The sequence below is a fragment of the Notamacropus eugenii genome, chromosome 2, assembly GCF_028372415.1.
Source record: "Notamacropus eugenii isolate mMacEug1 chromosome 2, mMacEug1.pri_v2, whole genome shotgun sequence".
Taxonomy (NCBI): domain Eukaryota; kingdom Metazoa; phylum Chordata; class Mammalia; order Diprotodontia; family Macropodidae; genus Notamacropus; species Notamacropus eugenii.
Window position 1 is genome coordinate 359051660 of NC_092873.1, and position 69972 is coordinate 359121631.

At 42.3% G+C, this 69972-nt stretch overlaps 5 protein-coding genes across 9 annotated transcripts; 3 read left to right on the top strand and 2 right to left on the bottom strand.

The window, feature by feature from the left end:
• Positions 1-371: 371 nt before the first annotated feature.
• COASY (Coenzyme A synthase) lies at positions 372-4803 on the top strand. 2 transcript variants are annotated; one of them, XM_072646533.1, is made up of 10 exons: positions 372-527; positions 1020-1774; positions 2215-2429; positions 2718-2849; positions 3058-3247; positions 3343-3407; positions 3658-3742; positions 3943-4040; positions 4156-4302; positions 4398-4803. In XM_072646533.1, the coding sequence occupies exons 2-10, from the start codon at positions 1075-1077 to the stop codon at positions 4443-4445; spliced, it is 1680 nt and encodes a 559-aa protein (XP_072502634.1). In that variant the 5' UTR covers positions 372-527; positions 1020-1074; the 3' UTR covers positions 4446-4803. The 2 variants fall into 2 exon arrangements, with proteins under 2 accessions (XP_072502634.1, XP_072502633.1); XM_072646532.1 differs by having other exon boundaries at positions 391-527; positions 3322-3407.
• A 488-nt stretch (positions 4804-5291) lies between these two features.
• Positions 5292-9569, top strand: MLX (MAX dimerization protein MLX). Of its 2 annotated transcripts, none has more exons than XM_072646538.1 (8): positions 5292-5405; positions 5704-5737; positions 5998-6087; positions 6383-6489; positions 6824-6923; positions 7049-7148; positions 8039-8240; positions 8815-9569. In XM_072646538.1, the coding sequence occupies exons 1-8, from the start codon at positions 5292-5294 to the stop codon at positions 8869-8871; spliced, it is 804 nt and encodes a 267-aa protein (XP_072502639.1). In that variant the 3' UTR covers positions 8872-9569. The 2 variants fall into 2 exon arrangements, with proteins under 2 accessions (XP_072502639.1, XP_072502638.1); XM_072646537.1 differs by having other exon boundaries at positions 5320-5603.
• On the bottom strand, positions 9245-16896 carry PSMC3IP (PSMC3 interacting protein). 2 transcript variants are annotated; one of them, XM_072646545.1, is made up of 8 exons: positions 16494-16896; positions 16311-16411; positions 15995-16084; positions 14224-14335; positions 10284-10429; positions 10112-10165; positions 9932-9991; positions 9245-9836 (listed from the first exon to the last, which is right to left on the bottom strand). In XM_072646545.1, exons 1-8 carry the CDS (start codon positions 16522-16524, stop codon positions 9780-9782), a joined length of 651 nt encoding a protein of 216 aa, XP_072502646.1. In that variant the 5' UTR covers positions 16525-16896; the 3' UTR covers positions 9245-9779. The 2 variants fall into 2 exon arrangements, with proteins under 2 accessions (XP_072502646.1, XP_072502647.1); XM_072646546.1 differs by lacking the exon at positions 10112-10165.
• Positions 16897-17339: 443 nt separating this feature from the next.
• Positions 17340-40990, bottom strand: RETREG3 (reticulophagy regulator family member 3). Of its 2 annotated transcripts, none has more exons than XM_072646535.1 (9): positions 40572-40990; positions 31779-31885; positions 24630-24660; positions 23535-23661; positions 22803-22887; positions 21687-21824; positions 20981-21066; positions 20106-20238; positions 17340-19535 (listed from the first exon to the last, which is right to left on the bottom strand). In XM_072646535.1, the coding sequence occupies exons 1-9, from the start codon at positions 40832-40834 to the stop codon at positions 19090-19092; spliced, it is 1416 nt and encodes a 471-aa protein (XP_072502636.1). In that variant the 5' UTR covers positions 40835-40990; the 3' UTR covers positions 17340-19089. The 2 variants fall into 2 exon arrangements, with proteins under 2 accessions (XP_072502636.1, XP_072502635.1); XM_072646534.1 differs by having other exon boundaries at positions 23535-23682; positions 40572-40878.
• Positions 40991-41048: 58 nt separating this feature from the next.
• Positions 41049-47948, top strand: TUBG1 (tubulin gamma 1). Its single transcript, XM_072646536.1, has 11 exons — positions 41049-41299; positions 41715-41827; positions 42060-42227; positions 42807-42875; positions 43180-43259; positions 43881-44007; positions 45899-45985; positions 46095-46244; positions 46877-47029; positions 47126-47287; positions 47502-47948. Exons 1-11 carry the CDS (start codon positions 41251-41253, stop codon positions 47697-47699), a joined length of 1356 nt encoding a protein of 451 aa, XP_072502637.1. The 5' UTR covers positions 41049-41250; the 3' UTR covers positions 47700-47948.
• The last annotated feature ends 22024 nt before the right edge of the window (positions 47949-69972 follow it).

A 69972-nucleotide genomic window follows, 5' to 3' on the forward strand; every position in this document is an offset into this window, starting at 1 on the left:
TCTCCAGAATGGTTGGATCAGCTCATAGCTCCACCAACAATGCATCGGTGTTCCAGCTCTCCACATCTTCTCCAGCGTTCATCATCTCCCTGCTCTGTCACCTTTGCCAACCTGACGGGTGTGATGTGGTACCTCAAAGCATCTCTCTAATAGTGACTTACAGCATTTTTTCACATGACTATAGACAGCTCTACACCTAGGTTTCTGTGGCTCCCTTCTCCTCGCAGGGATTCTTTTGCCTGGGGTGTAAAAAACCGGGTCCGATCAGCGGCCAAGCTGCCCTCTTCGACGGACAGAACGCCTGACTCCACCCGCCTCCGCCCCCTGGGGGCGGGGCTTTCACTGCCCACGTGATCGCCCCGCCCGCTCCCACATCTCGCGATCTCCAGCCCGGAGAGCTAGGATTTCTCCGAGCCCAGAACCGCGAGCTATCTGATCCGGGATAGGAGCACTTCCGGGTGGGCCCTGGGGAGCGGTGGCAGCTGCAGCGGCGTCGGGAGAGGGAGTGGCCCGAGTCTGGGGGCTCCGTGAGTACCGGGGAATTGAACCCGGGCCGGCGCCACTGACAAACCCGACCCGTCACTGCCAGCAGGTGGCCCCGCCCCTTGGAGACAAGCCCCGCCCCTTGGAGACAGCGCACCTTTCCCATGTTTTTCTCTCCTAGGGGAAACAAGGGGAGATGAGGGTCCCAACTCCTGGGTTTCCTGCGTCGCGGTTCGGCCCCAGAGCCAGTCCCTTCTGGTCCATCTCTGCGAAGTTGTTTCTCCCTCTGAGACCTTCCCTTACAAAATTAAATAAATCTGATCGCGCATGCGCGAATGCCACCCTGGGGTCAGGATTCTAGGTCGCTGGTCCAAGAAGCGTGCGCACGCGCAGGGAATCTTAGTGAGGTTGGGCAGGTCTAGCCAGGTCTGTCGTAGAACCCTGCGCGGGGGCGGCAGCACTTCCTCAGGGCCATTGGCTGATTGTCAGTGCGGTGCACCCCCACCCCTGAGCCTCTCACATGTGTCCTCCCACAGGTAACATCGAGGGAATCGTCAGTGACTTGAGCTGTAGTGGCGACTTGTGGTCAGCATGTCTGCCTTCCGATCTGGCCTCTTGGTGCTGACATCTCCGTTGGCAGCCCTGACCCCACGCCTGGCTCCCATTCTGACCTCTGCAGCCCGCCTGGTGGAGCAGACCCTGTACGTCCACCTGCAGCCCGGCCTCAGCCTGGCTGGGCCTGCCCAGCCCCACTCCAGCCACGTGCAGGCCACTGTGGAGATCATCAATCTCATCACGGGCCTCTATGCTGGTGCTGATACCTATAGGCACCTGGACATCCGAATCCTGCTGACCAACATCCGGACCAAGAACCCAACCCCGCCACCTTCACTTGGCTCTGTGCAGAACCTCGCCCATCCCCCTGAAGTGGTATTGACAGACTTCCAGACCCTTGATGGGGGCCAGTACAACCCAGTTAAGCAACAGCTAGAGCGATATGCCACCAGCTGTTACAGCTGCTGCCCTCAGCTGGTCTCTGTGTTGCTCTACCCAGAGTATGATCCAGGGGATACTTCCACAGATTCATCAGTGGTACCCTGTGCCTCTAGTCTTTGGTCAGCCTCCCCTATGCCTCCATCTCCCAAACACCCCCTACAAGGCTACAACCATGTGGTAGTAGGGGGAACATTTGACCATCTGCACAATGCCCACAAGTTACTGCTTACGGTTGCCTGCCTCCTAGCCCAAAAGAGGCTCCTGGTTGGAGTAGCAGACAAAGACTTATTGGAAAGTGAGTAGATGAGTCTGGGGGTTGACTTGGGCTGGGGAGTTCGGGAGAGCAGGGGAAGATAGATTCTAAAGTTCTCTTGCTCCCTTTGGAATTGAAATATGGGTGGTATGGTCCAAGGTCATGTTAAGCTGAGCTTCAAAGGCCATGTCTCTGTCTTTTAAACTCCTCCAGGTCTCCTCTATCATGATCTCCCCCTTCCTAGTTGGCAGGTACCCTGGTCATATAGCCTCCTGCATTAGTAATCATCATTCCTTCCTCCACAGCCTGCTTGAATGCTCCTTTTCTCAGTCAGCCCCAACAAAAACAGACATCTAGGTACCCTCCCTCCCAACCCCAATCACCCTCTTTCCATTTTTAGTTCTCTCCAGTACTCCCATCCTCATCAGTGTACCTTCTTTTACCTCCCTTCTTGCTCCATTGTCTCTCCCTTCTTCCTTTAGATAAAGTGCTCCGGGAGTTACTCCAACCATATACAGATAGGGTGAAACATCTGAGTGAGTTCCTGGTGGACATGAAGCCATCCTTGGTCTTTGACATAGTCCCCCTCCTAGATCCCTACGGTCCAGCTGGCACTGATCCTTCCTTGGAGTGCTTGGTGGTTAGCGAGGAGACTTACCGTGGGGGGTTGGCTGTCAACTGCCGACGCCTTGAGAATGTAACTCCCATGGGGAAATGGGCAGAAGGGTGGCTGGGGATAGGAGGGTGGGTATACATGTGCTGGAATGGGCTCTTCAAAGAACTAGGGGAGGAGTGATTCTTTCAAAAGATACTGGGAGTGAAACAGAAAAGCTTGCAGCTCATGCCAATTCCTGGGTTGTCTATGGTTGGGTCCTTAATTTCACCCTCTGAGTGGTTTGTATGACTTAAAAATGAGTACTGGGGGTTCAAGGCCAGGCTCTGTTAATAGTCTATCACCCCATATTGCCTTTACTTCTTGCCACAGGGTATGGAAGAGCTGGCTTTGCATCAGATTTTGTTACTGAAGAACTCAGACCACAGTGAGAGTGAGGAAGACAAAGTTAGCTCCTCCAGTTTCCGTCAGCGATTGCTGGGAACCCTCCTTCGACCCCTCAGTGTAAATACCTTATACTTCCAGGGGTTAAAAGTGCTGGCTCTCCCTGCAATGGGAGTACTGACTCTTAGGGGGAAAATACCCTTCTATTACTCTGATAAGGGGAGCCTACATGTACATACAGGGGCCCAAGTGATTATCTTCATCTGTTTTCTAATCACCTAGATAATCCCTCCTTCCTTGGTTTTTCTACTTTTTCTCCTTTTGGCAGAAGAGACCAGACCTCCCGTCTAATGTCTATGTAGTGGGGCTGACAGGGCCGAGTGGCTCAGGCAAGAGTTCAGTGGCCCTGTTACTTCAAGAGCTGGGGGCAAAGGTCATTGATAGTGACCAGCTGGGACATCGGGCCTATGCACCTGATGGCCCTGCCTACCAGACTGTGATAGAGGCCTTTGGAACTGGTATGTCTTATAAGGAAGGGTGAGGTGGTTGAAGGGGCTGAAAGTACAGAAACACCACACTTCTCTCACTGAAGTTCTTATTTTTGGCATCCTAGATATTCTTCATGAAGATGGCACCATCAACAGAAAGATTCTAAGTAGTCGAGTGTTTGGGAACAAGGTGAGTACACTAATCTCTAAAGAGGTATGTATGTGACTCACATGTACTCCCCTATTTCCCATGGACCATGTATTCTTGGCTAACCCTGGAGTTTTCTGTCTTTTATGGGTGAGGAAAGTCTTTTAGTCATTTTCTTGTAGCTCCCCACCACTTTCTTGCAGTTTGTTGCTGCAAATCTAATAGCAAATGGTTTTGTCACAGGGGTAGGACTAGTGAATAACTTCTTCCCTGGTCCTCTCTTTGCTACTAGAAAGAGCTGAAGAAACTCACAGACATTGTGTGGCCAGTCATTGCCAAGATCAGCCAAGAGGAGATCAACAAAGCTCCAGCTGAGGGTGAGTGTAAAGGACAAGAGCTTCAACAGACTGGTAGGAAAGTTCTTCCCTTGTCCCCTCCCCCTACCCGCACCTCCATTCCAGGGTCAGAGTATCCTGCCCAACTGCCAGGCAAGCATATCCCAGGGAATCTCTGATACAGCCACTCTGATAAGTGGCTGGGAGGAGAGATCAGTAGAATGACTGGGGTCCACCTGCAGGGAAGACCATATGCGTGATTGATGCGGCCTTGCTGCTGGAAGCCGGCTGGAACAACATGGTCCATGAGGTGTGGACAGTCATTGTTCCAGAGAAAGAGGTAACTGGACCCCTCCTATCTCCCCAATCTCAGCCCCCACTCTGGGCTCCTGAATGGTTCCTGTGTCATGTTAGACTTCAGAAGTCTCCTGAATGACAGTTTTTGTGTCTTCCAGGCGTTAAGGCGCATCATGGAGAGAGATGGTCTGAGCGAAGCTGCTGCAAAGAGTCGCCTACAGAACCAAATGAGTAATCAGCAGTATGTGGACCAGAGCCATGTGGTGTTGAGTACGCTCTGGGAGCCACATATTACCCGAAGACAGGTAAGAGGACTGAATGGGAATCTGAGGGGAGGAATGAGGGGTCCCACTGAGCTCCCTGTGACTAAAGGCTTCCTTCCCACAATTTTCCTCCGAAGGTGGAAAAGGCCTGGACTCTTCTGCAGGAACGAATCAAGAGCCAGTAATTCACTCGTGGAGTCTGCTCAGTCCGATCCTTGATTGATTAATGATTGATGATTGATTAATGTGGTGGGAGAGCCGCACGGGGCGGGGCCTGACCTCGGGGGAGGGCTCCTGGGGTATTTCCCAGGGGCTGGGCCCAGGACGAGGCTGTGCTGAGCTTCGCTCGCTGCGGCGCGGTGGGCGGATTGGCGGCCGGGTTGGAGGCACGGGCCGCCCACAGAACCCCGGTACCCACGGCCGGGCTGGAGGAAGGGCACTGCCGACACCCCTGCCTGCCCTGCTCGGTGCGTCTGGGGTTCCACGGCTGGCTGGGACCAGGGGTGAAGATGCGGAACTAATTAAAGCTGAATTTTCCTGTAAGGCGCTGGCTTACTGTGCTCCTTGCTCCCTGGGAACGTGGCTGGGTGAGCCACACTTAGAGGTCCCAGCCAAACTTGTGGCCGGGGTCAAGGGGCTAGAAGGCTGCGGGCCCCGCCGCACCCGGCCGCCGGAACCGGGCCGGACTAAACCTGTGAGGCATTGTGGGAATTGTAGTCACTGCACTGCCGGGAGGGAACGCTGCCTCGTTTACGTTGTATAAAGCAAGCGCATAAGCAAATGACCACGTTAGAAATTCCCCCCTCCCCCCCATTTTTTTTTTAATGAAAGTGACCACTGGATCCTCAGAAAATCTTGACTTAGGGGAGTGAGTGCCGTAAGAAGGGACGGAGAACACCGTTATTGCTTAATACTTGAATTCCAATTCTGGCCTAACACCCTTTTTAAAAGCCTTAGTCCCCTTCACCCTTCTCCTTGCGCAGGCGCGGCGCGCCTCCCACCTCCGCTTTGGGATTGGTGAGCTCCGGGCCATGTGGGCTCGGGCCCCTCCCATGGGGGGGGGGTGCCCTGCTCACGGCGTTTCCGGTTCGTTCGGTCTGACAATGACGGAGCGGGGCGCCTCTCCGGAGGACCCCTGGGTCAAGGCAAGCCCCGTGGGCGCGCACGCCGACAAGGGGAGGGTGGGTCGGGCACGTGCACGCAGGGGGAGTGGGAGAGCGGGGGTTTCCCCCACTTCCCCCCAGTTCTCCCTGCCTCGCCCTCAGGGGCTCGGGGCTGGGGGCTGCGGAGACAGCCCCGGCCCCCCGCGTGCCCAAGTGGGGAGCCAAGAGAGCGGACTGTGTGTGAGTGTCTGCGGCGCGGGGCACGGGGGGCAGGGGCGGGGGCTGCGCCTGCAGCCGGCTCCGGGCAGGCCGGAACCCGAGCGTCCCCTCTACCCCGCAGGTGGAGTATGCATACGGTGACAACCTGGACCCCGGTGAGTGGCCCAAGTCAGGGTGACGCGGCCGCCGCTCCCCCACCCCGGGGTGTCGGGACGGGGGCAAGGTAGTAATGGTGTCCCTCTTTTGCGCAGTGTAAGCAGGAGCCATAAGGGTTTGGAAGGCAGCGAGTGACCAGCCCAGAGCTGTTTGGTGGGAGGGAAGGAATTGTCCGGGGGCTCTGGAGGCCAACCTTGCAGTCCAGCTAGTGCCCAAGGGTCCGAGGACGTCATTTTTACTACGTTGCTCTCTCTCCCAGGGCTCTTTGTAGAAAGTAACCGGAAGGGGAGTGTAGTGTCCAGAGCCAATAGTATTGGCTCCACCAGTGCTTCCTCAGTCCCCAATACAGGTAAGCAGCCACCCCCTTATCCTCACTTCCACAATCATCTTAGGCCCTCCACAATCATCTTAGGCCCTTTCCATACAAGAACTCCATTGTTTCCAGAGACCTGGGGTTTCAAGACAACGTCCAGAACTCATTTTCCCACCAACATAAAAAGCATGAGGGTCCCCAAGCCTAATTTGGGTCTTTAAGATTAGGATTTCCTCACCCCTGAACTCCAGATTTCTCCCCAGGCTAAGGTTTGTCCAGCTTTTTTGTACTACTCAAACCACAGACACTTTGCCACTTTCTGACCCAACAGATGATGAGGACAGTGATTACCAACAAGAGCCCTACAAGGAGTCATATAAGGACAGGCGGCGCCGAGCCCACACACAAGCAGAACAGAAGAGGAGAGATGCCATCAAGGTGAGGGGGAACCCTGAACCCTTTGACCTCATTCAGGTCAGCTATGGCCTTCTCCAGTCCACAGTTGAGGTGTCTGGCGTGTAACCTAACAAATGGCAGTGGTGTGCTCTGCCCTTCATATAGAGCTCCTCAGCCTTGACTGCCACCCTTCACAAAGAGGTCAGTTGATTCCAGGTCATGGAACCTAGTCTGTTGCTGGGTTATGTCTCTTGTGACAGTCTCCCTTTACTGTCTTCTCTGTGGATGCTGATTAGTTGTCACGGTAGAAAAGATTCCTGATGGAAGGCATTAGTCTAACTTAGGTACTAGTATGATCCTTTTCTTCTCCCTCCAGAGAGGCTACGATGACCTTCAAGCCATTGTCCCCACCTGTCAGCAACAGGATTTCTCCATTGGCTCCCAGAAGCTCAGCAAAGCCATTGTTCTACAGAAGAGTATGGGACTGAGGGGGTGGGGAGTGGTGGGTGGGGAGCAGGTACCAGGGGATAAAAGCTAGGAAGAGGGCAAGACAGGAGAGGGTCATGCCACTCTTCATCCTTGACCTGTCTTTTCTTTCCAGCCATTGATTATATCCAGTTCTTGCATAAAGAAAAGAAGAAACAGGAGGAGGAAGTTACTACATTACGAAAGGATGTCATGGCCCTGAAAATTATGAAAGTGTAAGTAAGTGGAAAAAGGAGGACTGGGGAGAGCAGTAGAGTGCCCTTAGGGACAGGTGTTTTGGCCATCATTTTGATGTATAAGGAAATGAGTCATTCAAGGCAACTAAATAGTGCCCTGGGCCTGGAGTCAGGAAGATACAAGTTCAGATTTAGCCTCAGACATATTAGCCTTGTGATCTCAGTCAAGTCACTTTACCTCTGCCTCAGTTTCCTTAACTGTAAAATGGAAATAATGTCTTATCTCCTCTTTGTTGTGAGGATCAATTGAGATGTTTGTTTAAGGCACTTAGCTATAGCACAGTATGCTTAATAAGTGCTTGTTTCCATCCTTCTTTAATGAATTCAGTTAACTTCAGAATCAGGTTAGATCATACTCCTTCCAGGCAGAGACTGTGATCTGAAAGACACAACGAAACCCTGGAAATGATGTCAGTGGTTATTTAGTCCAGCTCATATTACCAAGGGGAAAGTAGGTTCAAAGAAGGGAATGGATGACAGTCCCACCACTGACACAGCCCTAGAGGCAGAGCTGAGGCAAGGACAATCTCTTCTGACATTCTCTACACTTTATCTTGCTGCCTCGTTAAATGTCTTGCACATACATAATCAGGTGTTTAATAGTAGTTTGAGTAAGTATAGAGGAAGAATAAGGGCAGGGAGAATCCTAAATACTTTTTCACCTGGGCCTAGGGTAGTCAGTTAAAATTGGATGCACCTAGACAATCCTAGACGCTTTTGCAATGTCATTATTTTCTCATGGCCAGCTGGTATTAATGCATTCCTGACTCTGGTTTTAAAGACTGGCAGGGCCTTCTGAAGGACTGTGAAGGGGAGAGTAGGGGCAGGATGATATTGACACATACCGTTATGTCTTTTCTTGGTTTCAGGAACTATGAGCAGATTGTGAAGGCGCACCAGGACAACCCTCATGAAGGGGAGGACCAGGTCTCTGACCAGGTCAAGTTCAATGTGTTCCAGGGCATTATGGACTCTCTGTTCCAGTCCTTTAATGCCTCCATTTCTGTGGCCAGCTTCCAGGAGCTGTCAGCCTGTGTTTTCAGCTGGATTGAAGAGCATTGTAAGCCCCAGGTGAGCTGGCTGAGAACATGGTAGGGTGGGGTGGGAGCGATTTGGTTGATAGCAATACCCACTCAGCTGAAGCCCCTTCAGGCAGGGTGGTCTGTCACACATTGTACAAGGTTGGTGGTGGCTTTTTCTTTCGATAGATCTGTACAGGAAATTCCTTTAGCAGTGTAGATGGGGAGTAGGTAGGTGGCAAAGTAGAGCACTACTCTAGAGTCAGGAGGACCCGAGTTCAAACCTGATTTCAACATTTACTTACTAGCTGTGTAACCCTGACCAAGTCACTTAACTGACTGCCTCTACATATCACAAGTGGTACTTAAATCCTGATTTTTGTCCACCTCTGGTTCCCTTTGCCTCCTTTCTTTTATGTTTTCATTCCCCCCACTCCCCAAGTTTTTGGTTGCAGTTTAAAATCAATCTATAGATATCAAGCACCTGCCTGCCAAGCACTGTAGTAGTCCCCCTTTGTATCCCGTCCCCCTTTGTATCCCATCCCCCTTTCCTGAGAAAGGCTACTTTTGGGTGGTATTTGAGATGACTTGGCCTTGACTTATCTCTCTTTTTTTCCTACCCCTAGACCCTCCAGGAAATTGTTACCGGGGTGCTACATCAACTGAAAAACCAGCTCTACTGACTGCTTGCCTTTCCATTCAGCTCTACTGGAAGTGTCGAACTGGGAGGCTTGCTGAGTTCTGGTTCTGACATCTCAAACAGAACATTTAATTTGTTTGCTGGGTTTTGGACAGCTTCTGACTAATTTATTTTATCAACATTCAGCAAACCCATGTCAATCCTGTGGGAGTTCCAGGGGGCCATTGGATTTGTCCCCAGAAATCACTTCTGGCAGGAATCTAGAGGAGGCAGAGAAAGTATTTATGCAATGCTGGAATGCCACAGGCACTTATCCCCAGTGCTGCTGCCATGTCTGTCCATGGCACGGACAAAATTTTTAGCATGTTATATAGGGATTTCATCCCTAGGGAGTCTGCCAGTGACCAGAAACCTTATGACAGATTTCTTTACTTTTATTTCAATGTAATCTTTTTAAGCTTACAGTTTTATTAATTTTTTAAGTCAGGCAAGCCTCAGGCTCACTTGCCTTTCTTTTCACCTGAAGAGTTCATTAGGGATACATTCTCCTGTCCACTTCCTACTCACCATCACAACTTCTATCAGAAATGAGCCAGGGGAGAGTGCAGAAACTTCTGTCTCAGATATACAGAAGCCTACCCCTTCTCCTTTTTTTTCAGACTTACAAGGAAGACTTTACCATCCAATGGAAATTATTTTTATATCACATTGTAATAGCAATAAATTTTACTAAATGCTTAAGCCTAAACTCATTCTGAATTTATGGAGTCAAATCCGTGACTAAACTGATGTGAGTAATGTATTTATAACCACCTGCCTCCTTGGTACTAATTAGTCATCTTGTTCTAGTTTAGACTCCTCCTCTAGCCAAAAGGTAGCTGAAAGTGCCAAAACAACACCAATACAACCAGGCCAGGAATTTCCTTCTGACTCTTCTTGGAGAGAGGTTCCTCAGGGGTCTGGAAGGGCAATGTTATAATCTTCATCTGTCTCAATTCCAACTTCTTCCTGCAGGGCAAAGACAAAAGCCAACTGAGACCTCCCTCCACATTAGGGACCTGACCTGGAAACAAAGGAGAGGGAGTTTGGGAGACAACACTTACAAAAAACTGCTTCTTACTCTTGGGGTAACCCTCAAGAATGGCATCAAATAGTTCAGTTGCCTGACAAGAAAAACAGAGGGTAGGGCTTAAGATGTTTGGGGCTCTTTTCCAGCTCCTCCCTGCCCCATCTCCAAAGAGCCTTGCCCAGGTTTGAGCACTAGCAGATGTGCCGACACTTACCATCCTCTTCCGCTTCCTCCACTCTCTGTGATACTTCTGCTTCTCCTGATACACCTGGGCATGAACCCAAAAGATTTTTCTAACTCCTTAGGAATCACCCATTCAGCTTTGGTTGAGCCAAGCCTCTGATAATCCCTCCAAGGAATGATTTCCCCTCCTCTATCCCCTTTACCTTTTCTTTTTCTTCTGGAGTCACATGGTTGGTAGCTGCCTTGATTTTATTCAGTCTCTCTGTATATTTGGCACATTCTTTTTTTAACTCCTCAATCTCTTTACAAATATCTGGTGTAGTCAGGGAGCTAGTCAGTTCTTTCAGCTCTGAAAAAAGCCAGACCAACTTTAGTAATTATTCCTGAGGGACTTACATTCCCCATTAACGTGGTGGCTCAGAATAAAGGAAACAGAAAGGGAGATTTGGGAGTCATGCACATGACGGTGAGGTTACCAAAAAAGATGTAGAAAGGACCATAAGACCATATTTTTCCACAATTCTAAAACCCTATCTCATATTTCTTAAATTGGTGCAATTCAAGTTAGTTCTAAATGTCTGTGTACAGTATGAAATAATTCCTAAAGAACCTATTATTTGGAGGGAGGGAGAGAATTTTTATGCAGATAATTAAACCAAGGTAATTCAAAGAAGAGAACTACTAGGGATTATTATAGACAGCATCTGGGCAGCTTTGAAGGAAAATCAATATTTGGAAAAAAATTAAAAAAATATATTATTTATTAGAAGAAAATGCATTCCAAGCAAGCAGGAGAACAAATGTCAAGTCTGGAGAACATCTAGGAGTCCTGATTATATAAAAGGGAGCATAATGAACTAGTGCTAGACAGATAGGTTAAAGCCAGATTGTGGAGAGCCTTTAATGCAAGGCTACAGAATGTGATTTTTGTCACAGAAAGTGGAAGTTTTTTGAACAAGGGACTGGCTTTTCCATCCTTAGACTATTTTGGCAGCTGTATGGAGGATGGATTAGAGAGAAAACAAGAGTCCCATTAGGAGACTACAGTACAGGTGGGAGGGGATAAGGAAGTGTCCCTGTGAGTAGAAAGAGATGCAAGGGTAGAATCAACTTGGCAAGTGAGAACATGAGAGGTAAAGAAAAAGGAATTAAGGATGACTGAAGTTACAGACTTGTGTGACTGGAAAGATGACAGTGGCCTTAATAAAAATAGGGAGGTTTAGAGGAACAGATACCAAGAGAAAGATGTTATGTTCCCATTTTGGACATGCTGAGTTTGAGATGCAGATTTAGGCTGCATATATAGACCTGGGAGTCATCTACATATAGTACACAATTAGTTCCATGAAAGCTGATGATAAAGATCACTGACAGAGTTAAGAAGAGGGTGCCAGAGAGACCTGTGAAGGACACATATGCTTACGGAACAAGGAAATGAATAACAAATGGGGAATGGAGACTACAAAAAACAAGATAATACAGGAGAGGAATTTGGAGAAAGTAGCGTCACGAAAGCCAGGGGAAGACTATTTGGGAAGAAGGGATTGTCAACAGTATGAAAAGCTGTGGAGAAAATAAAAGAGAGGAGGATTTTAAAAAAAGCCACTAGATTTAGTAGTCAAAAGATTACTGGAAACCTTGGAAAGAACAGTTTCAGGAGACTGGGACAGGTGAAAGTCTGATTATAAGGAGCTAAAATGGGAACTGGCATTAAGGATTGGAGGCAGCCAACAGACACTCCATTCTATGAATTTGGCAGTAAAGAGTTGGAAAGATAAAGGAAAACAATTTAGGGGTGACTGGCTGTCAAATGATAGTTTTAAGAATGAGTTAAGATCTGGGAAATTCACAGGCAGCAGGGAAGCAGCTAGTACAATGAACAGGAGAGATCAGAAAGAATTGATCACCCAAGGAAGGTGCTAGAGAAGGGGACCAATTAGTCAACTATCGATAATTAAGCTCTGTGTGGCAAGCAATGTGCTAAGCACTAGGGATGCAAGGAAAAAGCAAGAACAGTTACTGCTTTCAAAGAGTTTATACTGTAACGGGCAAGATAACATACACCAATCAGTGGATGCAAGAATGTAGCCTCAGAAGCAAGGCAGTTACAGACGGCCCACACAGAGGTCTCCTGCAGGAAGGCTGAATTAAGTCAAGTTTAGCAGGAAAAGTCGCCTCTTCTTCCTCAGAGACTAAAGGTAAAGGAGCACAAGAGAGGGCTTCAGTTTTTCTCTGCAAAGTATCGGGGATAAGGTTATCTCATGTTCTCACTTGCTAAGTTGATTCTACCTCCATAACAACCCCTGCATCTCTTTCTAGTCACAAGGACACTTCCTTATCACCTCCCACCTATATTATAGTCTCCTAAAGGGATTCCTGTCTTCTCTCTAATCCATCCTCCATACGCTACCAAAATAATCTAAGGAAGGGGGTAAGAGGGACTTATTGCAGTGAGAAAGCTGCAGCCTCGAGACCATATGTGCAACCTTTTGCCTGAGTACAAGTTTTACAGAACAAATTCTTATTAAGGGGATTTGTTCTGTGAAGTTTGGACTCAGTCAAAAGGCTGCACGTGAGAACCTAGAAGTCCACATGTGGCCTTGAGGTTGCAGGTTCCCTATCCCTGGGACTGAGAAAAAGGTTTAGATGAACCCTTGAGGAGAATGAGGTAAATTCAATCAGGGAAGAATAAAAGGATTGCTGTGTAGCAGGGAGGACCCAGTTGAGATTAGAAATACGAATCTTTAGTGGTCACATTTAGTCTGAGCAAGAGTTAAGGGTCAGTAGGCAATGCATGAACAGTGAGTGGTAAAACAAAGAGATAAAGTATTAAAAGAGGCTTGTTCGTGGCAATAAGAATCTGGCCAGCATGAAGAAAATGGATGAAGGAAGTTGCTGACTGATGGCATCATAGGGAGAGGAAGGTATATAAATGTCAACAGGGAACAAGGAAAAGGACAACTCCTACAGGGTTGATATATTAAAAGGCACTTGAGAAAGAACCAGCACTGCAAAGGGTGGACAAGGATCCGTGTCTTTGGAGAAAGAGAAGTTTCTGTGGGGGCCAGAGATGTGTTGTTGTGTCTTTGTTTTTGAAGTGGACCATGACATCATGATGATGACATGACTTGTAGTTAACTTTGATTTGAGGGAGGGCTGTGCAAGGTCACCAACTTCACTTTCTTCTCCTAAGTCATCTGGGTCCAGCAGTCTGATATTCATCAGGATGACTAGAGATGGCCCAGGTCTTATGACAATCTCAGTCTGAGCGAGATACACCCATTCAATGAATAGGCTTCTTTAAATTACTCAAGGAATGGCCCCTTTAATTAAAAAAAAAAAATCAAACTGGGAGGGGAAACCCTCAGGGTTCCTGGGTAAAAGAGAAACATTTATTATTTAGTAATTATATTCACTCTGTTCTAGGTAGGTGACGTGTCCAATCTATAAGCTCCAGAGTGAACTGGGTTTAAGGCTTGACCTTTGAGCAAGAAATGTGGCCAGTAAACCCAAAGAAAAAAGGCAGCTTTTTGGCCATAGTTTATCTTCTCCTGGGCAGAACACCAGAGGAGAAGAGAGGAGAGGGAGAGGAGATGCTACTCACTCACAGGTTGTGTTTGTCCTTCGTTACTGAAGAGGACCATAACATCAAGATGATGACATGACTTGCAGTTGACTTTGAGTGAGGGAGGGTTGAAGCAGAGCTGGGAAAGGGTATGGATGAAGATGTGTAGGATGAAAGGGATTGCATTAACAATAAAGCAGGAAGATATGAACTGTGGATAGCTGGAAGTGTGGATAAGCATATAAAAAGACAAGAGTTTTGGATAAGGTAGATGAAAGTTTGGAAAAAGTAGCAGAGAGAAAGAATGTTGACCTCAGCAGATAGCAACTCTGAATCAAAGCAGTGCAGGGGTAAGAGTTTTCCTGTCACAGAATGGGGAAAGAACCAGTTGATTAAGAATAATTGACGGTTTCTCTCTGTTGCATTTGTGTTACCTTTGGGTCCAAAAAAAAAGTGTGTGTTGTATGTACATATGTTTGAACTTAATATTGTAAGCAACAAACCCAGAATTGAACAATTTCCCAGCTGCTAGGTAAGCTCTGAGTTAGCTCTTTCTCTTCAGCCACTCAGCCACTTACCAGCTTCCATGTGACGGCAGCTCTGCTGAACACTTTGGACTTTGGCAGTGAGTGACAGAATTTCATCGTCAAGGTCTTTGAGATCTGTGTCACTCACAGTATCAAATTCATCCTGCCAGAGACAAAGAAACAAGAAAGGTACCAACCCTGAGCAGTGCTCAAGGCAAAGAACTTACACTATGTAAGTGTAAGGATGTGTATAAATCCAGTAATTCTGCCTTATCCCCCAAATCCTAATCCTATCCTCTAGAGCAATGGTATCAAACTCAAAAAGAAACAAGGGTAATGGCACATAATGATCCCTGCAAGCCCCATATTGTCTTAGAATATCACATGTTAAGTTCTATTGTATTTTTACTTATTTTGTTAAATATTCCCAATTACATTTTAATCTGATTCAGGCAGCATTCCTGTGTTTGTCATCTCTGCTCTAAATGAGAGGACCCTTGGAAACATTGGTGGAATTAAAGCATAAGGAGAATAGTGAGTTACAAAGGTCAGCTCATTTAATTCAGCAAGTATTTTATGAGCATCCAATAAGCTTATAGCACTAAATGGATAATACATACAACACACTTGATAAATATTTGTTGAATAAATATTTTGCAAAGATGCTAATGTATATTGTTTATTCTCAGGGAGCTTAATTTTATTGGGAGGAAAAAGTAAAAATAATTAAATGCTGCTGTTTATGAGTTTAAGTTCTAAAACAAACAGTAATATTAGCTAACATTTTTATGGCATCTACTCTGTTGCAGGTGCTTTAGAAATACTATTTATTTAATTCTCACAACAACCCTGGGAGGTGCTATCATTATCCCCATTTTACTGATGAGGAAGCTGAGGTAAGCAGAAGTTAAATAACTTCCCCAGGATCACAGAGCCAGCAAATTCTGAAGCTAAATTTGAATTCAGGTACTCTTGTCTATAGTACCAATTGTCCATCCACCGTGCAGAGCCAGAACATTGTACGTAGTGACGGTGGTATTGTAAGGAATGCCACGCAGCTATGACAAATGCTATGGGAAATCTGTAATGACAAAAATCACTGTAGGCTAAAGTTGGGAAAGCAAACCGTGGAAAGGATGATACTGGGCTAGGCCTTAAAGAACAGTAAGGAAAGGGAGAGAACAGTAAAGCAAAGGGAGGTGCAGGAACAATATGAGCAAACTGATAGAAGTTTTCTTTGAAAACAATGACGCAAACCTGACTGGAACGAAAGATTTTTAATTAGGAACAGTAAAACAAAACAAAAAAACCCACAGCAGGTCAGGTAGAGCAGAACAATATTATGTAGGGTCTTGGAGAGAGACAGAAGATGGGTCACTGAATTCTGAGAATCGCTCCTGAGGTCCAATTTAATGTCACATTTCAGAAGATTTATCTTGGTGGCAGGATGCAGAACAGAATGGAAGAACAACGGCAGGGAAACCCGCTAAGATGTTATTGCATGAGGTTGTGAGAGGACCCCAGCTGGCATAGAAACGAACAGATCTGAAGTTCAGAATCGTCAGAACAAGAGGAGTTTTGAGATTTTTTTCCCCCAAAGCCTCTGTAGGCGGAGTACAGCCTTTCAACAACGTCTCATAAAGGAAGCTGTGGAGCACACAACCAGACAAACAACAAAATGATAATATCATACAAATAACAGTCTACAATAGAAGCCTGACAGCATTTCCACGGAAGGGCTCCTCCGGGGCCAGCAGGCTCAGGGGGCGGGTGATCCGGGTCATCGGACCCTGGACGCAGACCCCAGGGCAGCTGCTCTCACCTGGTCCGCAAAATAGATCTTCTGCTTGCCGTACACCTTCTCCCTGATTCTGCCCTGCTGCGCCAGCTGCTCCAGGGCCTTCACCACAGCCTGGCGGAGACAAACGGGGGGTTGGGAGGACCCGGCCGCGGTGGGCTCGGGGAGGGGGCGGAGCACCGGGAGACCCGTCTGGCGTGGGGAGGGGCGGGGGCCTGGGGAGGGGCGCCCTGGACAACGGTCTCCTCATCGCAGGGCCGCTTGGCGCGGACGCGCCGGGTCCCGGCCGCCCTTCGGGGGTCTGAAAGCCTCAGAAGCCGAGGTGCCCTCGGCCGCTCACCGCCTTGCCGAGTCCGTGATCCCGCTGCAGGTTCCCGAACACGTCCTGGGCGCTGTAGGGTCGGTTCTGCTCCCGCAGGTAACTGAGGACAAGCCCGGGGGCTGTGGGGAATGGACAGTAGTCACTTCGAAGCTTGGGTCAGCCGGTGTCCGACGGTCCCTGGGCCCCCGACCCCACCCTCACCTGCCGCCGGCTCCCCACGGCCTTTACTCATGCCGCTCCCGCCACCAGTCAAACAGCCGGAAGCCCACGCCAGGCGGCGACGCCCTCCTTCCGGGAACGGGCAGGGTGAGACCCAGCGCGGTGATTGACCCACGTGACTCTAAGGCCGGCCCAGACGTCGGCTTTGGGCGCGGAGCCCTTCCCGGCCACCGTAGAGCGCGCCGTACGGTTTTTCACTTTCCCCAGGTGGTGGGCTATCCTCTGGTTAGGTGTAGCACACAACTCCGCTTTGGGGGGCGCCGCCGCTCAGCGTATTAATTGGGGACAGGGCTACGCGAATACGCACACGTGAGGCTCCCAACCGTCCCCCAAGCCCTGGCATCGGCCGCGCAGCCTTCCGAGGTCGGCGCGCGACTCTTCCTGCGTCTGCCCCCAGGGGGCGCTCGGCCCTGGGCCTACGGGGACGGGGTGAACTGAGGAGGCCAGTTTCCGGTTGGCCCAGATCGAGGCTTGCCACCTGACAGGTGCTTTCCATTTCCGCCCACACAAGTCTGTCGGGCAGAGCCCGAAATAAGCAGTTCTAGTTTCTGACATCGGTTGTGGGCCGGGGAACAGCTGTCCGTCCGAGCCAAGGCCAGCGAGAGGCGGGCGCCGCGGAACTTCGCTCAGAGGCCCGAGCCTTCCGGTGGCTGAGGGGGGTAGAAACGCGGGGCTGGTGATGGATGTTTTATCCGGAACCGCAAAGGGGGGAAAGGAAGGCGGGAGGGGGCACCGAGGGGACCCTGCCCCTGCTAACGCTGCCCGCGTCACTCATTCTTCTGGTCTCCAGGGCAGGGTGCTTCACGGGGAACATCAACAACAAAATGCTTTTCCCATACAAGATTTATTTTCGAATATCTGCCCTCCCACCCATCCCCCAATTCACAGTGGAAAACAGATTCAGAGTCGGAGCCCCTAGTTGGAGGAAACGCCCCAAGAAACTTGCTTTGACTTTTCTCCCCCCGTCCAGCCTCTTCTATCGATCCGTTCGTGCAAATCCCGGCTGTCCTTCCGTAACTGCTTACTTCCAAACCTTGCCACTGGTTGCCTTTACATGTCACAGCTTTACCTAAAAAGACGTGAGCTGTGAATTGTTCCGGGGGAGGCATGACGGGGGAACCTCTCTAATCAGCCTCTCTTCCCTTGGTCAAATACTTCATTCACTGCCCCCTCCCCATTTCTTGGAACAAACTACAGCAGAAATGAAAACACACCAAATTGCAGAACATGGGAATGGGCTGTCTACCATCTGTCATAGTCTGGGAGTGTAAGGAGGAATGGTCCCTGAGGAGCAGCAAAGGGTTAGTGCAGAGGAAAAGTGGATGGTTTGATCTCTCAGGGGGAAGCTGAGGATTCTAGATGATGCCCTAGGGAGATATGGTGGTCTCTGAGGGGTTTTCCCCGAGTTAAGAAGAAAAATTGTGTGGCCTGTATCCGTTTCTTGAATGATTACAAAGAGAATTATGGCATGGCAAAGGCCCAGTCAGAGGGGCTGCACATTGGAAAAATACTCATGCCAACTGCATTCATCCTTGAATGAAGTCCCTAGCAAGGTTAGGGAGAAGTCAAAGTAAAAACAAGTGGTGTAGAGGCTGGCAGCGATTCAGAGAGCTGGTGCAAGAACTGAATGAATGCCACTGGGCCATCTAAAGTGCTACTCTGCCAAGCCCCACAAAGTTGTTCACAAATGGCTGGGGGGAAAGGGAAGAGGAAGGATAGAAGTTCAGAAATGGCTATTGCTTTGATCATTATTTACGTTAGTGCTTAAATAAAAAGGATTAGCAGGGAAAGAGGCAAGTAGGAAGCTGCAAAGGCTGAGATGAAACTGAGAAGACCTGGGCAGCCAATCCAGAACCCTCCCCAAACTCCACAGCACAACCAGCAATTTTAGCAGAGATCTTGCTACCCACTCCCCACTCCCACTGTTTCTTTCCCTGACCCTTTATCTTGAAAGCAGTCTTTCTGGGCACTGGAGACAAGGCCATAAGTGGTAGTAGGGCAAGCCTACTCTGCAGAACCAAAGACAAGCTTACTTAGAAAAAACAAATCATGATTAAGGGAGACACATCAATGAAACCTTCCCAGTCTGTGCAGCTGACCCCAGGGGCCTCTAGCACCACCCCACTGCATTAAGAGCCATTCCACGCTTTGGCTTTAAGGAAAGGGATGGGGGAAGGGGAAGTAAGATGGGCAGTTGTTTTACAAAGGGTCCCTGAGCACCCACACTGTGTAGCAAACATTATTCCATTAGAGAGAAACTCTGGAACAACGAATCCCAGGGGCCAGTTCATCAAAATTCCTTGTTCCCAACAAAGAAAGTTCTATCCTGATGGAAGAAGCTTCACTTAAGGAGTTCTGCCTCCATCACTTGGACTCTTGAGCTCATAAATGGGTGTCCAGCTAGAGACAGGGTAGTATCCTCTCCAAGCAGGGGCCCAAATGGCTAGCCAACAATGTACACAGATAATCAAATTTAGGAGGTGGGATCCAGATTCTTCTTTTCCTGCCTCTATCATCCCCAGTGGGATAGGGGAAAAAGACCAAAACCACAAACCATTCCCCCAAAAAAGGATGTGCCTCAGTGGCTCCGAGAGCTTGAAGGATCTAGTTGATTGAGCTCTGATTGGTCTAGCAGTTCAAAGTCATCCCCTTCAGCATCGGTGTCCAGATCAGAGCTGGGGGCCCTTAGGACACCTCGTGCGGCTCTGTGAGGGGCAGCAGGGGGTGCCTGCTGTTGGGCCCTGGACAGGGCCAGCTGGATCATACCCTGGGAGACCAGGCTGGCAATGTTGCTGGTGAGGTTGGCTCCTGTGGGAAGAGTGCTGAGTAAGAGCTCAGGCAGGGCAGCCTCATCTTGGTTGGTGGTGGTCTCCTCAGCTCCTGGCGGGGAACGATAGGCAAGGCTGGGAAGGCCTATGCTGGTGTCATCCTCATCATCCAGGCCTGCTGCGTCCACATTAATCGAAGGGAAGTCAGGGAGGTCCCGGGCGAATGATTCCTCAGGGTCACTGTGACCATCCAGGTCTAGGGAGAACAAGGAAGGGTCAGAAAAATGGTTGCTGCTCCCTGTACCATTTCCCATCCTCATGTTACCCCACCTATGAACAGAGCCAGCTATATGTAATCAGAGGCCATTCCCACCTGACTTCATCTTGTGAATGCAAACCCTTGTGATTGGTTACCTTTCTTCTACTTACAGGTCTGAACAGATGATGCTTAGGCAAAGTTATCTTTCTATGCTCCCCTTGCCTACTCATACAGGCTCTTTAGGAACAAACACAACCACCTCCAAAACAGGAGTTTCCCAATCCCTGCCACACGTAGGAGCTGGAATATGAGGCTACTAAAAGACCAAACATTTCTAAAAGCCATTTTGCTTACACCTTGACTTTGGTCACATCTAACATCTGCCTGCTGTACTATGGCCTCAAAACTCCAACTCACTTAATTCTAAAATAAGGGGTTTGGTGATATCCCTCTTCTATTACATTGAGTGACAGCCCATTCCACCAGGTGAGCTAACAAACAAGGTCAAGCCACTGTCTGGCTAAGGGAGGGTGTGTGAGAGGGGAGGGGTGTTGAGTAGTGCCTCACCTTCTGATCCTTCAGTTAGTGGTGTCTGACCCCTTGAGAGATTGAATGTGCCATTATCTGTGCAGGAGACCTCAGCATCTGAGTGCTCTGAGTCTGTGATGGCCAATTCCCTAGCCACAGTGGAGTCATCCAACTTAGAGGAAAAGAAAACAGATTTTTAAAACAGTACTACTTAATCACTTGTTAAGAGTAGACACTAGATACAGTTCTCAGAGATGCTTATTATTAGAAAGACCCACAGCCATAAGACCTAAGAATAAAGGTCAGGCTTGAGACAATGAGAATGTAAATAAAAATGGTAAATACTGCCCACATATCCATAGCTAATTAATCCTAAAACCGTCCTTTTTCAAGCACCTTAGTTTCAATACAACACAGGCAAACTAAGGATCTTAGTCAACATCTAGGCTATTTTAGGCCAAGTTTCCTAGTGGAAATGCCCAAATATATCATTCCTGTAGAGGTCAAAGGAACAACAGAACTGGGGACACTGGTCGTTTGTTTTTGTCATAATACCACTGGAGAATATCACTGCCCAGAGGTTGCCAGAAGAAAAGGCACACTGCTTAATCTGAAAGCTGTTTGGGGTGGGGGAAGGAGAGACACACTTATTTTCAGCTAAAGCTCCCATAAGAGGCACTATGTTTGTAGGATGGAGGTATGGGTGTAGGAGGAACCAGTTAATCACCAGGCTCAAATCGAGAGTCCAAGTACAAAGCCCCAGACACAATTCTAGCTGTCCTCTTTCATGCTGGGCTTAAAGACAGACAGTGCCTAGAGCACATTATAAATCTGAAACAGGATTGTTGCTTACACATAGGGTGCCAAATGGTTATCAGGAAACAAAATGCCTAATGGACCCAAGCGCATGTTACCTGCGGACAGAAGGCAGCTAGCTCTTCTTCACTATCACTATTGTCCTCCACGGCACGATCAGAGTGCAAGGCTCGGGCACGCCGCACTGAAAACAGAACAGAGAATGCCCATCACCCTTTTTGATGAACATTCCTTATGGGGCTTTCAAGGTAAAACCAGAGCAAGAATGGGAGAGGTCACTTTATCTGAACAGGTCCCAAAGAACAGTGATCATGCCCTGAGGGTGTGCTAGCTGAGCCTGTGGAGCAGAATGAGTTGATGGCACAAGAACTCCCAAGTTCCCCCACTTCCACTTATTTTGCCCATTAGATACCTAGCAGCTAGGCCTATCTAACAGCTTTCTGGGGTGACCTGGTGCAGATCCAACATCAAAAGTGCTATCTGAACATCCTTTCAGTAAAGAACAAAAAGGAGACTTCTATCCTGAGTTAAATGATATTCCTGAGGGAGATTCATGCTTTCTAAGTAACCCAGGAAAGACTGAGGTCCACTCCTTATAAGCTTTGTTATTCAGGTCTCATGGGGGTACGCTGCCCCCAACTTGCCCAGAACATCTTCACTGCAACTCACCAGTTGTCTGCCACTTGTCTGATGGTTTGTGCAGAATATGACAACTGTAAGCTCTAACCTGGCAAGAATATCAAGTTTACCTTTCCTATTATCAGTCCCCAAGCTGATCCCAGGCATGTACCTCAGGATACTTACACTGCCTTTCCCTTTGCCTGGACATCATGTAACCATGGACACTGAAGTCCAGCCGCTGCAGGGCTGGCTCTAGCCTCATGTACAATCGATGTCCCAGTCTGTGGTACACAGCAAGGGGCCACAGCAGGAGAGAAAGAACTGGGGAAAAAAAAAAAAGGGAGTAAGAAGTGGCAAGAAATCAAGGAGGAAGCTGTACAAAGTAAAGTTAGTTTCTTTTCCATAATGCTGAGATCATATGTTGCTGAAGCTGCACAAGGTGTTTCTGCATTTTCTAGCACATTTCTCCATGAGTATTTAAATGTATTTGGATTGCTCGTAACTGTGTCTTGTCTTCCCCCCAAACTAACACATTTTTGAGGGCAGGGAAACCTACACCCATCTTATCATTTGGCACAGGGGAGATCAGGGTAGTAGTGTTGAAGACATACCACTAACAGTTTAAAACCACATCAGGGAACCAGTTACATGTAATTGTTAAGCCAGAAGGCCAAACAGCAAATGACTGAGAAATTTCATATGGTACTAAATGAGGTCAGGATAGAGCATTGCTAGAACTTAAGAAATCCAGCCTCAGCTGACTTCCTTGACAAGCTTGACAAGCTAGCAGTAAATAGTTTAATCTATAAAATTGAACTCAGTTCAGGACACCAGAGAATCATGTGCAAAGTAGGTATCTTAGGCACCCACACTGAAAACTCTCCACAGGTCAAACGTCTTACTGATGGGAATATATTTGTGAACCAAGATTTCAAAGAATGATAAGCTAGAATCAAATCTACCAATATGCTAGGGCTCCTTCCCATACCCCTCAAAACTTACCTTGTGTTATTTGTATGTACTTCATGTGTGCATGGTGTCTTCTGATAGAATGTAAGTGCTCTGAGGACAGGGATTCTTTCATTTTTGTCTGTCCCTAGCACCTAAATGCTTGCTGACTGAATCGCCAGGAGAAAGACTTTATTTGTATAGAGGCCTGTTATAGGTAAAAAGTTATGGAACTTAAAAAAAAAACTCCAGGTCATTTCCTGGACATGAAATCACAAGAGCTTTCTCTCTGGCCACATGGTCTGTTATGGTTGGGGGAAATCTGTGAATGTTTTTACATGTGAAACTTACGGAATAAGTAGGAAAGCAGGAGGCCAGGAATGTAGCGGCCCAGGACAGCCAGAAAGGTCAGTATACCACAGCTCAACAGGCAGAACTGGGGAAAGCAGGAAAACAGCATTAGGTTTCTGATGTATAAGGAAAGACTAGGCTGAGATAATGCTTTCTGATTCATGAGTCAAGCAATGGACATGTTAGATCTGATGGTGCCCAGATGTTACTGGTAGGGGAAGGAGGGCTTATCATTTCTATTCAAACTCCCTTTTTATGCAGCTAACCTCACAGGGTTGCACTTTACATTAAGACATTTGTTTGAATAGGACTCAGCCATAAAATGCTTTCTTAAAAGCACAAGGTTGTTGTTGTGTTGTTTTTTTTTAATCCAGGAAAAAACAAACAAACAAACAACCCCCTCCCACCATAGTAACCTGACACACAACACAGAATGCACACAGACATGCTTTCTTGCTTTGAGACAGGAAAATGGCACTACTGTGAACTCAGTCTAAGTGTCGGAAACCAACCCCCAGGAGTCACCAACCAGGATCTTGGCCCCTGGTAATGAGAACCTCCTCCCACTCACTACCTTTCTTTGTTTTCACTAATGCCACTTGCCTTGCCCTTCCTGGATGACAGTGCTTAACTCCTGATAGCGTTTAATAGTAACAAGGCTATGTCAACTAGGGAATTTCAACCCTGGGCTGGGGGTAGTGAAGGAAGGGAGAACATAAGGGAGGGTCTTACCTTGCCTGGGTTTTGCTTTTTGAAAAGCAAGAGATTCCTTATGAAAGTGGTCCCACTAACCCAGCCTTCGGCTACATGGTGGCAGAGCTCAGGCATGCTAAGGAGCCGAGGGTGTACAAAGCCCCAGCTACAGAAGAAAGAAGGGGATCTGTGAACAGAGGGGGATGGAGGTTCCCCAGGTGTACTGAGAACTTGCTACAATTGCTAACTAATGTTTTCTAGGCTTTAAATTGGGCTTGTGTAGTGGCCAACCCCAGGTGCCATGGAGATGAAGCATAGCCACGTGCTGACAACTGGGCTTTCTTCTTAGCTCACAGGTTGAAACTTGAAGCTGGGAAGCAGGAGAATGAACTTGTTCCAACAATCCCCTACCTGGTGAGCAAGAAGCCCAGGCTGCATGTGTAAACCTCCCACCCTGCTCCAGGGCTCTTTGTCCTTAAGTATTTTCCCGTTTGTATTTGAGCCTTTGCAAATCACTTTGATTGCAATACAGTAATAAAAGTAGCACACAATCTGATACCAACACTGTGGAGATGAAGGCAACTGGTGGTGTGTAGGGAAAATAAAATAAAACCAAAATAAACCACACCACAGAAATCTTCCTGGGATCGGATGGATGATGGGAATGAAATCAATAACAAAAGCAGACACTATAGACACGAGTTATCTTTGGCGTGCTGGTGCTAGAGACCAATGTGTTCTCTGACAAACAACATTAAAAAGCCAGAGGTCACATGATACGCTAGATGACCCAATTGAAAAATTTCAGGAAACATTATATTGGTGGCCTTTCTACTGTCACACTGTAGCTGAGTAACGCATCTATTACCTGCCCCCATCCCTCCATCTATCCCTGACATTCCAAGCACTAAAATGTTTCCTATTCAAAAACCTCTTTCAAAGATCAAATGAGACTGAATATTTCTGTATATATTCTGATTGAATTTCAGACATGCCAAAGATGCTTATTTAGAACAAATCAGGCTGTCATCCTACACTGTATATTTGGAGAGCAAGGTTATTAAAGAATCAAACACCGTTTCTCAGAATGAATCAATCAGAGCAATGAAAAGGGATTTAATTAGTTTTTCATACCTCTCATTGTCTAATGCGTCGGGTCTTGCCACTACAACATTAAAACAAACATCAGCATTAGTTGGTAGGAAAAACTGAACACGATAATGTTAGGTTGTTGTTACAAGCTCTATCAGCTTGACAACTCAAGTTTTAATAGGTTTGGGGAAAATACAGCAGCAAACACAACAGAGTCACCAAGTTATACCATAAAGTTAGGGAGCTACAGACAAGGGTATGTTAATCTAAGCCTGTTTGTTTCTCCAGGGAACTCAAAATGTGAAAAGAATTGGTTACTGTGCAACTAAATTTGCTGGAGATGGGGGTCAATGTTATTAAAAAAGGAAAAATGGTTCATAAGCACCATGTTTGTATAGCTGTATATGTTCATACAAGTCTCTCTTTGCCTGGCTAATAGATTATCAACACATAATCAAGTCAGATAAACACTGATAACAGATAAGCATCATCTCTAGATGGTTATCTCACAAAATCCCTCTCTCTAGTCCTGACTTCTTTCCTAAACTTTGGTCCTACCACTCCAAATGTCTACCTGGACATCCCACTTTGATGTCCTGACAGTACTTCAAAATACACATTTCTAAATGGTCACTCTACAGACTATGATGAAATACATTAAACCAAATTCATCATCTCCACCCCCCAAATCCAGGTTCCCACCTGGCTCTTCCTTCTGACTTTTTCCACCAAAGGTCAGAACATTTTCTTTTTCCCTCTCTACATGCAAGCAGTCACTGAGTTTTAGCGATTCTTCTTTTTCAATGTGTCTGGCATCCATCCTTTCCTGACTTCTCTCATTACTACTATTCAACTTTTTATCCAGACTACTGCGATGGTCTCTTGATAATATCTATTAAAGATTCTTCTCCTGAAGACCCTGTATATAACCACAATTATATTTTTCTAAAACAATCCCCCTAATCAAAAGCCTTCAGTAACTCTCACTATCCACAAGATCAAAGTTCAAGCTTCTTAACATGGCATTCAAAGCCTTTCACAATATAATTCTAACCTTACTTTCAATGTTATTACTACTCTGCTAGAAAAAAGTCTATTCATTGTCTCCCAAATACCTTGCATTTTCTTATAACTTCAACATTCACAGAGCACCTATTGAGTGCAGAATATTCTGCTAGGTGCTAACGGACAATGTGAAGATTAAGTAAAGAAATTGTTCTCGATATCATGGAACTTTTTCTCTAGTAAGGGGTGATAAGATACCTATACTTATAATTTCACACACACGCATGCATGCACACGCACACACACACACCGGTTATACAGGAGAAGCAAATAAAGAGAGTAGTATTCAACAGGAAAATTTTATCGAGTAAATGGAGTTTTACCTAGGCCTTAAAGGATTCTAAAATGGGGGTGGGTGTAGGGAGGAAATTTACATATAAAGGGAGGGCAGAGATAGCATGAGTAAAGGTATATAATAGGCAGGATAGCATGCAATATTTTCTGGAGACTTGCAGTTATGATCAAGAGAGTTTCAAAATGAAAATAAAGGAGAAAGAAGAAAACTGCCCACATATGTCTGCCCAAACAGATAAACATGTATAACACAGGAAAAAGAGAATCAACAAATAGGAACACTAATTCATAGAGAACAGCATCTAAGAAGATAGCCTGCAATAACACTGAGACAGCTATATGCAACTGCATTAAAACATATATAAAACAAATAAGCTGAACTAATAATCAACAGGTGACTTCTAACTAGAAGTTTTACTAAGCTCTGGAAGGGGGGAACCCTTCCCGAACTGAAATGTAGCAACAATAGCAGCTAACATTTATGCAGGAACATTAAGACCCGTAAAGCACTTTACATATATAATCTCATTTGATTCTCACAACAGCCCTGTGAGGGATGAAGATACAAAGGGCAGCAGAGTAACATTACATATTAAAAAGACATATTTATGTGAGCAAATCCATTAACTGAAATGGGATGAAGATCAAAGGAGGAAGAAATATATGCAATATTTTTCAAGGTATTTTAATATAGACCATCTAACCAGAAAAAGAAAAAGTTTGGTTAGGAAACATTTTTAACAATCTGGTATAGGTACGTGACATAATCATGACAAGGAACTTCAACTATCTTATTGAAGTGTACTAACAAAAAAATAGGACAGCTGATAAATTCTTGACTTGTCTTAATGATAATTTCATTCTTCAAATGATCAATAAAGGATATTACTACTTTGGACAGGATCCTGACCAATAAAGAGGTACTGGGATGGAACACTGGGAGAAAATAACTACTCCATCTTAAGAGTTCATAGCACAGAAGGAAAAGAAAACCAGAAAGAGTCTGATCCACATCAAAGTTTGGAATTTCAAAGAGTTCAAAGGAAGGAACCATAGGATCCCACTGCCTAAAATTCTACAAGCAAAACTGACCAAAGAAGGATGGATTAGAAGCTTTTAGGAATGAAATTCTGAAACGCACAAAACAAAATCCTATAAAAAAGAGAATAATCAACAATTTTAAACAGACTGATGGAGCTGGATATACTGGCTCATGAAACAACATATATTTTAAAAATTTTTAACTTTTGTTATATTCACTCCTAAACATATCCCCTTTCTCTCCCCCACCAGTTTAGTATTCTTTGTAACGAAGATTTAAAAAGAGGACGAAAAGCAATCCAACAAAACCAATGCGCCATTCTGTATCTGATTGCATATGTAATGTTCCATGCTCCATGTTCCCAGTCTTGCAATGAAGGGAGGGAGATGTGTTTTTTCACCCCTCTAAGGCCATGCTTGGACAACATATTTACACAGTGTTCCATTTCTTTTCTTGTTTTTTAAATTTGCATTGTTATAATCGTTGTGTTCTGCTTACTTTACTCTTATCAGTTCATAAAAATATCTTCCTTTGCCTCTATGAATTCTCCATATTTAATGTTTCTTATATGACAGTGATATTCTATAACATTCACACAACTTGCTTAGCTATTTCTTACCAATGGACGCTAATTACATTTTTATAAAGTGCACACGGAAGATATAAAGTAACAGGATGAATAAAACCCCCCAAGAATAACATTAGGAGAGCTAACACTCAGAATTATCTGGAAAATTAATACTAAAAACAACAGAAAAAGACTTTTTCAGCTATCCTGGGGGCAGGAGGAAGATCAAAGAAGTAATAAGACCACTGCTCGGGGTAGATGGGATAATGATAAAAATGACAGAAAGCAAGAAGACTATTCAACTCATATTTTGTTTGTACTTTATCTACAAAGAAGGATAATGAATGGACTGGGAAGGATAAAAGATAGTTAACAAGGAGTTGAAACCCAAGATAAATGAGCTGACTTCAAATCACAAAACTGAGATAAATTCTATCCTACCAGCATTCTGAAAGCACTGAGGAATGATTTTGAAAAAATGTGGCAATCAGGAGGGGTAACAAAAGCCTGGAGATTGGCAGATATTTTCCCAATTTTCAAAACTAGAAAGAAGATGGCATTTTCAAATCATCAGCTGATGAGTTCCACTTTGATTCCTGGCAGAATTAATAAAGGCATGATTTGTGAGAATTTAGAAAAAGACTTAGTTATCACTAAAAGCCAGTATGGCTCCATCAAGAAAATGTTATTCCAAGAACTGCCAGGAAAACTAGAAAGCAGTTCAGCACAAAACAGGCTTAGTTTTTCCAAACAAGAAATAATACTATTAACAATCATAAAGAAACATGCTCCAAATCATTAATAAGAGAAATGCAAATTAAACAATTCCAAAGTATTACTTCACACCCATAAAACTGGCAATGATGACACAAGACAGAAATAGCGTTAGAGAGGCTGTAGAAAAATGAGCACACTAATACACTGTTAGTGGAGCTGTGAATTAGTTCAATTATTTCAGAGTACAATTTGGTCTTATTTGAGAAAAATGCCTAGATTGTTCATACCCTCTGATCTCACTACTGGGCATATACCCCAAGGATGTCAAGGACACAAAAGCTCTAATACATACCAAAATAGTCAGAAAAGCACTTTTAAAAATAGGTACCCATTGTTGGGGGAATGGCTATACAAACAAGCACATGAATGTAATGGAGAATGATTGTGTCATAAGAAATGACAAATGTGAAAAATTCAGAGAAACAAGATGAGAGACATAAATGTAGGCAGATAAAAGAACCAGAAAAACACTGTACTTAATTATTAGAATAATGAAAATTAAAACAACATGAAAAGACACCAAAATTTAGAAAAAGCAATGACCAACCTTGGTTCTAAAAAGAGGTGATGAAACACATTTCCCTACTCTTGGTAGAAAAGTGAGGGACTATGGATGCTGAATGTTGCTTACAGTTCAGACCTGGTCTCCATGTCAGGTAGTTCTACCTAACTGTTTTTCTTTGTTGTAACAGAGGATTCTGTGGGGTGAGGTTATTGGGAAATAACTGTAAGAAATAAAAGGCTTCAGTAAAATATCTTTTAAAAAAAGAACAAATTTTGCTAAACTAACATTCTTTCTTTTTTTGTTTTTAAACAGGTTCACTAGACTCATTTCAGGAGAATGCCTGAAATATAGTTTGCCTGGATCATAGTGAAACATCTGATAATGTCAGATAATTTTTGTGAACATAAATAATAGGAGGTTAGCTGGATTCAGAACTATTTTAAGGACAGGACCCAAAGAGAAATCATAAATGGGTTGATATCAGTTTAGATATAGGTCTTTAGTGGAATACTCTAGTGATCTGTTCTTGGCTCTCTGCTGTTTTAACATTTTTCTCAATGATTTATATGAAGAAACAGATGATTAGTTGTTTATTAAACATGGAGATGACATGAAGCTGAGAGAGATAGCTAAAATACTGAACTACAGAGTAGAATTCAGAAAGATTTTTGACAGGCCCAAGTTAAGAGCTGACAACGACTTGAAATTAAATAGATAAATATAAAGTCTTGGACAAGGCCAAAAAATAAATATTCTATTAGGGATAAGTAAATACAATATAAATACTGCATAAATACCATCTCTAGGAGATATTGCTGGGTAACAGTTAATATAAAAGAGATTTGGGGATTTTAGTGGACTGAGTTAATGAGTTAACAGTGGGACATGAGAGATTAAAAAAAAGACATGCTCTAAGGCTGCAATAAGACAGGGATAATGTCCTGAACAAGAAAGAGGACAGTTTCATTATACTCAATCCAAGAGAACTGATTAATTGTAGGTGCCATATTTTAGGAAGTCATTAATAAACCGCAGCACATTCAAAAGAAGATGACCAGGATGGTGTAGTAACTGGAGACTTGCTCTACTTTGCCTCAGAGGGGGAGAACACAACTAAGGAAAATGGAAAGAAGTTGAAGGAAGACAGATTTAGGGTTGATTTAAGAGAAAACTTCCTAATAGTCAGAGATATCCAAAAGCATTGTTTTGAATGATAATTAAGTCTGTATCACTGGAGGTCTTCAAGAATAGGCTAGATGATCATACCTTAGGGACATTATGGAAAGGATTCAAATTCGATTAAAATCTGAACTAAAGACTTGATAGGTCCTTTTTCTGAAATTCTGTGGTATGGCAAATAATCTCATTTTGCATGAACACTGCAGATGTGGAAGGGAGAAGCAGACTGTATGGGGCCTTGAATGCTAGGCTTAGTTTGACCTTTAGCTGCTAGGTAATAAGAAACCATTAAAAGCTTCTGAATATCAAAGTAATATGACTGAATTTCTACACAGCGAAGATAAATTTGATAGTGGTATGAAGGATGAGAGTAAAGGCACAAAAGTCTGGTAGGTTTATGAGATAAGCAATCAAAATAGGTGGTGAGGAAGGCCTGAAGTTGTCTGGTGGTAGTAAGAACAGAGAGAAGGGAATCATTGATGTGAGATACGTTCAAGAGGTAGAAATGAGAGGAACTGGCAAATAATTACTTCCAAGTAATGGGAGGGAGGACAAAATTAAACACCAATATTTTAAAGACTGAATGAAGGTACCAACTGACAAAAAAGCCATGAGAAAAGAGAAACTTGGGGGAAAAGATGGTCAATAGTTCTAGTTATGTTGAGTTTGAGGTGCCACTGGAACATTATGTGACTAAGGTACATTTGAATGTCTGGAGAAAGGGCAGGTTGGGAAATAGCATATTGGAGAGTTGCCAGCGTAGATATGATTAGTGAAACTGTGGGAATAAATGAGACCAGCTAGGAAGAGAATACAGAAGAAAGTTGAAGATAGAACCAAGACAGACCAAGACTGGGAACAGAGTTGGGACAGACCATTGGGAAAAGAAAGATATGCCATCAGGGATAGGAAAATGATTAGAAAGGCAGGAAGATAAGAGAGTGTGAAGTCACAGTAAAAAAGAAAAGAGAGAATGTCCAGAAAAAGCGGTGGTGAGTGTCAAAAGCTGGAGAGGGAGAATGAGAACTGGTAAAAGGCTCTTAAAGTGGTCAATGCTTCCATCTGAACATGTAATAATGGTGGGGATAGAATGCACATTATAAGGAGGTGAAGGTAAGGTGAGGAAGTGGAGGTACTGTGTCTTTGTTCAAGATTTTTCCCACCAGTCATGCATGCCCCGCCCTCCTTTCTATTTGAATCCTTCAAGGCTCAACTTATGTCCTACTTCCTACAAGAGGCTTGTCCTGATCAATCCTGCCCACAGTCATTTCTATCTCTTCTGACTCACAGCATTGTCTATCCCAATACTTTTACATCATCATTTAAATTTTTTTTTTTTGGTTTAATCGCCACAATTAAACTGTAAACCACTTGCTGACAGGGACCAAATTGTATACTTTTTGGTATTCTCAGTAGTATCAAGTGTATAAAGGCTAAATTCATATTTCATGATACACCTTTATTAGGTAAGGTTGATGCATCAAGTGAACAAAACCGTACAAATCTCAAAATGATCTCTCAGACCAATAATGAAGGCAAAAGACTGTTCCCATGATGGAGGAACAGCTTTCTGTAGTTTACTGTTCAAGAAAAGAGAGGGCCATGGATTTACTGAGCTTTAAATAGAACACAAACCCTATATAATTACCCTAAAACAGAGGATTCATAAATTAAAAGGAAATTTTTTCCTATTAAAATGTAAAAATCACAAGAGGGGTAAAAAACTTCTAAACCAGATTACCCAAATGTGTCCAAACTCACCTCTCATTTCAGGCCAGATTTTGTTCTTCCACTGATCTATACATACAATTATCATCAAGCTGAATGCAAGTAAAAACACCAAACGAAGGGAGGTCAGTGCAAAGAACCTGCAAGGAAAGGAAGAGCAAAAGAGAGATAAGTATGTAACTAATTCAAAACTAAGAAAAATGCCATGACATGAAAGGCTGAGGGATACAGTGGGAAGGGCTACTAAGGCGGATTACCTGGGCTCCAGCTCCTTTTTCTATGGCTCTAACTAGCTATGTGACTTTATTAAATTCTCTAGGCCTCAGGTAAGTTCAGAGATGCTTTCCTCACCAAAGATTAGACTGGATAATATTCTGAAGTACTTTTCAGCTCTAAAGAGAAATTCTGCCTTGACAACAAGTAGTTTCTGTACAAGGTAGGATAGTAAAATACATTCCTATCAAGCTCTCTATTAGATTACTGCAGAAATTCTTAACATCCTTCAGGTATTGAGTGAATGGTAGGAATCAGAAGGAAGGAACCTAAATATTGTCTAGTTTGGTAGTTTTCACTCTGTACTACCCAAAAAAACCACTGCCAGAAGCGTTGTAGCTAAGTCTTTTAAAATGATTTTTATTGCCTCTTAATAACATAAAGCTTAGTTTTACAAATATGTACTTTCAAATTGATTTTATTCTGAATATAATATTTCAAATAATCTTTTAATGAGATATATGCAATCATTTGCTATACATGTTTTGTAACTGGGAATGATATTAAAGGCAGTAACTTTCAAAAGAGAAGTGTTTGAAGCAATCAACAAACATTTAATTAGGATATCCTCTGTGTCAGGAGCCATGCTTTTACCTGCACAACCTAACTCAGCTGGTGGTAGTGGGTTGTCTTTCTTAGTAGTTTATCACAATTTTGCTAAAAATATTAATTTTTTATTTTGTTTTTAAATTGTTCCAAATGCAATGTTGTTTCATTTGCAAATGTCTCTGAAGTTTGGCCAGAAGAACAGAACTATTTCTAAAATGTTGGTAAGGGCATACTTTGTGCCTCAGGATCATTAAAGTCACAGGTTCATAAATCTAGAACTAGAAGGGATATCAGAAACAACCACTTCCTTTTACAAATGAAGAAACTGAGGCCCAGGGAGGTAAAGTGACTTTACCAAGGTTACGCAGGTAGCTAATGTTAGTGATGAAATTTGAACTCAGAGTCTCTGACTAAAGCTCTCATTCTTGGAACTGGGCCTGCTGCCTCCACACTGGAAGTACGTATTGTCCTATTGGCAATTAGATTCAGGATGCTTACTTCCTCATCACTTTTAATTATTAACACTTTTATTTTCCCTTTAAACTTAAAAATCAGTAAAATTTGCTTTAAAATTTATTTAATCTACTTAGGTTAAAATTACTTAAAATCAGTAAAGCTGATTTTACTCAACTGTCCATAATGAACACTGCAGTAAAAAAAAAAAGTGAGACTATCAACACATTATATGTACTGAATGGATTGTGCATTTCTTTTCAATCCAAAATCATGAGATGATTTTAACGATTATTACTAATTCCTCATACCACAGTGAAATCACTTAGGTTTGAAAATCTAATTGACCACCTTGACCATAACAACTAGACTAAAATGGACAGAAGCAGCCAATGAGTTGTAAATCATCTTTACAAACTATTTCTCATTTCAACACCTAAAAAAAACCTGGGTGAAAAATCCAAGAGGAGAGAATGGGGGGGAGGAAGGAATCAAATAGTAAAGGACAATCTCATCCCAACATTTTTGCCTCACCACCTAAAAAAACAATTATACATGAGATTAAAATGAGGACTGGAGATAAACCTCCGGAGCAGGTTTAATCTTCTCTTTAAAGCTGAGTTCATAATCTCCACAAATAAACAAATTTAAGAAGAGCCAACAATAAGAGCTCCAAAGTTCATCTGCTACCCTAATGCTAACACTTCCCTGTCCTAGTACCAGACACACAGCCTTAATCCCTACCTCTTGGGAACATTTGGAACAAGGAATGCCCAGGGAAGGAATCAAGACTGTCTATAGTTTCCCCTCACCAACTCGGAATTATAAATGCTATTTACATGGGCTCTAAGGATGGAAGGGTGTTTGATAACCTCCCTTGACATGGGTTTGTTTTCCAAAGTCTGTGACAGTGGGCCCCACCCATCATTTTCACAAGATCTATTTAATAGACAGGACACTAAACTCTTCTGGAGGGGGAAGGGGTAACATTTTTGAGTACAATATCAACCTTCTCAGGGGGATGAAAGTTACAAACAGAAAGACAAAGTTCCAGTTATTAGTTAGGCCCTCAACATGAATTTAATGCCATATTTTAGCAAGGTGGATTCTATCATTTTCAAAGAGCATAAAACTGCTTTCCCTGCTTTTCTAATCCATCCCCTGCCCTACTGCTTCCTTCCAGGAGTAAATTTCTCAATTTAAAAGGAACTTAGATCTCAGGATGATGTATTTTGGATAAACCAAGGACACAATATGTTTGCTATTTCATTAAGTTAATCTGGAAATTTACCTGCCAAGGAATTTTGTCTCTGGATGCAAGTAATAAACTACAATGGAAGACAGAGATTTTTTGAGATAGGAGCAACCAAGTAGTTTGAGGAAAAATGTGCAGATCCTAATTGCTTAGCTTATTGGATTATCATTCAAATGTCTCTGGCCCCTGTCAACCAGAAACCTGAAGGAAGGTGTTAACAATCACACAATACAATAAACTGGGTTGGAGAGAGGAGGAGGAAGAAATAAAATAATCATTTCTCTGAAACAGTAATTAGCATGAAAACACTACAACTTAATTTTTTAAAATAAAATGAATGTTGCAAATATAATCATTTTGAGTGTTCACATGCTACAGAAAACATCCTCCTGGTAGATCACCTAAAGGCAAATGTTTTATTCTTGCTTAGCTTCTACAGTTTAACACATTCTCTTCTCAACTTTTAAAGAATGTAATCTAATTATAATATTGATCAGGGATTCTTGTCTCGAGGACCCCTTGGGGAATTTGGAAAAGCCAAGAGAACCTTTCTCAGAAGGATTTTTAAACACATAAAATATAAAATACATAGAATTACAAAGGAAACCAATTATACTGAAATAGTTATCAAGATTTTTTTTAAAAGTTCACGAATCCCAGGTTAAGAAATCCTGATCTAATAATTCCCTGAAGTATTAGATTATTGGCCAGAAAGACCATGGTTCATTCAAAATCCAATGTTTTAATTATCTGTGTTTCTGATCACCTTTATTAGTAATAAGAAGAGTTAGTCAAAACCATTCTGGAGAGCAATTTGGAACTATGCCCAAAGGGCTATAAAAATGTGCATACCCTTTGACCCAGAAATAGCATTCTAGGCCTGTATCCCAAAGAGATCACAAAAATGGGAAAAGGACCCACGTGCGCAAAAATATTTATAGCAGCTCTTTTTGTGGTGGCCAAGAACTAGAAATCAAGAGCATGCCCACCAACTGGAGAATGGCTGAGTGAGTTGTGGTATATGAATGTAAAGGAATACTATTGTCCTATAAGAAATGACGAACAGGCAGACTTCAGAAAAACCTGGAAAGACTTATATGAACTGATGCTGAGTAAGGTGAGCAGAACCAGGAGAACGTTATACACATTAAGAGCCACAGTGTTCAAGGACTGTTTCTAGTAGACTTAGCCCTTCACAGCCAACGCAAGAACCTAAAACATTTCCAAAGGACTCTTCATACAAAATGCCATTCACGAGCAGAGGAAGAACTATAGAATTGGAATGCAGAATGAAGCAGATTATTTTCTCTTTTGTTATGTTTTGTTTTTTCTCAAGGTTTTGTCAATTTGTTTTAATTCTTTTATGCAACATGACTAATGTGAAAATGTGTTTAATAAGATTGTTATGTGTAGAACCCATATAAGACTGCATGCCATCTTGGGGAGGGAGGAGAAGAAAATTTAAAACTTATGGAAGTAACTGTTGAAAACTGAAAACAAATAAAATTAATTAAATATATATATATATTTATATTTTAAGAAAAAGAGTTAGTCCACAAACATTTTTTTAAAGTTAGGCATTGTACTAATCAAGCACTGGGAATACAAGAAAGGCTTTGGGACTTTTGGGGACTATGGGGGACTATTGGCTTCTTGCAGAAGATGGGACTTTAGTTGGGAATTTTTACCACATCTTCAGAGATAGAAGAAAAAAAAATGGGTCTCAGGTATGCAACTTAGTATTATTTCTAGAGGAAAACCAGAAGTGAAACCACCTTTCTGGAAATACACACCCACTCTTGAGTTTCTAACAAATGTATGTTAATGGTAGATTTAACATCAAATTAACAAAATTCCAACCAATTCAACAGAATCAAAAAGTCATGTCACTAAGAACTCAACACTGGTCCTTTCCTAGATACTGATGGCAGGAAGAAATCTTCAAAAAAAATTTACAACAAAATGAAAATACAGGTAAAGTGCTGTGTTCTCTGAACCTGGGATTCACAAACTTTTAAAAAATATCTTGATAACTATTTCAATATAATTGGTTTCCTTTGTAATTCTACGTATTTTATATTTTATGTGTTTAAAAATCCTTCTGAGAAAGGTTTTGTAGGCTTTACCAAACATGTGTTGTCTTAATCAGTTACTTGTTCACTCTCATTTTAAACTTGATGGGAAAAAATGCTCTGTGACAAAAGAATCTTCTTAATTGATGAGTCAAGTTTTTAAAGCTTTGCTCTTGTCCAAGTCACTTCTTTATTCATGTTTCTGCACAAACAACTGGAAGTTTTTTCCTGTTCCAACTGCATTAGGTGCCATAATAATTCCCTGAAATGTGACATGTCAACCCAGACTGACAAGAATATTCAATCATTCTAATCCCAAACGGAAAACATTTTTGTGGACCGCTAATTCAGTCCTTTAATGAATCCCTAATTCAGGGACCTCCTGAATAACTGCAGACCTCCAGCTAGGAGTCTTGCTTAAAAAGAGCACAGACCAAAAGATCACTTTGTTTAAATCTGGAACCTGCTTGCCTTTCCAGGGCTCTGTATTTTACCACCATACTTACTGACCTACAACATGATTCAAGTATGTAGCTCCAATATAGTCTACTCAAGAAACTCACTAGCTGACTTGATCTTGTCCTATTTGCTCTCACCACTAATTGGGGCTCAGGTTGGTGTAGGCACAACACAAGAGAAGGGAGTGCCTCACAGTCCTCAATGGTGAGTCCTCAAGATAATTACAGATATGCAGCTGAAAACCTACAAAGGCATGTACTGCTGGGAGGTTCCTGGCTTGGACTACCACAAAAGATGAGACCTGGAAAGACCTAAGGTTAAAAATCAAACTCTTTAAAACCACCAGAAAGGTAAGGAATGTTTCCCTAAGCATTATCAGCAATTTATTAGTTAACCTCAAAGAAACTTTCTAAGACTAAGTAACAGAACAATGGTCTAATAGGAGCATTCTCTCAAGGAAATGGTATAGGTAGTTCTCTGTACCTACAAAGAGAAAAGAAATGTAACACAGAAATGATACTTTCTCAGGTACACGCAGATGGTGATTCAAAAAAGAACAGAGCCTTATGAATAGAAAGTGTGAGAGCCAACAAAAGTTAGTTAATTCCCTATCCAAATTCTGAGTGTGACTTCTGCAATGAGAACAACTTGCCTAACAACACTCTTACTGGCTAGTCAATTATGTACTATTCCTGGGTACCACAAAAGGAAGAAAAGATCTCCGACTCATTTCTCTCTGGCTTGAATTAGGACTTGTTTGGGGTTAATTCCTTACCTCTCATTCTTCTTTAAACATACACACATTTTACTGATGCTTTTTGTCTTTACTCCAGTTATTTCTAGAAGATATGTACCCTCCCACTCTCTTAATTAAGTAAAACGGCCAGCTTCAGGTGACAAAGCAGACAATATTCTACCCTGGTGTTTTCAGTTCTTCTGAGATGGACTACTTTTTTTTTAGCAATCTTTTTGTTACCTTGTAGTCTGTATATATATCTCATTATTTTGCATATGCTTATTTCACTCACTGGTTTACGCAAATCTTTCCACATTCGTCTGTTCCTCATATTAATAACTTCTTACTACACAATATATATAATAATCCATTGCACTCACATAGCACAGGTTTTTTGGCAATTCCCTAAATTACGTCCAGCATACTGTTTCCAATTCTAAGCAGAGTACTGCTACATTTTGGTGTATGCTGGACCTCTGTTTCTCTCTGTTTCCTTCAGATATATGATCTGTGCCTACCTCTCATTCTTTAACTTCTAAGTTCAAGAAATAAACAGCATCCTCTATAATTTAAAGGAAAAGATGACTTACACCCACACTGAATACTGCTCCTTGACCTATGGATCCTGGTCTTCATACTGAACATTTAAAATATATGAAGTAAAAAGTACTTCCCAAGCCAAGTAATTCTATTGAATTCTAATGACAGATTAACCTAGTCTTCAGGGTGTTACCAACGGGGAAGTTCAACTTTTGCACTTTAAATGCCCAAATCCTTTTTACAAGTAGCTTCCTGATCCTAGGACATACCAGTTGATCTTTTTCAGGACCAGAATCAAGCCTATCATTCTGCCAGATCTCTTATCCACCTATTTACTATATGTGGGAATGTAACAAGAGTAATATATTTTAGGCACATTGCAAACAAGCTACTAGGAAATGCCAGAAATAAAATTCCTGCACAAAAATATTATAAAAGGCCCACGGTATTCAAAGGAAGCTTGGAATGAAATAATTTTGTTATTTAAGGTAAATGTTCCTAAAAACAGCAAATCAAAGTACACTAAAATAAACACATGTTCTCCATTAGAGGAGTTCCACATGCCCATTCCATTGCCACATCTGCTTCAAGATAATTTCCATGAGGGAGCTGCAGAGGTTGGATTCTAAGTCACTGCTGATCCTGCTATTAGGTTGCTAATAGAAGAAGGAAGTGATGTGGGGAAGGTCACCCTGCTCAAAAAAAAAAGATTCCAAACATGTATCACCTGTGTATCTGGTTTAACCAGCTGCTGATTTATGCTACAACTACTCCCAAAGTGGGACAATTTATCAATCATTCACTTTAACAAGAGAAAATATATTTAAATAAGATAATTTCTTTCCTAGAGAAAGAATGGGAACCTCACCTGAAAGAGACAGGGAAAGAAACGAGAATATATCATTTTGGAGCAAAAGCTACTTTGGAGGAGGGCAGGCCTAGGTGGGATGCTGCAGCAAGGAGTACTCTACAGTCAAAAGGCCATATAAGGACATTTGAACTATCTCAGGGCACAGGACTTCTCAGGGGATATTAAGAAGCTGCCTGCTTGTACTTTGCAGTTTTGCCTAAAATCCTCTCAAATATTCCCAATGCCTGATTTATATCAATTCTACCAAACAAAACTCAAGTTAGGTAGCCTTTATGACAGGACATAATCTGGTTCCCCATCAAGACTGGGCAGGCTAAAACTCAATGATGCTAATAATGCTTTTCTACCATTAAGCTTTGAATTATCTATTCTGTTTAAGTTTGCTTAGCCACATTTTAAAACCGAATATGTAGAACAAAGAGTGATGTGTGGCTTGTTTTTAATATGAGAAGTCTGCAGAAGCTAAGTCTTAAGAAAGTAAAACCAAATAAATTTTATCTTGGTTCTATCCCAGAATGACTTCACTCTCCTCTATTTGAAAAAGGTCAATGATGTTTTCTCAGTTATCAGCAGAAACCCAAGCTGCAAACTGTGATAAACAGAAGGGCCCAAGTCTGCTTTTGTTGACAGCATATTACCAACTGCAGCAAGAATTGCTCCATCTGCTTCTCATTGTCAGCCTTTAAATAGAGTGATAGTTTTTCAAAGTGTATTTATGAGATTACTTTTCCAGTTCCACTCAATTCACAAACCTCAATTTCCCTTCCTAGTAACCATAACTAAATATATTTACATGATCACCAAGGACAGGGAGGAGTCACAATCCTTACAACGGCTGTGAAACAGCTAAAATTTCACTCTCACAAATTGTTAATAAAACACTTATTTAAAGATGAACACTAACTACAGCTTGGGGGGAGCAGCTTGCAGTACCAAGGATAGGGGTCTGACTTAGGAGTTCAGATCCCTGAACTTTCTTTCAATAAGGGGACAATATAAAAAACATATTAAATGCCTGCTGTGTTCAAAGATACAGAGACAAAAAAATCCCGTTCTTGAAGAACTTAACTTACATGGACTCTACTAGGAGGGTACAACATGCGGTGCTGGGGGGTTGGGGGGGGCACTGGACGTGGCATCAGAACGTTAGAATTCTTGTTCTGCTGTTTGCTATTTGTGTGACTTTTGAGCCTCAGTTTTCTCACCTGTAAAACGAAGACGGACTAGGAAGGGCCATGTTCTCTACACCACCCACTGAGGCATCCCCTGCCTCAGCAGTAACAGCCAAAGAGGGGCACCATGGAGGAGTGGATAGCACATGGGCTGGGGGTCAAGAAGACCTGGGTTCAAAGGCCAGCCCCTTACCATGTGACCTTGGACAAGTCACTTCATTTCTCTGTGCCTCACCTTCCTCCTCCGTAAAATGACGGGTTCTGGACTTGATGGCCTTAACCCCCCAGGTCTGAGTCTGTGACCCGATGGAAGGTCGAGGTGGGGGTGGAAATGGGGGTACGGATGTAGGAGAGGGAAGGGGGAAGGAAGGGGTCGGAGTCCTGAGGCCGGCCTGGAAGCGGTGGGCCGGGAGCAGACAGGGGGAGGCTGGGCCGGGGTCTCTCACCAGAAAGCAGCGTTCAGGGCGAGGCACCACAGGGCGCTCCTCGCCGGGCGCTCCCACACCAGGGCTGCCTGCACCCGGCTCAGCAGCGGCTCGTAGGGCCCCAGCACATCCAACAGGGCCCGCTGCACCGCCTCCACCTGCCGATCTCGCTCGCCGCCGGCCGACATCGCGCCGCGGCTCCTGAAGGCTGGCGCCGGCCCCTGCTCTGCGCCCGGGCCGGCCGCGGCAGCCACGGCCGCCGCCGACTCCTCGGCCTCCGCCATCTCCCTCCAGGAGCCACAACATCCGGGGCCACGGCCCTTTAGGTGACAAAACACAAACTGCGCAGGCGCCTGGACCCCCAGCAGCCCTCTTTCTTAGTGCGCCTGCGCCCCAACCCCGGCTATGGCTCGTCGCTGAGGAAATTATAGAAGCCCGCTAAGGCCACGCCCCCAACGCAACTGGAAAAGAAAGGGCCGAAGCCGGCGATGTACATGCGCAGTGCGCATTACTGAAGCCTCGAGGCGGTGAAAAGTGTTTACTTCCCTTTCGCCTTCTGAGCGCGCTACTCTCACCACCAATCAGACGCCGCGGAGGATGTGTTGCGCGTGCGCGGTGGGAGTAGCGGGTTGGCGGGCGGGCGAGGCGTAGATACAGCTGCTGGAGGTAGGAGGCTCCTGGGCCGCGGGAAGTGAGAGCCATGCCGCGAGAGATCATCACCCTGCAACTGGGCCAGTGCGGCAACCAGAGTGAGAGCCGGGCTCGGGATCCAGATGCCCCCTCCACCAGCTCCCAGATTCTCCTGGGGATTTACCCACTCCTCCCTCACCCCCAGGCTCAGATGTCCTGCCCCCTCCCTTTCCGTGGTGTGAACACACCTTCCCCATCCAGGTTCCCCGCCCCCCCCCAGCTTAGGTGTCCTGCCTTTCCCTTTCCGTGATGTGAATATTCTCTCCAAAATACAGGTATCACTTCCTCCCCCTGAAGGTAACCCCTCCTCCCCCAGGCTCAGGGATCCTGCCCCATCCCTTTCCGGGGTGTGAACACACCCTCCCCAAATCCAGGTATCCCCTCCCCCCCAGACCCAGGGATCATGTCTTCTAGCACCTAGTATGCCTGGCAGGACCCCTCACACCCAGGCATTCTGTCCCCACCTCCATACAGTTGGGTTTGAGTTCTGGAAACAGCTCTGCGCTGAGCATGGCATCAGCCCGGAGGGCATCGTGGAAGAATTTGCCACTGAGGGCACAGACCGAAAGGACGTCTTTTTCTACCAGGTGCCCCCTATAGCACTGGGCCAGGGAATTAGGCACTGAGTGGGAATAGAAGGGCACAATTTAGGCACAGGAAAACAGAGAGTGCCATTCAGGTGGACCGGAGGGACAAAGTAGCCTGGCCTAGAATAGAAAGGAACTGGAGCCATAGAGGGAGAGGGGTGTGAAAGGACAAGGACTTTGGGATTTGAGTAAGTCATGGATAACAAGGGGTCATTTCTCTCCACTATGATAGGCAGATGATGAGCACTACATCCCAAGAGCTGTGCTGCTGGACCTGGAGCCTCGAGTGATCCACTCCATTCTCAACTCTCCCTATGCCAAACTCTACAATCCTGAAAATATCTATCTGTCTGAACATGGCGGAGGGGCTGGTAACAACTGGGCCAGTGGCTTCTCACAGGTGCCCAGCCCAGGCTGACATAAGACCTTGTTTTCCAGGGAATGAATGAATTCCCCAAGCTAGGAAGTCCCTAATAGTGTTTCTAAATGGGTGAAGAATCCCCAGAGAGAAAATTCAGTGGCAGTGTGCTTATGGTGGAAAGCATCTTAGATTTGCAGTCAAATAATGTGTCCAAATCCTGGATCCTCCATTTATTTCCTTTGTGATCTTGGGCAAGTCATTTGCTTTAGGTCTGTTGAGTGGATCAAACAAGATAATTTATAAGGACTATTCTAGTTCCTAATCTGTCATCTCAAGCAATATTTTTCCTCTGCCATAGCAAAAGGAAATTAGTGGTGATGCCAAGAGAAGGTTGGTGGCTATGAAAAGTTCTGTGTCTTAAATGAGTTACATACAAATTGCATGCAAACTAGCTTCATCTTGGGTCAGTAGTGGAAGCTTTTATTGGAATTAGGACATAGCCTCTAAGGAAGGTGTATGCATCTGGGGGAGTAGCTCAGTGCTGCTATGTGTGGAGAAAAACTGGGGGGATGGACACTCTGTGGCTAAAAGCCCTTTGACCCTCTCATTTCCATACAGGGGGAAAAGATTCATGAAGACATCTTTGACATCATAGACCGGGAGGCAGATGGCAGTGACAGCCTAGAGGTGGGAGCCTGTGATACAGGGGAAAAGGAAATGGGAAGAAAAGTGGTAGAGTTGGGAATGGGGGTGAATGGTTCTTTATGGTGTCAGTAGATTAAACAACAGACTAATAAGTATTTACTCTGGGTCATAGGCTTTATTCACACAAACATGGAGTCTTATGGGAATAGAAAATGGTCTATGTTCCTCTTCCACTGAAACCCCTAAGTTGTACTGATTGGGGATGAGGGGTGAGGCCTTGGTAGGTATGGGAAGTGAGGTTTCACTCTGTATATACTAATAATGGATTCTCTTGTCTCCCCAATAGGGCTTTGTCCTGTGTCATTCTATTGCTGGGGGAACAGGCTCTGGCCTTGGCTCTTACCTTCTGGAACGACTGAATGACAGGTAAGTGTTTTTGTATGTGTGATAGGGGAGGGAGGGAGATCTTGGACTAATTCTTATCCACTTCCCAAGAAAAAACACTAATCTCTTTGGCAATTAAGACCAGATGATGCCTTGGACTATATATTACCTTTTGGGAAGAAGAAAAGAAATATCCTTCCCCTCCGCTGGCAGAGAAGGCAGACTTACAACCACAAGTTGGTTGTATCATATTAGAGTTGGGAACTGTGCCATGAAGAGGGTCTAGGGAACCTGTGGCCTTGAGACCACATGTGGTCTTCTAAGTCCTTGGGTGCAGCCTTTTGACTGAATCCAAGTTTTACAGAATAAATCCTTTTATTAAGGGGATTTGTTCTGTGAAGTTTGGATTCAATCAAAGGGTTGCACTTGGCCTTGAGGCTGCAGGTACCCTACCCTTCATCTAGAGAATGAAATCCAGAAGTCGGCTTATTCCATTTTACTGAACTGCTCCGTTCTCTCAAACTCTCCAAAAATCAACTATCAGTCACACCACTGTACCTGAACAGCCAGGGAAGTGGTAGAAAGGGAAGGCAGAGGATCACTTTTGTTCCTTGTGATTTCCCCTCCCAACTCCTCCTTTTTTCATTTGCTTCCTGCCCACAGATATCCCAAGAAGCTGGTGCAGACGTACTCAGTATTTCCGAACCAAGATGAGATGAGCGACGTTGTTGTACAGCCATATAATTCGCTGCTTACCCTCAAGCGGCTGACACAGAATGCAGATTGTGTGGTAAGCTCTGGTCCAGGAAAGAAGTCTGAGTGTCAGAATTCTGAGCACTTACTAATCACCAAGTACAGCCATGCACTGTGCTAGGCACTAAGGTTACAAAGACAAAAGTGAAACAGACCCTGCTCTCAAAGAGCATTCTAATAGGGAAAGAATCTACATAAATGAGTGTTTGTGAAGGAAATACAAGGGAAGGTTTAGGATGAGAGCACTAATAGGTGGGTGGCGGCGGAGGAAGGGGAGGGCCTTTAGAGTTTCAAGGGACACATGGGATTTGATGAGTTAGATTGAAGGTGGGAGTGCATTCTAGGCATAGGCCACAGCCAGTGCAAAGTTGCAGAGATGAGAGATCAGAGTATGGCATGGGATTGTCTGAAGGCCAGTTTAGACCGTAGAGTTAGGGGAGGGGATTGGTATATGATAAACCTGGAAAGATAGATTGGTGTCCAGTTGTGAAGGGCTTTAAAGACGGAACTTATATTCTATTTGGTTTTAGTGACAGAAGAGAGCCATGGAGTTTATTGAATAGGAGAAAGAGGTGACTAGGCTTTTTTTTTTTAACTTGTTCTGTGTTTTTATAAGTGTGGGAAATCCCATGGAGGAACTTTCTCTGCCAAAGCATTTCCTTGTACCTTTTTAGCAACTCAGAGAATTGCCTGGGACACTGAGAGGTCAAGTGTTCAGCCAGTTTGTATCAGAAGCAGAATTTGAATTCAGATCTTTGACAGACACTGAGGCCAGCTTTCAATTCCCTATGCAGTGCTGCCTCTTAAGGTCAGGCTTGTACTTTGGGAAAATCACTTTGGAAGCTGTTTAGAAAATGGATAGGAAAAGGGAAAGGGTTGAGTCAGGAATACTAATTAGGAGACTGTTTGCCCTAATCCACACAAAAGGTGATGAGGGTCTGAACTAGGATGTTGACCATGTGAATAGAGAAAAGGGAACAGAGTGAAGTGATCTTGTAGATGTGGAAATGATAAGACTTGGCAACTGATTTGCTATATGGGGTGAAGGGGAGGAAGACAAGAATGTAGTCTAAGTTGTAAATCTGGATGACTAGAAGAATGGTGGTGCCCTTGACAGAAATAGAGAAGTTTGGAAGAAGGATGAGTTTGTAGGGGAAAGAGAACAAAATCAGTTTTGAACATGTTGAGTTTGAGATGCCTGGCAAACTTCCAGTTTGAATTATCTAAGACAATTGGAGATGGGTGACGAGAGACTAGACCTGGGTATACAGGGTGTCCCAAAAGCCTTAGTGCAGCTTTAAGTGTTTAGGTTTGGTACAGTTTCTATCAAATAGGGAGAAATAAAAGGATTATCTTACTGAACCAATTGAGTTTAGATAAAATAAATTTATGGTGGATCTAGTCAGCTTGGTTGCATGATTTCCTTCATCTGCATTCAGCATCACATGGGTCGGACTACAAGAAGACAATTGATCGGACTAATGCATCCCACACATAGGGTCTAGCAGGGTGTGAGCATCAATGGGAAAGGGGTCAAGGGATTCATGAAAAGAGGACAGTGAAAAGTTTAACTAGGTAATTTTAATGTCCAGACTGGGAAGGGATAAGAATGAAGGTAGTACAGGGTTAAGAGATTGGGTCCTACTCCAGAATCAAGACATTTGCATCATCTGAGACAGATCTTCCCTCTCCTCCCCTAAATGCTAGGTATTCTCGGATAGGCTACTTTGTAAATACAAATGGTTTTTCTAGCTTTGGAATTCTTGGGGAATTAATCCTAGTAACCCAGCCTCAGGCAAAGTTATCTGACAACGTGTGTTCTATGATAATTTGGAGAAATTAAGCTCTTGGCCCATTCCTCAGGTAGCCCCCCCCTCCCCCCCGCCCAGGTAGGGGGACTTTCTTCTGATCTTTACCCCTCTCCTCAGGTTGTGCTGGACAACACAGCTCTGAATCGGATTGCTACAGACAGACTGCATATCCAGAACCCATCCTTCTCACAGATCAACCAGCTGGTGAGCTTCTCCTTTGTTTCCATCCCTCCCTGCTGTGGAATGGTCTTAGGGAAAGGGGTGATACTCTTTTGTGGACTGTGACCAGTGGTATGGCTCTCCTCCCCAACAGGTGTCCACCATCATGTCAGCCAGCACCACTACCCTCCGGTATCCTGGCTACATGAACAATGACCTCATCGGGCTCATTGCCTCCCTTATCCCCACACCCAGGCTCCACTTCCTCATGACTGGCTACACCCCCCTCACCACTGATCAGTCGGTAAGCATCTGCCTTGTCTCTTGCTTCCCTCCACTCCTACCCCCTTCCCCCCCCACCATGGCTCTGCCAGGGTCACTGCCTGCCAGGCAGAGTCTGGACAGGTCTAACCCCCACTTTTTCCCCCATGCTGTCCCAGGACCCTGTTCCAGGGAGCAGACCCCAGAGGTTTGGGGCTCGAAGACTGGTACAAAAGTGTGCCTATCTCTTTCTCTGTCTTTGCAGACAGCTGTCTTGTACTGGAGTTTGCCCTTTCTCAGTTTTGAGCCTGAGACTTGCTAGCCTGAAGAGAAATGAATCCCTTACCTCTTCCAGGCCTCACCTTCCATTTTATTAAGGGCTACGTAGGTTGTGTGTGGCCACCTCAGTAGCTTTTCTGCTTTGTCACTTATAACGTAGCCAGTACAGGTTGAAAGCTAGAGAACATGAAGACTTTCAGACCATTCTCCTATCTTTGGAATGTGATTCCTGGGCTAGATAGAAAGAAATGTGTCTGTTCTAGTATCCAACTTGGGCCAGGAAGCTTTCCTAAAGTTACTGTACTACTTCTGGTCAGCTTTCTTTGTGTGGGAGTGTTTATGTGTACCTGGGCAGTACACAGACTTTGGCATGTCCCCTTATGATTGATTTCTCAGGTGGCCAGCGTGAGGAAGACAACAGTGCTGGATGTGATGCGTCGGCTGCTGCAGCCTAAGAATGTGATGGTGTCCACAGGCCGGGATCGTCAGACCAACCATTGCTACATTGCCATCCTCAACATTATCCAGGGAGAAGTGGACCCCACCCAGGTGGGTTATTCCCCCACTAACACTTCCTTGGTACTGCTAATGGAGAGTCTCTGGACCTTCAGGACAGCAACTGAGAGTACTTTTCCCATGCCCTAGGTCCATAAGAGCTTGCAAAGGATCCGGGAACGAAAGTTAGCCAACTTTATCCCTTGGGGCCCAGCAAGCATCCAAGTGGCACTATCTCGGAAGTCACCCTATCTGCCATCTGCCCACCGAGTCAGTGGACTCATGATGGCCAACCACACCAGCATCTCCTCTGTGAGTCTGATCGAAGCCTTTCTCCTCTTCTCCTTTACTCTGTTGCTACTATTTTTTCTCAACCCTTAATCGGTTGCCATACCTCTGGGTTTTGTACCTTGGGTAGAGATAGAAGGTCAACACCCATCATTATGGTTCTTTGGTTCTTCCAAGCCATGGTGCTACTACATTCTTTGTGATTTGTCTTCTTCATTTCTCTCTTCCTCACTCATAGCTGTTTGAGAGAACATGCCGCCAATATGATAAATTACGAAAGCGAGAGGCCTTCCTGGAGCAGTTCCGCAAGGAGGACATCTTTAAGGAGAATTTTGATGAGCTGGACACATCGAGGGAGATTGTGCAGCAGCTCATTGATGAGTATCATGCTGCCACCAGGCCTGACTACATATCGTGGGGTACCCAGGAACAGTGACCTGATTGCTCCAAGGACAATGGCCTACATTTACCTGCCTTATTGCTGTGCCTCTGTGATAGCCTACCTGGCCATCTTTCTGCCCCAAGGGTTCTGAGGATGAAACATAGGAGAGGCTTCCCTGATTTCATTTATTCACTACAGTGTGTTTACACACACAGCACCCAGGGCAACAGCCCACTGCTCAGGCTTATTACTATCCCTCTGATGAGACTTTATTTCTAATAAAGCGTTGGATGTAAGAGCTAACAGGAGTCTGTGGATTGTGGATGGTATACCCATATACCCTCTTATTCCCAATACAGGAGGTTAGGTGGAGTAGTTGAGAGACAAGGTCCTCCCCCATTCCTGTTTTCCCAATTCTGGACATACAGACTGAGATGGTTTCCTCTTCACCCTAGGTCTCCTCCTAGACCTAACAAGAGGGCCAGCCCAGGAGATACTTACGTCTACATCCATGGTTCTGATACTTCTTCACATTCCAGGCTGCCTTGCTTCACTGTGGAGCTTTCCATCTCCACAACAAGGCTTAGGCCACGTTGCTTTACTAACAGTGTTGAGACCTAAGCAGGTGATGGACTCAGAACAAGAACTTTGAAGATCAGAACCAGAGGTCAGATTAGAAGGTCAGGAGTCAGGTAGAGAACACAGGGAAGTTAATAAGACAACTAGGTCAGAATATGCAAGACTTTCCAGGAAGGGGATGTCACCACGAGCTAAAAGCAGTACTAGCAGGCTGTCCTATGTTGACCCTACTCTGAGTAAGCTCCTTCTGCCTGCTTTGGAAATATGTGTAGGTTGTTTAAAATCCAGAGCCTTGTGGAGATGGAATTCCTAGGCAACAGGATTCTAGTCATCAGTGAGGCGCTGTACAACCTCCCTCGCTGGGTCTATAAGTGTATGAAAGAGGCTTTACAAGCTCCATGTGGTTCTGGGCCTCTAGTCCCAGAGAATGGGGAGGAAATAAAACATTCTTGGAGCCTCAGGGGGCTTTAGGAGCTTTTTCTACTATGTGCTTACAAACCATGGTGTTGGAAATGTGTTGTACTGCTGAACTGGGCCCATTGAGTTACCTGAAGTAAGGTCCGTGACCATGGGTGGAAACTCTAGTGTTAGCCAGGGATGGCCTCACCAGGTGTCAGGTGTGGGAAGATCATTGGGTACCACTGCAGGAACTGGTCAGTGACAGCCCTGGTGACTCAGCTAACCCTTGACTACAGACTCCCTCATGCCCTACCAATGGAGAGGTGATTAGTAAAGTCTGTTATTGCCATTTCTGTTGCTTCACGCACCACCTTTAGGAATGACAAAGGTTGAAGCCAGAAAATAAGAATGGGTGGAACTCCTGGTGTCCTGATTGGTAAGAGCTCAGAATGGGGATAGAGCATTCACCCCATAGAGGAATTCTAATTAATGTGTGACAGGCATCCACATACCAGTATTCTTCCCACTTGAGTAGAGTGTAAAGATTACCTTTTTCTGCTATTTTGACAGTTAAACAAACTAGAAAAACTATCCACCTGCATTGTAGTAACAAGCCCTTGGATAGAGAAGAAGTTTTGTCCCTGTAGTATTAGTAGGAAGGAAGGTGGAAAATCAGAGACATTAGTCTCAAGATAACTGAAGACTGACCGGTGGGGAGGAGGAGGCTCAGACCACTGTGGTCTTGAGCTTTCTACTTGCTCCCCTCTAAAACAGCTGGATTGTCTCTGATGCTCATCAAAACATGCATGATGAGAAGCAGCGTAAAGAGGGACAAAATTTTGGAATCCCCAGAGGTGAGGTGTCTGTCAGATAATAGTCTCAACCACCTAGGGAAGCAGAGTATAATGATAATGAGCACCTGTGCCCCTTTTTAGTTGCTCCCTTTTAACTTGACTTTTCTCATCCTCTTTTTTTAAAAATTATTTTTAAAAGTTGTTTTCTTAGAGAGGAGGAAAATCTAAGTGAATTTTTTTTTTTTTGAGATGAAGGGCTTAGTGACTTACCCAAGGTCACACAGCTAGGAGATATCTGAAGCCAGATTTGAAATCAGGTAAATCTAGGTGATATTATAACAAAAAAATAAACAAAAATATCATTTTAAAAAAAGTAACCAATTAACCCTGGTTTAAGAAATGGAAGTTCTAAGAAAAAGAGATTACCAAAACCAAAAGAAAAAAGAATTGATAAAACTAAGAGCTAATAAGCTGTCAATCTGCTTTTTTTAAAGAAAGGTAAAAACATTGGCACTATCAAAAATGAAGAAATTCACAGCAAATGAAATAAAACTATCAAAAATGTTTTTATATGCCAACAAAACTAATAACATGAAATAGTTATTTACAAAAACATAAACCACCCAGATAAACAGAACAAGAAATAATTTAACTTGATATCAGAAAAAAAAATAGAATAAGCCATAAATGAATTCCCAAAGGGGGGAAAACAAGATCAAACAGGTTTCTAAATGAGTTATATCAAATCTTTATTCCAAGGAAAACTAATTCCATTTTTACATAAGCTTTGTAAAAAACAATTGGATAAGAAGGGATCCTATCAAATTCCTTTAATGAAACAGATATTGCCTTAATACCTAAACCAGGGAGGTTTATAGTTAAACCAAAGCATCAAAAGAAAACTAGACCAATATCAACAGTGAATATTGACACAAAAATAGTGAACAAAACATGAGAAAAGAGATTGCAACAACATATTTAAGACAGAGTATACACTGTGGCCAGGTGGGTTTATGCTAGGAATGCAGGGTTGGTTCAATACTAGGAAAACTATGAATGTAACACTTTCGAAAACAAAAAGATACAGAAAAAGCTTTTTGACAAAATAAAGCACCTATTTAATATAATACCCACTGTAGACTACTTACCTGACTCATACTTGAACCTGAAGGTTAGGTCGGTAGAGGTCGGCTGACTATTTCTCTTCTAGAGGGGTAAATCTGGAGGGGTTGAGATTTTGTAGTATTCTAGATAGGGGATCAGGAGCCCCATCTGGAGTGGTGTGCATTATCATTCAGTCAGACTTAATTACTTTTATTTAAGAATATTTAGTAAGCATATATGATAAGAATAGTTGTCACAAGCCCAATCTCCCCAAAAGTCTGGGTTACCCTCTCCCAAAGATACAGAGTCTGGGGAAGTGGGCTGAAGATTTGAGAGCCCATGTGGTAAAAAGGTTAACAACTCTTGACTATTGAAAATCCTTTTGATCCTGGAATTTCATTTATGTTCCCTCCAAAGGTCATTGTCTTTGTATAACTCATAACTACAGTTTACTACATCCAGAAGTTTACTACATCCATGGTCCCCAAAGCTGTCTCTTCTCCATGTCTTTTCCTCCGTGGTCCTTGCTTGGGACACCACTACCTCTGGAACATTACTACCCATCCTGAAGGAAAGTCCAGATCTTCCAACCTTTCTGAATTTACAAGGTCATTCTCTGGTCAGTGAAGTGGGGGAGGGGAAGAGTGTGATACTACCTTTGGGTTCACTCCCCTTACTTTTTTTCTGTTTTTTTTTTTTGTTTGTTTGTTTTGTTTTGTTTTGTTTTTGGTACAGGAGCAAAAGGTTCGACTTTAAGGCACTCCAGAAACTTGACCCCCTTCTTGCTCCATTCTCTTCTCTGATATATATTCTAAGGTATTTCTAATTCTTTCAACAAATCCCAATATATTTCCTGTGCGCCTCATCTGATTTCATCCAATGGCTCAAAAGCACTTCTTTCCTTGAAGAATTTGTGCCCAACTAGTTTATGCCTATTATTGATTGATTTAACAGAGGCCTTGTTCACACCTAGTTTATACCTTTGACTAATTCTGCAAATGGAGGACATGTTCTCACTTAGTAAAAGTGAGAGTGTCTTCTTAGTTACATTAATTGGAGTTGAGAGGTATGGTGTATCCCTTTTATATTAAAATATTTTTAAAAGGCATAAGAATAAAGAGACCTTTTATGAGGGGTAAAGCAAAAACATCTACTGTTACTCTTATATATAGTTCTAAAAATATTAGCAACAGAAGAAGAAAGAGAAACTTATAGAATAAGCCCAGGCAAAAAGGAAAAATAGTGGGGTTTTTTGGTAGATAAACTGATGATTTAGTAATAGCATGGTTTTTAACTTGAGATCCATGAACCTCTAAGGGATCTATGGATAGATTTCAGGGGGTCTATAAACCTGAATGAGGAAAATGTCTGTATTTTCACTAACCTCTAATTGAAATTTAGCATTTTCTTTAATTTCAAATTTAAAAAAAATTATTCTAAGAATGGTTTCATAGGTTTACAAAGATTGTGAAAGTGATCCATGATATAGAAATGTTTAGGAATCTCTAACTTAGGGAATCAACTAAAAATTAATTGAAACAATAACTTCAGCAAAATAGCAGAATATAAAATAAACTTATCATCAGCCTTTTTTGTGTATTACCAACAATACCTAGCATGAAGAGATAGAAAGATAAATTCCACTAAAAATAACTACAGAAGGTATAAAATATTTGGGAGTTTATGCTTTTATAAGTATCCATTTTCTTTTTTATTAATTTTATTTATTTTCAGTGTTTCACAATCGCTACCATATAACTTAGATTTCTTTTTCCCTCCCTCTCTCCTACCTTTCCCCTCCCTCCCCAAGACGGTATACAATTTTACATAGGTTCTACACATACATTCCTATTAAATACATTTTCACCACAGTCATGCTGCATAGAAGAACTGAAATGAATGGGAGAAATCATACAACAAACAAAAACATAATACAAAAGAAAATGATCTGCTACATTCTGCAATTGAATTCCGTAGTCCTTTCTCTGGATGTGGAAGGCATTTTGCCTTAAAAGACCACTGGGAATTTTTTTTTTAAGTCCTTGCATTGCGATGAAGTTCCAAGTCTACCAGAAAAAACTCTCACACAGTGAAGTATCCATTTTCTTAAATTTATCACTTATTTAGCATGTAATTGGGTAAAAGTTTATTACCTCTTCAATTTTTCTGAGTTCCCTTTTTTCACTTCTGATAGGTACAGTTTGGTTTTCTTCTCTTTCAATCAGATTAGTTGTTTATTTCATTATGTCTGGGGGGGTGAATAGCAAACAAGCTCCAAGATTTATTTGTCAGTCCATTGATTTTGATGCTTTAAGTGTTATTGATTTTGTCTTATGTTTCAGGATGTCTACTTTGTGCCCAGGAAATTTTTTCCTGTAAGACTTTATTTAGATTTGTTGTGAGGCTGATCTCTTCATAGGGGTTTGCCCCTTAGGCATCTTAGTCCAACATACTCCTCGTAGTATCCCATGTATCCCAAATTCTTTGGTTTGCTCATCTTAGCAGCCTCATTGTCTAGGTCAGAGAGCCTGTACTTGGATCAGACTCAGTTCTTGCATTCCTAAATAGACTGTGTAGGTCCTGCCTGGTTCTGAGTATGAAGGCCAACAAATGCACACACAAGAACCATACGAACACAAATACAAAAAAAAACTTAAGTAATTAGGGAGATATTGATTACTCATAGTTGAGCCATATCAATATAATAAAAATGACAGTACTGCCCTACCTGTACCCTGTGTTACTCCAACATCCCCTTGTCTTCCCAGCCTTTACCACCATGATGCCTCAATGGCCATCTCCTCTTGTAGTCTTCTTGCATGGTGCTGGACTAGATGAATGCAGGAGGGTGTTACCATTTCTCTTTAGTTTTCTTTATCATTTCCCCTTCTGGGCCATTTTTAGAATTTTGCAGGAGTGTTTACAAGAGAAATGAACTTCTCTGGGACTGTTCATGGTATCATCTTAACTGGAAGTCTCCAGTAAAAAAAATGTAAAAGCCATTGTGGAAAAAGTATAGTTTATCCAGCCTTCTATGGCCTTGATGACAAGCATTAAGACCATCTACTTCCCATTTTTATGATTTCCTATCCATCAGGTAACTGTTTCTGACTATGAACTCATTTCTCCTTGTACCTCCATACTGGAAGACTAAACCTCTGAATGGAGGAGGATGTAGCAGAGAATTCTCCCCCAAAATTCCACAGAGGAGGGCACTCAGTCCCAGGCCAGTCATCTCTTCATTTCCCACCTGACTCCTTGGACTCCATTATGTACCCCCTTTCCCTCTACATTTCCCCTTTAATATAGCAATTGCAACTGGAAGCACATGTAACTTCCCATTCCTGCAGTTTATCAGTTTCTTAATAGAAAGGAAGTATGTTTTAGCCTCAGTCATCTGGAATGGACAACATTGGCCATTATAATTGACCTAAATTCTATTTCCTTTTAACGTTGTTAAAGTATGGCTATTCAGGCTCACAGGGGCTGGTGTACTGTGCCCTTCCCTGTCCTTTATTTTTATGGTATTTAATGTACAGTGTGAATCAGGTATGGGCCTGGTAATTTATTTCTAGATACAAAAAGGAACGCTAAACGTAAAGAATCACAGCTAACATTAGTAGAATTAACAGCATTCTGTAACTACTTAAAACTATAGTTACGATAATCCGGAAGGCTCATAATTAAGTCTCATCAGAACAAAAAGTAATTTAGCAAGACTGTGTGTGTATTCATCCTTCATTGCCAAAGAAGACCATGTCATCAGAGAAATGATGACATGACTTGCACTTGAATCTGTTTTGAGAGAGGGAGGGCTGTGCAGGTCACGAACCTCACTTCTCCTTCAGAGCCATCTGAATCCAGTGACCAGATATTCATCAGGATGACTGGAAATGACCCAGGATGAGGCAATTGGGGTTAAATGACTTGCCCAAGGTCACCAGCTAGTGAGTGTCAAGTGTCTGAGGTGAGATTTGAACTCAGGTCCTCCTGACTCCTGTACTGGTGCTCTATCCACTGCACCATCTAGCTGCCCCAGCAACACTACTAATTAGGCACAGCACTATCCAACCACTCCAAGTACTTATCTGCCGAGAAAGCAGGCCAGACTTGGGCCAATCCCCTCTACAAAGCAAAGTGCCCTTGCCACCAGCTCGCTCCTGCTACTGCCTAACTGACTTCCTCATTGGTCCCAGGAGCTTCAGACCTTTCAAACTCAAAAGATAAATGTCAATCCTAGATAGATCCATCATGGATCAGGAAAGAAGAATCGCAAAAAAGGCAGAAGTGGTACATATGCTCACTGTTAAATGGGGACAGGATAGGAAAAAGAATGGATCACAACCAGAAAGAGTCGTTATGCTTTGTAGCCAGAATGGAAGAGTCACCTTTGTTCAGCCATTACATAAACATCAGCTCATCATTTCCCATTATAAACCCATCAGTGTTGTCATATATGTCTGGAAACATGTATGGTCCTTGGTACATCTTCATTTACATTACTGGTTTTGATTCAGTTTTCTTTACATCACTTTATACAAGTCATCCCATGTTTCTCTATATTTTTCAAATGTATTTTTTTTGTGTAGCCCAATAAAATTCCATTAACATTCACATACCACAATTAATTCAGCTATTCTCTAATCATTGGACACATAATTTGTTTATAGTCTTTTGCTATTTCAAATAGTGCTGTGTAAATAGTGTAGTACATATTAGACTTTCCTCTCTGTCATTGACCTTCTTAGAGTATAAATTTAGTAGTAGGATCATTGGATCAAAGGGTATAAGCAGTTTATTAAATTTTTTGCCCAATTCCAAATTGTTTTTTTCCATCAGTATGAATTAAATTAATACACCTTTATTCCTGCCAGCCTTTCAGCATTAAAATTTTCTGTCTTTTGCCATGTTTACCAATTTGATGGTAGCTCTGTATGGTTGGTGATACTCCCTTCCACCTCCCATTTGGAAATGGTTAATCTAGGATTTGGCTTTAGGTAACACTCCCTTCCTTATACTTCAACTCAATCAATTTTTATTAAGTACATAAAATATGCAAGATACTGAGACAAAGAAATTCAGTGAACTTAAGGAGGTTGTCTTTGAATGGGAGAGAAAAGATGAAAATTGTACAAAATTAGTCATATAACAATAATCTAAATCACTATTGATTAGAAAAATGCAAGTCAAAACAACTCTGAGGTACCACATCACACATATCAGATTGGCTAACATGACAAAACAGGAAAATGATAAATGTTGGAGAAGATGTGGAAAAACTGGAACACTAATGCTTTGTGGGTGGAATTGTGAACCAACTATTCTAGAGAACAATTTGGAATTATGCCCAAACGACTATAAAACTGTGTATATCCTTTGACCCAAGAATACCACTTCTAGACCTGTATCCCAAAGATATCATAAAAATGGGAAAAAGGAAGATAGTGGAGGAGAAGTAGGGACCTGCTAGAGCTCTCCTCCCAAACCCCTCAAAAAACCTGTAGAAAATGACTCTAAACAGACTCTAGAGCAGCAGAAGCCACAAAATGATAGACTGAGGCAAATTTCCAGCCCAAGACAATCTGAAAGGTCAACAAGAAGGGTCTATTGCACTGGGCTGAGAGTGGAGCACAGTTCAATGTGGGCCACGCTGGTATGGAAGGACCTGGAGCAGACTCTAGGGGACTGAATTGCTGGTGGCTGCTGTGGTTTCCAGACTTCTGAACCCACAAATGCCAAAGACAGTTTTGAAGGTCAGTGGGAAGGGTCTCTCACCTGGCTGAGATGGGAGAGTGGTCCAGCCCCAGGGCGGAGACAGCCACTGCTGAAATGGAGGCTGCTTCTAGAGCTCTCCACTTAACAAAGAACTCAAAAGTCAAGTAATTGACTGGGAAAATGAGAAAACGGGAGGAAAAGAAACAGACTATAGATTCTTATTTTCTTGGTGAAGAAGCATTTTCTTATGTCATTGGTGATGAAGAAAATCAAAACATACATCCAGAACAAGACATCAAAGCCAAAACTCCTGCATCTAAAGCCTCCAAGAAAAATATGAATTGACCTCAGGCCATGAAAGAGCTCAAAAAGGATTTTGAAAATCAAGTAAGAGAAGTAGAGGAAAAATTGGGAAGAGAAATGAAAGCAATACAAGAAAAACATGGAACAAGAAGATGATAAATATTGGAGAGGATGTGGGAGAGTTGGAACACTGATTCATTGTTGGTGGAGCTGTGAGCTGATCCAACCATGCTGGAGAGCAATTTGGAAATATGCCCAAAGGGCTACAAAAATATGCATACCCTTTGACCCAGCAATAGCGCTTCTAGGACTGTATCCCCAAGAAATCATACAAATGGGAAAGTGCCTCATATGTACAAAAATATTTATAGCAGCACTCTTTGTGGTGGCCAAAAACTGGAAATCAAGGGGATGTTCATCAGTTGCGGAATAGCTGAATAAATTATAGTATATGAATGTAATGGAATACTATTGTGCTATAAGAAATGATGAACAGGAAGACTTCAGAGAGGCCTGGAAAGACTTATACGACCTGATGCTGAGGGAAAGGAGCAGAACCAGGAGAACTTTGTGCACAGCAACAAACACACTGTGCGAGAGTTTCTTCTGGTAGACTTGGAACATCATTGCAATGCAAGGACTTAAAAAAAGTCCCAAAGATCTTTTAAGGCAAAATGCCTTCCACATCCAGAGAAAGAACTACCGAATTCAATTGCAGAATGTAGCAGAGCTGTGTGTGTGTGTGTGCATGTGTGTGCGTGTGTGTGTGTGTGTATTACATTTTGGTTTGTTATATGATTTCTCCCATTCATTTTAATTCTTCTGCACAGCATGACTATAGTAAAAATGCATTTAATAGTAATGTATGTGTAGAACCTATATAAAATTGCATGCTGTCTTGGAGAGGAAGGGAGGAGCTGAGGGGAGGGAGGGGAAAAAAATCTAAGTTATATGGTAGTGATTGTAGAACACTGAAAATAAATAAATTTTAAAAAATAATAATAAAAAAGAAAAATGTGAAAAAGCGAGTCAACAGTTTGTTAAAGGAAACCAAAAAAATGCTGAAGAAAATAACAGCTTAAAAATTAGACTAACCCAAATGGCAAAAGAGGTCCAAAAAGTCAATGAGGAGAAGAATGCCTTATAAAGCAGAACGGGCCAAATGGAAAAAGAGGTTCAAAAGCTCACTGAAGAAAATAATTCCTTAAAAATTAGAATGGAGCAAATGGAAGCTAATGACTTTATGAGAAATCAAGAAATTATAATTATAAAACAAACAAAAGAATGATAAATAGAAGACATTGTGAGGTATCTTATTGGAAAAACAACTGACCTGGAAAATGGATCCAGGAGAGATAATTTAAAATTTATCAGACTATCTGAAAGCCATGATAAATAAAGAGACATATTCAAGAAATTACCAAGGAAAACTGCCCTGATATTCTAGAACCAGAGGGTAAAATAGAAATGGAAAGAATCCACTGATCACCTCCTGAAGGAGATCCTAAAGGGATATTGTAGCCAGATTCCAGAGTTCCCAGGTTATAAGCAGCCAGAAAGAGACAACTCAAGTATTGTGGAAAAACAGGATTTAGCAGCTTCTACACTAAGGGACTGAAGGGCTGGGAATATGCTATTCCAGAGGTCAAAGGAGATAGGATTAAAACTGAGAATCACCTACCCAGCAAAACTGACTATAATACTTCAGGGGGAAAAAATGGAACTTCAATAAAATAGAGGACTTCCAAGCATTCTTGTTGAAAATTCCAGAGCTGAACAGAAAATTTGATTTTCAAATACAAGAATCAAGAGAAGCATGAAAGGGTAAACAGGAAAGAGAAACCATAAGGGATTTATTAAGGTTGAACTGTTTACATTTCTACATGGAAAAATGATATTTGTAACTCATATTTGGATAGTTGGAGGGAATATGTATATATGTGTGTGTGTGTATGTACATATATATGTGTATGTACATATGGAGAGAGAGAGAGTGAGAGAGAAATGGCACAAGGTGAGCTAATATGAAGGGATGATATCTGAAAAATAAAAGTGTTGAGAGGAATATACTAGGAGAAAGAGAAAGGGAGACATAGAATGTATTAAATAATCTCATGTAAAAGAGGCAAGAAAGAGTTTTTACAATGGAGGGGAAGAAAGGAAAGATAAGAAGGAATAAGTGAGTGAGCCTTCCTTTCATCAGACTTGGCTTCAGTAGAGAATGACATACACACTCAATTCGGTATGGAAGTTTATTTTACCCTACAGGAAAGCAGAGGGAAAGGGGATAAGAAGAGGAGGTAATAGAAGGGACAGAAGATTGGGGAAAGGAGTAATCAGAAGGAAACACTTTGGTAGAGGGACAGGTCAAAGGAGAGAATAGAATAACTGGAGGGTGGGACAGGATAGAGGGAAATATAATTAGTATTTCACAACATGACTGTTATGGAAGTATTTTGCATTACTACACATGTATAACCTATATTAAATTGCTTGTCTTCTCAGTGAGGGTGGAGGTGGGGGAAGAAAGAGAATGTGGAACTCAAAGCTTTAAAGATGAATGTTAAAGATTGCTTTTACACGCAATTAGGAAATAAGATACATAGGCAATGGGGTACAGAAATCTATCTTGCCCTACAGGAAAATAGAAGGGAAAGGGATAAGGGGTGGGGAGTGATAGAAAGGAGGGCACATTAGAGGATAGGGTAATCAGAATACATGCTGTTCCGAGGTGGGGGGAGAGGGTAGATGGGGAGAAAATTTGAAATTCAAAATTTTGTGGAAGTGAATGTTGAAAATTGAAAATAAATAAATTTTTTAAAATGGGAAAAGGATCCACATGTACAAAAATATTTATAGCAACTCTTTTTGTGATGGCTAAGAATTGGAAATTGAGGGGATGCCCATCAGTTGGGGAATGGCTGAACAAGTTGTGGTATATGAATGTAATGAAATACTATTGTTCCATAAGAAATGATGAGCAGGTGGATTTAAGAAAAATCTGGAAAGACTTACATGAACTTATGCTGAGTGAGGTGAACAGAACCAGGAGAACATTGTACACAGTAAAAGCAACATTGTGTGATGAATAACTTTGATAGATTTACCTCCTCTTAGCAATGCAAGGATCTAAGACAGCTCCAAAAGACTCATGGTGGAAAATACTATCCACATCCAGAAAAAGAAATATGGAGTCTGAATGCAGATGGAGGCATACTATTTGCTCTCTTTTGTTTGGGGGGGTGTCCTTCTTTCTCTTGGTTCCTCTCATTGGTTCTAATTCTTCTTTACATCATTGTTTAATATGAATGTATATCAGATTGCACACCATCCAAGTTTATGTTCCTGGACTTTTTCTTTTCTCTCTATGTACTCATTCCCATGACTTCATTTATGTCTATTCAGATGACTCCCAATTATATAACTCTACTGTCAACTTCTAAGAGTTCTGTATTTTCTACTACATACTAGTTATCTCTACTAGATTGTTCCACTGGCACTTAAGACTTGTCATATCTACTACAGAACTAATGATCAAAATAACTGACATTTGCATGGTACTTTAAAGCACCTTAAGAAATCCTTCTAGGACATCACCACTTGAAAGTGAACTTTTCTTTCTCAGATTTCTCATAGCACTTTGCCTGAACTTCTCCTTTAGTATCTAATTGCATTCTTCTTTGTATTCTTTATCTATTCAAGAAGATAAACTTAAGGGAATACTACCATAAAATGTCAGGAAGAAGATAAAGAATCAGCCAAAGAGAGAAGTAGGAAAGGAACTAGGGGAGTATGATGTTTTGGTAAATGAGAAAAAGGAACATCCAGGAGGAGGAGGTACTTGATCAATCAATACACATATATTAAGTGATAATAACTATGCTAGGTGCTAGTGACACAAAAACAAAAAAATAAAATAGTTGTTCCACTTTAAGGAGCTTACAATTCTATTGGTGTAGATGCCACTTAAGCTTAAAATTGTACTAAGACTTATGGGCCTTGCCCTATATACAAGATGTAACAATAAAGAACCAGTACCTGGTTCAGGGACTTGGAACTTTTTACCCTCTTCCTTCTTATTTTGGGTTCCCCTCTGATCTGGACTCACATATACAGTGACTTGGTGCTCCTGACCTCTAATAAGAGCTGTTAGGTTCCTTTTATTACTTTCCTTGGATTAAGTTGGCTCATGTCTAGCATCTCCCCAAAAGGAAGAAATAGAAAGGTGCTCAATTTACAGTATAAATCATCTATGGGACAACTACTCATTACCTCCATACAAAAGGGACCTTACAAGTATGCATTGACAAATACTCAAAACAGGACATAATAATTTAAATTTAGATAACTACTATTATCTGGGAGACTGAGAATTAAAACCACCAAGTCACAAAGCATTCTGTGGGACTGCTGACTTGGCATTTCACATCGCACCTCAGCTGTGCACTGTACAAACTCCTTCAAGGTCAATATCTTCTGGCAAGCCAGTGCAGAGGTTGTGCTCCTCCCCCATTAGTGGTCCTTTTCTTTATTATTATTATTTTTGTTTTCAGTGTTCTACAATCACTTCCATATATCTTAGATTCCCCCTCTCCCCGCTACCTTCCCATCCCCCCCCCCCCAGACGGCATACCGTTTTATATAGGTTCTACACATACATTCCTACTAAATACATTTTCACCTTAGTCATGTTGCATAGAAGAATAAAAATGAATGGGAGAAATCATAAAACAAACCAAAACATAATACAAAAGAAAATGATCTTCATTCTGCGATTGAATTCCATAGTTCTTTCTCTGGATGTGGAAGGCATTTTGCCTTAAGAGACCATTGGGAATTTTTTGAGTCTTTGCATTGCAATGAAGAACTAGGTCTACCAGAAAAATTCCTCGCACACTGTGGTTGTTGCTGTGCACAAAGTTCTCCTTGTTCTGCTCCTTTCACTCAGCATCAGTTCATATAAGCCTTTCCAGGCCTCTCTGAAGTCTTCCTGTTCATCATTTCTTATAACACAATAGTACTCCATTACATTCATATACCACAATTTATTCAGCCATTCCCCAATTGATGGGCATTCCCTTGATTTCCAGTTTTTGGCCACCATAAAAAGAGTTGCTATAAATATTTTTGTACATGTGGGACCCTTTCCCATTTTTATGATCTCTTGGGAATACAGTCCAAGAAACAATAATGCTGGGTCAAAGTGTATGGCATTGCTGGGTTAAAGGTGGTCATTTTCAATGATGAAGAAACTCCCTTTGCTCCAGTTGCAACCAAAGGACTCAGGATTTCCAGCTTCTTGAACAGGCAAGGTTGCTTCTAAGACTGGTGGCATATATCTCAGTATTGTTGTTCAATGGCTTCTGATCAGAAAGGAAACTTAAAACTGGAAATGCGTCCAGGAGACCTAAACCCAGGCTCTATTTGACTAGCCCAGTCCCTGCCTTAGCTGTCACCATGATGCCTGTCTGGGTGGCTAGTCTATTTTGGGGGAGCTACCTGCCACGTACTCCAGAGACAGGAAAAAGACCAGCTGGCAGAAAGCTATCTTTCCTTTTCAAAAGATGCTTCCCCTACCTACTCGATTACCATTACTGATCTAACGCATCAATATCAAGGTTATTCCATTACCCCAAAGCACCAGATCCTTCATGCTGAGCCGGAACTTGGAGTCAGGCAGAAGCAAGTATGTTAACCCTGTGCTCGTTCCCTGGGGTAAATCCCTGTTATCCATAAAAGAAAATAAACATAAAGTAAATATACAGAAGCTTGGGAGGGAGGGTCAGGAAAGGTTCTAATAGAAGGCAGTGCTTGGACTGTATCTTGACAGAAGTGAGGAATTCTAAGAAGTGGAGGTGATGAAGGAGTGAATTACAGACCTGAAGGACAGTCAGTACAAAGGCACGAAGATGAGACATAGAGTGCTGTCTGTGAGGAACAGAAAGAAAACCAGTGTGACTGAACTAGAGAATGGGGTCTAAACATCTAAATGCTATTAGATTAAATTGATTTGAAGACCTATTTTATTGTAATAGACTGGGAGACTCCATCCCTATCCATAAGAATAGAACCACTATCCCACTCATATTGGAGAAGGAGTGTCTACCCTCACTCATATGGAATCAAAATCTCTCTCCATCTCATCCCACACTTACTGGACAGAAATCCAGTTCCACCCACAGTGAACAGAGCCCCCTCATACTTGAGAAAGAGGTCCCCAAATTCCATTCACATAGAATAGATATTTCACCTACTCCTCCATCCCAAACATGCTAGAAAGACCTTATCTCACCTGTAGTGAACTGACAAGCTCCCCTATCCCACCTACATTGGGCAAATAGCAGTCATTTCTACCCCATCCTGATGTCCAGATCAGACACTATGTATAGGAAGATTCCTCCCTGCCTTTCTATTTCTCTGCCCTCTTCCTGGGGTATGTACATACTTATCTCAGACATCTGGAGGCAGAGAGGACTCAATAGACACTTGGGAGTACTCTCTCTCCTTCACCCAATGGTGGAGTCACAGACACCAGCCATGACAATTCTTCATGGTTGGCCACTTTTCAATTCCCCAGCATCCTTATGGTATTCCAATCTTGCTTTGACTGCTGAGGAATGGAGAGTGTAAACATGAAAGGGAGAAGTAGGCAGGACATGAATTAGAGCCCTCTGCCCCCAGACACAGACTTCCCCATCTCCTCCATTCCTCTGCACCAGTATATATGTCTTCTTCTATTCACTGTGGGCTGGGGAAGTGGAGGAGGCTGGAGAAGGAGAAAAAAGAGATGAATCAAGGGAAAGTAAAACTGAGGGAGAGAAAGAAAGGAAAACTCATCTCTTTGGTTTGCCCTTCATTTCTTGTGACTTATATCCACTACCAAGAAATTGAGAATAAGGAGGCAGAGTTCTCATTATTTTGTTCAGAAGAGGATGGTGGTTTTACCTGGGATGACATTCTCAGTGAGGCAGCAGGGTGCCCTGACAGTGTTAAAAGATGCAGAGAAAAAAGATGACAGAAAAATGGCAATTAACACTAAGGAAGTCATTAACAACCTTACTATATGTCAACATAATTGATGTCCTTTGGACTTATATTTGCTGTATCTTATGCATTTAAAAACATTGTGAGAAGGGGTCCATAGACTTCACCAGCCTGCCAAAGGGGTCCATAACAAAAAAAGGTTAAGTTTGGCTGTAAGGAGGAGAGAAGATAATATGAAGGAGTAACAGGGTAAAAGAAAGGTGTTTTAGGATAAGAAATACATAAATATGTTTGTAGGTCAAGATTAGGAGTGATAGGAGATAGATATTAAAGATTCAGGAGAGGAAAGAGATGAATGATGGAATGATGGAGGAGGTAGAGAAGGGCAAGATTCTCTTAAATCATGAATTGTTTTATCAAAGAGCAAGGACAAATAAAGACAGAGCTAAACAACTGGGGAGATATTGATTACTCAATATAATAATATAAATGTAATTTATATAATAAAAATGACAATTCCAAATTAATTTATTTATTCAGTGCCATGCCAATCAAACTACCAAAAATTATTGTGTAGAGCTAGAAAAAATAATAACAAAACTCATCTGGAAGAACTAAAGAACAAGAATGATGAAACTACCCCAAAGAAGAGATATGAGAAAGTACTATCACCTCTTTTTTGTAGAGGTAGATATGGAGCACCAAATAAAATGTCATATCTTTTCAATATACTGGTCAGTTTTAGTTTTTCTGGAAAAAGAAAATGAGGGGGGAGAAAGGTATTGTACCAACACGAAATTCTGCAGAAGAGTTTATTTATGCAAAGTAGATTGAAAAAAAAATTCTCGGTTTCAGACAAGGAGTGACCTCTGCCTGAACCTAACTACCCTTATGTGTTAATTATGTAACATCCAAGTGCTAAGTAGGGGTGACACCTGTTGTTCAAGGTCCCATTGTGGAGCTCGTTTCCAGACAAAGAAGCCAGTTTCACATGGAAAATAACTACTTTGGCTTAGGTCAAACCCAGGATGCGGCAAGCTCCTCATCTGGCCAGCTGGTCTCCCCCCTGAGTGGTAATTCTAAGTTCCCTCTAATCAACAAAATGAGCAACCACCATCACAGCAGAATCAAGAGTCTTCTATCCACCTTGGAATGGAGAGCTGATGGACTAAGAATATGGGCTTAAATATATATACATATGTAATATATATATACACATACATACATACACACATGTATGTGTGTGTGTGTTTTGGAGAAGGCTAATGAGGGAATTTTTGTTACTTGCCTATATTTGCAAAGATTATTTTGTTTTGTTTTTGCTTTCTCATTGGGTGCAGGAGGGGAAGTGGGAGGGAAAGAATTTATTTGGAAATATCGTATAATAAGATAAAATATAGTATAATAAAGTGATATAATAATATGAATAATTGTATATAGCCTTTATTTACTCATTCATCAACATGGTTAATTCAACAACAGAAAATTTTTAAAAAATTGAATTTAAAAAAGTGTAAGTATTTCCTTAGTTATTTATTGCTTTAATAAAACTTTTTTTCTACAACATTGTGGTTAGAGGCAGCTACGTGGTGAGGTGAATACAATAACATGCCTAGGGTAGTCAAGACCTGAGTTCAAATCCCACCTTGGGCTCTAATTATGTGACCCTGGGCAAGGCATTTAACTTCAGTTCATGCTTCCTACTGCAATGGAACTTTTGTTCCTATGAACTTTGAAGAAAAAGGACTGAGTGACTGTGCTACAGTAACCTTTTCCCTAGCCAAAAGATGAGAATGCTATTTCATGGCAGAGACTTTATCTTGAGGTAGTGTCTACCATTCTCTGGGGCATAACACTGCTCATTAATTCATTAATTAAAGATCAATGTCCTTCTGGAAGTAACGGGCAATGGTTTAGCTGAGAATGTGAGATACATTATTAATCATAATAGTTGTACTCACTATTATGTTCCTGTACTTGCTACTTCCTATTACAGTGGCTACAAATGTATACTTTAAAATTTTTTAAAATTATTTTAAATCCCAGATTCATAAATGTATTCTTTAAGAAAGTAGTTGGTGAGTGTGCATTCATTTTTTTATGTTTATTTATTTATTTTTAGTATTCGACATTCATTTCCACAAAATTTTGAGTTCCAAATTTTCTCCCCTTCTCTCCCCTCTCCCCACCCCATAATGCCTTGCATTCTAATTACCCCTTCCCTCAATATGCCCTCCCTTCTATCACACCCCTCCCTTCCCTTATCCCATCTTCTCTCTTTTCTTATAGGGTAAGATAGATTTCTATACTCCATTACCTGCATTTCTTATTTCCCAGTTGTATGCAAAAACAGTTCTCAATATTTGTTTCTAATACTGAGTGTGCATTCTGATATATGAAATACTTGTAATAACTGATTTACAAATTGTTCACTGATTTTGTAAGGTAATAGATAATCCCAGGGTCCTGATGATCTGAGTTAGATGGGTCAATAGTGCCCCTTATTACAGAATCCAAAATTGGGAAAGATGAAGGTAAATGCTGTACTAGGGGTTATAAAAATGACCCTTTCTTTAACAACTTGTTGTTTCCCAATACTCTTTTTGGACAGCTATCTGATTGATATTAGCTTTAGACACCTAATAGCTGAATATCCTTATTACATAGGGGGTAAGCAAATGTCCTTACTGTTTTGTAGAGGCAAGCAAGATTTAATTAAATATTTGGGGATTAAAGTCAATACTGCAATTTCATTCTGGAATGTACACAAATGCTTAGAAAGAGACCACTCCCTTGTACAGTTAGAGATGCCTTTGTCCTTATGACAGCAACTTGATTGAACCAGCCTCAGGAGGGTTTACAATTCTACATAATGGCCAAGAACTGGAAATTGAGGGGATGCCCCTCAGTTAGGGAATGGCTGAACAAGTTGTGGGATATGAATGTAATGGAATATTGTAATGCTATAAGAAATGACAAACAGGAAGACTTCAGAGAGGCCTGGAAGGACTTATAGGAAGTGATGCTGAATGAAAGGAGCAGAACCAGGAGATCACTGTACACAGTAACAACCACAGTGTGCAAGGCATTTTCCTAGTGGACTTAGCCCTTTAGAGCAATCCAAGGACCTAAAACATTCCCAAAGGACTCTTGAGACAAAATGCCATCCACATCCAGAGAAAGAACTATGGAATTGGAAAGCAGAATGAAGCAGAACGTTTCCTCTTGTGTTATGTTTTGTTTTGTTTGGGTTTTTCTCATGGCTTCTCCCATTCATTTTAATTCTTCCATGCAACATGGCTAATGTGAAAATGTATTTAATAAGAATGTGTATGTAGAACCCATATAAGATTGCATACTGTCTCAGGGAGAGAGAAGGGAGGGAGGGGGGAAAATCTAAGATTTATGGAAGTGATTATAGAAAACTGAAAACAAATAAATTTTTTTTAAAAAAAAAGACCACAACCTATGCTAAAAAAAATTGCTATGTAATTTCTTTTTTTACTTTTAAAGATAATTTTGTTTATTTTACAAACATTTACAATCTGCCCTCCCCCATTGAACTCAATGGAAAAAAAGAAAAGAAAAATCATAATAACTACGCAAAGTCCTGGAAAATAAATTTCCACATTGTCCATATTTGCAAATGAATGTCCTTCTGTATTTCAAGTTCATCATCTCTCTGTCAGGAGGTGAGTGGCATGTTTCATCTTCAGGTTTTTGGTTTTGTAGCTTATCATCACATTGGTTCTAAAGGCTTCCATAGTTATTTTTCCTCTACAGTGACATCATTATAGAAATTGTTCTACTTCTGCCCACTTTGCTCTGATTCAGTTAGAGGCCTCCAGTTTTGTCTTATGTTGTCTGTTTCATAATTTCTTATGGTAAAACATGGTAAACATTTCTTATGGTAAAACAATAATTCATCACATTAATGTACCACAATTTATTTAGTCAGTCCCAAGAGAACACCCCCTTAGTTTCCAACTTTTGGCTTTCACAAAAAGAGCTGCTGTACGTATTTTTGAACATATACATATATGGATGTATGTATATGCAAACACATACACATACACATATATGTGTATATATACATATGTATTTGTCCATTTCTTTTTTCTTTGATTTCTTTGGGATATAGCTCTATTAATGGATAGATATAACTAAATTGAAAGTTTGTTAATTGTCTGGCATAGTTCCAAATTGCTTTCCAGAATGACTAGACTAATTCATAGCTTCACCAACAGTGTACTAGTGTGCCTGTTTCCTTATAGACTATTCAATATAGAATATCCAATATCCAGCTCATTTTAAAGCTGAGGAAACTAAGACAAACGAGGTTATGTGACTTGCTCAGAAGCACACACCCATAAGCTATCTGAGGCTGGATTAGAACTCAGGTCTTTCAGAACTCTCTCTGTACTACCTACCTGCTCCATAAGATTGCTGATAGTTTAGATTTCATCCTTTGAAAACTATCTGTTCATATCCTTTGACCACTGATCTACTGAGGAATGGATGAGCCATAAATTTAAATCAGTTTCTCATATGAAATCTTCATTAGAGAAATTTTGCTCCTAAGATTTTTTTTCCAACCATGTTACTCTTCTGATTTTAACTATATTGAATTTGCTTGTGTAAAAACTTTAGAAATATCATATAATCAAAATTTCCCACTTTATCTTGTATGTTCATTTAGTCATGAACTCTTCCCCTCTCCATGGACCAAAAAGATAATACCTTCCTTGCTTCTCTAATTTGTTTATGATTCATATCATTTCTGCACTCAGCAACCACTTGAGAACTCTCTTTTCCTCTTTAATGAATGAGACTATCTGACAGGCTGAGACACTTCAGTGAAAGAGGTAACGCTCTAAGGTCCAGAATCTCTTGAATAACCGGTTCAGGTCATAAATGATAATGTCAGTCATCAATATTGGCCTGATAGTTTAAACAAAGATTGAAGACCACTTCTGACCTATGGCCATGAAGTTATGCCTGGAGGCATTCAAGTTGGAGTGTACCCTCTCACAATGCACCTTTCATGCCTATGGACACTTTGAGCAAGCCAGGGCCCTGATTCAGAAGTCCTGGGAAGTTTGCATGTGGGACTGAGTAGTTCATTGTGATGTGTTGGAGGTCAAGTTCCTGAGGAGCCTAATCTATTCAGAAATATCCCTGGAATACTGCCAGATGTTTATCATGGAATAAAGAATTAGTGGGCTTTCTGACCTTTACGACCAACCAGCTTGGTTGGTCATTTTTCAATCATGTCCAACTCTCTGTGACCCCTTTTGGGGTTTTCTTGGCAAAGATACTGGAATGGTTTGCCATTTCCTTCTCCAACTCATTTTACAGATGAGAAACTGAAGCAAACTGAGAAAAGTGACTTGCCCAGGGCCATGCAGCTAATAATTGTCTGAGGTCAGATTTGAACTCAGGGAGATGAGTCTAGTCTTCCTGACTTCATCCTGATTCTACTCATTGTACCACCTCGCTGCCCTCATCCAGTTGCAGGGTGCACAAAAATTAGAGATGAAAGTGTAATTGCCATACATAATATCTAATGAGTTCAACAAAGGATAGAAAGTACACTTTCCAGATAAGAAAAATATTAGAAGAATTAGCATATGCATTAAAAATATCTATTTTGTTATAACTATAGCTAAGGGGAACAGACTTTCTATTGGCCAGAATAATTTCACTTTTAAATTCTAATTGCTTTAGCAACAAGTTTCTCGGACCAAGGTCTCATATTTAAGATACATAAGGAAATGACTCAAATGTATAAAACTAAGAACCACTCTCCAGCACATTAATGATCAAAAAATATGAACAAGCAATTTTCAAAGAAAGAAATTCAAGCCATCAACAACTATGTAAAAAATTTGCTCCAAATCACTAATAATTAGGGAAATGCAAATCAAAGCAGCTTTGAGGTTTTACTTTATACCCATCAGTCCTGCAAAGATATCAAAAGAGGAAAACAATAAACGTTGGAAGGGCTGTGGGAAACAGGCATAATAGTGCACTGTTGGTGAATCTATGAATTGGTCTAGTCATATTGGAAATCATTTGGGGACTATGCCCATAAAGTTACCAAACCGTGCATATTCTTTGACTCATCTGTACCACTACTAGGCCTATATCGAAAAGAAATCAAAGAACACGGAAAAGAATCTATATATATTATATATATATATTCTACATATATAGAAACATTTATAGCAGTTCTTGTGAGAGCTAAAAATTGAAAACTAAGGAGATCTCCCTCTATTGGAGACTGACAAATTGTGGTATATGAATATATTGAAATATTATTATGTCATATGTTATGAAATGGACAACATCAGAGGAAACAAGATAAACTTCTATGAACTGAATCAGAGCAAAATAAGTAGAAACAGAACAATCATATAATGATAACATTATAGAGAAAAACAACTCAA

Bases quoted from the DNA above. Each gene is read 5' to 3' on its own strand.
- COASY (XM_072646532.1), top strand. From the start codon at position 1,075: ATGTCTGCCTTCCGATCTGGCCTCTTGGTGCTGACATCTCCGTTGGCA. The intron at 3,743-3,942 runs GTGAGTGTAAAG...GTCCACCTGCAG, and splicing joins CAACAAAGCTCCAGCTGAGG to GGAAGACCATATGCGTGATT. The intron at 4,303-4,397 runs GTAAGAGGACTG...TTTCCTCCGAAG, and splicing joins CACATATTACCCGAAGACAG to GTGGAAAAGGCCTGGACTCT.
- MLX (XM_072646537.1), top strand. From the start codon at position 5,364: ATGACGGAGCGGGGCGCCTCTCCGGAGGACCCCTGGGTCAAGGCAAGC. The intron at 6,490-6,823 runs GTGAGGGGGAAC...TTCTCCCTCCAG, and splicing joins AGAGGAGAGATGCCATCAAG to AGAGGCTACGATGACCTTCA. The intron at 7,149-8,038 runs GTAAGTAAGTGG...TCTTGGTTTCAG, and splicing joins GCCCTGAAAATTATGAAAGT to GAACTATGAGCAGATTGTGA.
- PSMC3IP (XM_072646545.1), bottom strand. From the start codon at position 16,524: ATGAGTAAAGGCCGTGGGGAGCCGGCGGCAG. The intron at 16,412-16,493 runs GTGAGGGTGGGG...CATTCCCCACAG, and splicing joins CCGTGGGGAGCCGGCGGCAG to CCCCCGGGCTTGTCCTCAGT. The intron at 16,085-16,310 runs GTGAGCGGCCGA...TGTCTCCGCCAG, and splicing joins ATCACGGACTCGGCAAGGCG to GCTGTGGTGAAGGCCCTGGA.
- RETREG3 (XM_072646534.1), bottom strand. From the start codon at position 40,834: ATGGCGGAGGCCGAGGAGTCGGCGGCGGCCGTGGCTGCCGCGGCCGGC. The intron at 21,825-22,802 runs GTAAGTTTCACA...TTTTTTCCCCAG, and splicing joins CCTGCTTTCCTACTTATTCC to TTCTTTCTCTCCTGCTGTGG. The intron at 21,067-21,686 runs GTAAGTATCCTG...TTCTGTTTTCAG, and splicing joins CAGGCAAAGGGAAAGGCAGT to TGCGGCGTGCCCGAGCCTTG.
- TUBG1 (XM_072646536.1), top strand. From the start codon at position 41,251: ATGCCGCGAGAGATCATCACCCTGCAACTGGGCCAGTGCGGCAACCAG. The intron at 43,260-43,880 runs GTAAGTGTTTTT...TCCTGCCCACAG, and splicing joins CTGGAACGACTGAATGACAG to ATATCCCAAGAAGCTGGTGC. The intron at 44,008-45,898 runs GTAAGCTCTGGT...CCCTCTCCTCAG, and splicing joins CACAGAATGCAGATTGTGTG to GTTGTGCTGGACAACACAGC.